General features: G+C 44.5%; 2 protein-coding genes, 1 long non-coding RNA gene and 2 pseudogenes across 3 annotated transcripts; 1 reads left to right on the top strand and 4 right to left on the bottom strand.

Moving 5' to 3' along the window:
• Window positions 1-4971: 4971 nt before the first annotated feature.
• On the bottom strand, window positions 4972-5945 carry LOC113887966 (melanoma-associated antigen B5-like). Its single transcript, XM_027535345.1, has one exon. The coding sequence runs from the start codon at window positions 5926-5928 to the stop codon at window positions 4972-4974; it is 957 nt and encodes a 318-aa protein (XP_027391146.1). The 5' UTR covers window positions 5929-5945.
• Window positions 5946-9922: 3977 nt separating this feature from the next.
• Window positions 9923-10942, bottom strand: LOC113887965 (melanoma-associated antigen B4-like). The gene has a single exon (XM_027535344.1). The coding sequence runs from the start codon at window positions 10940-10942 to the stop codon at window positions 9923-9925; it is 1020 nt and encodes a 339-aa protein (XP_027391145.1).
• Window positions 10943-38561: 27619 nt separating this feature from the next.
• LOC113887767 lies at window positions 38562-41505 on the top strand. Its single transcript, XR_003509817.1, has 3 exons — window positions 38562-38859; window positions 40520-40650; window positions 41087-41505. It is a non-coding gene; the product is annotated as an uncharacterized LOC113887767 (long non-coding RNA).
• A 7703-nt stretch (window positions 41506-49208) lies between these two features.
• LOC113887964 lies at window positions 49209-50248 on the bottom strand (annotated as a pseudogene).
• A 2911-nt stretch (window positions 50249-53159) lies between these two features.
• Window positions 53160-54190, bottom strand: LOC113887963 (annotated as a pseudogene).
• Between the last annotated feature and the right edge of the window lie 17466 nt (window positions 54191-71656).

Here is a 71656-nt window from a genome sequence, read left to right as displayed (position 1 = left end):
CCCTGTCCATCACCAACTCCCAGAGTTCACTCAGACTCACCCATCGAGTCAGTGATGCCATCCAGCCATCTCATCCTCTGTTGTCCCCTTCTGCTCTTACCCCCAATCTCTCCCAGCATCAGGGTATTTTCCAATGAGTCAACTCTTCGCATGAGGTGGCCAAAGTACTGGAGTTTCAGCTTTAGCATCATTCCTTCCAAAGAAATCCCAGGGCTGATCTCCTTCAGAATGGACTGGTTGGATCTCCATGCTGTCCAAGGGACTCTCAAGAGTCTTCTCCAACACCACATTTCAAAAGCATCAATTCTTCGGTGCTCAGCCTTCTTCACAGTCCAACTCTCACATCCATACATGACCACAGGAAAAACCATAGCTCTGACTAGACAAACCTTTGTTGGCAAAGTAATATCTCTGCTTTTGAATGTGCTATCTAGGTTAGTCATAACTTTCCTTCCAAGGAGTAAGCGTCTTTTAATTTCATGGCTACAGTCACCATCTGTATTGATTTTGGAGCCCAGAAAAATAAAGTCTGCCACTGTTTCCACTATTTCCCCATCTATTTCCCATGAAGTGATGGGACCGGATGCCATGATCTTCGTTTTCTGAATGTTGAGCTTTAAGCCAACTTTTTAACTCTCCACTTTCACTTTTATCAAGAGGCTTTTTAGTTCTTCTTCACTTTCTGCCATAAGGGTGGTGTCATCTGCATATCTGAGGTTATTGATATTTCTCTTGGCAATCTTGATTCCAGCTTGTGTTTCTTCCAGTCCAGCGTTTCTCATGATGTACTCTGCGTATAAGTTAAATAAACAGGGTGACAAAATACAGCCTTCACGTACTCCTTTTCCTATTTGCAACCAGTCTGTTGTTCCATGTCTAGTTCTAACTGTTGCTTCCTGACCTGCACAGAAATTTCTCAAGAGGCAGATCAGGTTGTCTGGTATTCCCATCTCTTTCAGAATTTTCCACAGTTGCTTGTGATCCACACAGTCAAAGGCTTTGGCATAGTGAATAAAGCAGAAGTAGATGTTTTTCTGGAACTCTCTTGCTTTTTCCATGATCCAGCAGATATTGGCTATTTGATCTCTGGTTCTTCTGCCTTTTCTAAAACCAGCTTAAACATCAGGAAGTTCACGGTTCACATATTGCTGAAGCCTGACTTGGAGAATTTTGAGCATTACTTTACTAGCGTGTGACATGAGTGCAATTGTGCGGTAGTTTGAGCATTCTTAGGCATTGCCTTTCTTTGGGATTGGAATGAAAACTGACCTTTTTCTGTCCTGTGGCCACTGCTGAGTTTTCCAAATTTACTGGCATATTGAGTGCAGCACTTTCAAAGCATCATATTTCAGGATTTGGAATAGCTCAACTGGAATTTCATCACCTCCACTAGCTTTGTTCATAGTGATGCTTTCTAAGGCCCACTTGACTTCACATTCCACGATGTCTGGCTCTAGATCAGTGATCACACCATCGTGATTATCTGTGTCGTGAAGATCTTTTTTGTACAGTTCTTCTGTGTATTCTTGCTGTTTCTTCTTAATATCTTCTGCTTCTGTTAGGTCCATCCCATTTATGTCCTTTATCGAGCCCATCTTTGCATGAAATGTTCCTTTGGTATCTCTGATTTTCTTGAAGAGATCCCTAGTCTTTCCCATTCTGTTGTTTTTCTCTATTTCTTTGCATTGATCACTGAAGAAGGCTTTCTTATCTCTTCTTGCTATTCTTTGGAACTCTGCATTCACATGTTTATATCTTTCCTTTTCTCCTTTGCTTTTCACGTCTCTTCTTTTCACAGCTATTTGTAAGGCCTCTCCAGACAGCCATTTTGCTTGTTGCATTTAATCAGGTTCGTGACATTGTACAGGAGACAGGGATCAAGACATCCCCATGGAAAAGAAATGCAAAAAATGGTTAACCATAAGGAGCCATAAAAACCCATAGGAAAAACAGCCTGGGACCTTGCTGATAGAATTTCCATCAGCCTTACCAGGTGAGTAAGGAAGATCACTTCTGGCAGGCACAGGAACTTTAGGATGTGTTGGGGACTTCAGGAAGAGAGGAATTCATCCAGATCTCTAGGTTTGACAACAAGTCTTGGCTGTGGCTTCCTAGACTCAAGAGGCTATTAAAATTTCCTTCTGGAGACTCCTTATCAACCGGTGCAACAAAGCAGATTTAGAAGCGCCTATTGGCAAATTGTTATTCTTACTGTACTTAGATAAATAATCAGGCCGAGTTTATTGAATTGAGACTTCCTTTGCAAACAAATTAGGTCTTAGTTTTCCTGTCTTCGGTAGAAATGAGGGACATGATGGAAAAAATTGGTTCAATATAAAGTGTACTACACATGTGTGGGTATTAGGTTCTAGTAGTATTACATTCCCTTGAAGTTTTATTATTTACTTGCAAACTGGCTTGGATCCTCAATTTTTCTAGTGTCCACCCGTATCTAGCTGCAACTTTCTTACGAATATTCCCAATTTCTCCCATCCTTTTGATGTGTCTGTGGGGAGACAGTGAGTTCCGAGTGATACACCTCTGCCATCTTGATCCGCTCACTCTCGCATTGTTTTGACTTGAATCACTGAGAACTAACATTGCCATTTTCCTGAAGTCCTGCAGCGTGAATCTACATGACTTGATGCAAGATCAGAGCGATTGTCACAACAGCTCATGTTCAAATAGACTTCATGCCTGTTGCTGTACGAGCCACTCAGAAAGTTAACCTGATCACCCAGAGATATTGCTAACTGTGATAGAGACATTTCAAACTGCAATAGTTGCTTCAATCCTGACACCTAGAAAACTTCTTGAATGACTAACCCCTGGGCTCAGAAACTGGTTTATAAGCAGCTCCAATCATTAACTTCTGTTTTTCTTTTGTTTCCATAGAAATGCCTCTTATTAGTAACTACCTGATACTCCCTGCATCATAGACCTAGCTTTGGGAGCCCACCTGCATCACCACCTATTGAAACGAGATATCATTCTTTTTTTAATTTATTGAATTGGAGGCTAATTACTTTACAATATTGTATTGGTTTTGCCATAAATGAACTGACCTGTTCTCAGAATGATGCAACTGCTGCCATGAAATGGAGGACTCCACTAATCCATTCTCTCTCTCCACAGTGACCAGATCAGCTTTTACCATGTGAGACTTGCAGGCAAGTTTCAGAGGAGGGAACTGTCAAGGCTTAGGGTACTCTGCCCCCAAATATACCACAGTGGCATATTGATTATTTTGAATTCAAGTTACTTAAGAAACAGCCAACAGAGGAGGGACATGCCGCCACCCCCCGATTTCTGCCTCCCTGAGAGCAGGAAATACATCTCATATGAAGGATGTACTGCCTGCATCTGGAGGCAGAGGGAAACCCTTCTAACCAGAAGTAGGCAGTTCAAGCAGAGAAGCCTGTATACACAAACCTTGTTAAGTCTTTCATTTACTACCCTGGGTACAGATTCTGTTTAGATTCCTTACTAGTTGAGTACCTAAAACCTAAGTTGATTTGTCCTGTTGATTCCTCACAAATTGTTTTGTTGTCTAAAAAATAAAAAAGCTGCCTGCTTTGCCCACTTCTTAGGTCCCATTTCTATGACACCTCTGTGCACATGAATTGCAATTTGTGTCTTTTTCTCCTGTTACCCTGTCTTGTGTCAAGTTTACTAGTAGTCTAACCACAAGAATTCAAAAGGGATAAAGGGAGGAATATCCTCCTTCCCTACACACCTCAAGGGAGTTCACACATACATCTCAGAAACTCCCTGCAGACGATGTGTGTAGCATACCAATCTGTGCACTGGAATCTCCTGCATTGAGATAAGAGCAGAGACACCATAGATTTCTATCTGTTAGGGGCCGAAATGTGTCCCCTCCACAAATGCATATTGAAGGCATAACTCAGAGTACTTCAGAATGCAACTGTAGTTACAAATAAGGTCTTTAAAACGATGGTTGTGTTAAAATGAAGTCATTCAGTTCAGTACAGTTCAGTCTCTCAGTTGTGTCCAACTCTTTGTGACCCCATGAATCGCAGCACGCCAGGCCTCCCTGTCCAGCACCAACTCCCGCAGTTCACTCAGACTCACGTCCATCAAGTCAGTGATGCCATCCAGCCATCTCATCCTCTATCGTCCCCTTTTCCTCCTGCCCCCAATCCCTCCCAGCATCAGAGTCTTTTCCAATGAGTCAACACTTTGCATGAGGTGGCCAAAATACTGGAGTTTCAGCTTTAGCATCATTCATTCCAAAGAAATCCCAGTGCTGATCTCTTAGGGTGGGCCATAACCCAGTGTGACTATAAGAAGAAATGGAGACAAAAAAGGAGGCACCAGGGATATATGCCCTCAAAAGGAATGCCAAGTGAAGAGGGTAGCCACCTGGCAGCCAAGGGGAGTGGCCTCAGGGTAAACCAGCCCTCATCTTGGACTTGCAGCCTCTAGAACTCTGAGAAAATAAATTTCCGTTGTTTCAGCCACCGATTCTGTGGGGTTTTGTTGTGGAAAGCCTAACAAATCAGTACGTTAGCCCAGGTAGAGATTTCCTCCTGGATAGTCTTTTTTACTTGCCTGTCATTCCTAAAAGCTATCTCAAGATCTTGCTTATGTGATTGCAGCTCCTAGTTTCTAAAGTTGTTTGGGCATAGGCTAGGTCTTGATCTTAGCCTCACGAGAACTAGCATAGAGCCTTTCAAAGAGCAGAGGCTGAAAAAATGAAGACAGTAAGAGGTCTAACTTGTTAAGGTTTAATACCTCCTGCATTTTTCACGAAGCATATCGAGGTATAAATTAATTTTATAAAACAGAAGACAGAAAAGATGGAGAACAATCAAGATTGATCATGTTTTGAAATTTTTTGCATTTTATTTTTTCATTCCATTGTCCCAGCAATATTATTGTGGGATTGCTTCCCATTTCGGCAAAGGTCCCTATTTTGATGTCAAATTTTCTTATCTGGATGATTTTTTAAAAGTCTTGGTCTTCAGTAGGGGTAGGAGAAGCAGCTGGACCTGGCCATGGAACATGCCTGGAAGTGAGAGTGGTGCCAGGCCTGGCTGGAACTGTGGCTCGAGCTCTCTCTTCCTCATCTCGCAAAGCTTCTTCATATTGTGATGAGAAGGCACCGGGGACCGTATCATTGACTTTTGCCAAAAATTCCAAGACTTTCATTTTGCTGGTTTCCACATGGGCTCGTGGGCCCCACAGGAACTCATAACATGGAGGATCGCTGTTGGCAACTTGGCGGTACTCCAGGTACTTCATCGTCACAAAGTCTTTGGTGATGAGCTTCCTGGGCTCTCCATAGATGAAGTGTTTTCTCCCAGCATATACTCGCATCATATTCAAGAACTTCCAGATGTCTTCCTCAGCAGCACAGTTGCCCTTCACGAAGATCACACCCAGAACTGTCATCAAGAGACCAGTCTTAGGTAAGCCCCTACCATCCCACACTCTCCCATTGTTGGGCAGGTTCAGTTTGCTGACAAGGTCATAGGAGTGGATGGTTGAATCAACTTCCTTCAAGTCAACTGCAAAGACAGCCTCGATGTGTTCAGAGGCTGTCTTGAGAATCTCGGCAAATCGGTTATGGTATTTTGGGTGGATAATCATCAGCATGTCTTCCTTCATGATGGGCTGCTTCATTTTGTATTTATGCAGAAGGAACTCTTCCAACAAACTTGTCATGCTGTTCAGAGTATCACTGTAGGTGTTCTCAGTAGAAGATGAGACATCGGAGGAACGTGAATCTTCCTCATCTTGACTGGTATCTTCTTCATCAGATGTTGTGTCAGAAGTAGTTGAAAAAGTGCTGGTAGTAGATGGGGCTTCCGAAGACCCCTGGAAAGTGCTATTTGACACAGTAGCTGAGGAGCTCTGTGAATTATCTTCTAAATGAGAAGAGGTAGAGGGAAGCTCTTCCATTACTGCAGCGGGCTGAACACCCCTGTGACTCTGGAGCTCATATCGGGCCTGGTGGCATTTCTCACGGATGCAGAGCTTATGATTCTGACGCCGAGGCATGATGCCTGAGCTGGGGGACAATGATTAGAAGTGTGAGTAGGAGGGCAGGTGATAAGGGTCCACACGAAGACGAAGGTTCAGTGTGCAGCCGCAGCAGGGAAATACCACCTTGGTTATCAGGAAGGCTACATTTGTGGTGTTCTTGAGGGCACTGTTCTGAAAAACCCCAGGGTTACTATTCTCCTAATCAGCCTGTCCTTTGGGAAACATATTGAAGAAAATTAGAGTGATCTTTAGGCTTCATCCTGCTACCCCTGCCTCAGGCACACTAGGGTGACAGAAGGGGCTGGTAGTCTCCTACACAGAGGCATCTGTTATTTCACATTCAAGACCACCACCCAACTAGTGGCCAGTCATAAGACCCATTCCCTCTGCTGTCCTGTTGTTGTCATCACAGTTTTCCCTGTGATTTCTGAGAAGTGAAGAGGTCCTCAGCTTATCACCCCAGTTAGTAGATATCACCCAGTACTGAGTGCTCAGTGGGAAGTTTTCTGTCCTGGCCTCTGGAGTCCTCAACATGAATTAAGAGTGCTTCCTTTGGTTCCCCATAGATCCTGGTGTCCCCACCCCTTTCTTGGAATAGTATTTGCACCTTCATACTAAGGGGTTCACCTCCTACACACCTGATGTAAATAAATGTTGATGGAACTTCAGCTTGATAGCTCTGCCCTGGTATTTCAAGGGCTACAAGGAACAGGGCTGGTTTCGTTATCACTTCTTTTCATTGGTAGATGATCCCTCAGTCCTTGCTTTGACCTCTGTTTTGGCCTGAAATTCTACCCTACCTTCCAATTAGGTCCACCCCTTCTACTACTATACTTTCTTATAGTAGGGCAAGCATCTCTGTGAGACCCCTAAGAGAAAGTAAGATTCTCCTCATTTGTCCATACCTGTCCTTGGTCTTCTGAGGTGCAGAGGATGAGATGAATCATATGGTTATGGGCTGGGTGGTTCCCTAAGTCTTCAGGGTATTCAGTTGGTTTCTGGAAAACCTGGAAATAATCCCACTGCTGGCCCTAGGCTATACCCCTTGGACCATGTCCCAACCCCTCTTGTGACATCATAGAAGGAAATGTGCATGTCATGTCAACAATGAGCAGGTATCCTAGGGATGCCAGGAAGGGCAGGGTTCTGTGTGGTTTCCTCAGAGTTCTGAGGTCAGGGGGTTGTGTAAGTCCAAAGCTGGACTCCTGGCAGCATTTGGGGCTCCTTTCTCTGTTTACATAAGGGAGCTCTACTCAGACTAAGGTCCTCAATCCCTGTGGTGTCAGAGAGGGAAAGTCTGGGAATGCCACACTAGACTACTCCTACCTGTGCCTTCAGGGATGACATCAGGATTCAGGCTTCTTGGGGCCCTCTGTGTTCAGTGTAGGGGTATGCCCTCACTCAGGTGCCTCACCTTGACTCCTGGGGGACTCTGGATTTCCTCTTTCTTTCAACCTAAGGTGACCCATGTAGACCAAAGACCATGTCCTTGCAAGCCCTGAAAAGAAGTGAGGGAATGTGCAGCCTGGCAGCCCTGTCTTGGCCTTCTGAGAGCCGACACAGGCCAGTCTCTCTGTGACTTCAGTTCCTCATTGTCTTTACCTTGACTCCTGTCTCTTCTGTGAAAGCCTTCTTGAGAAAGCCACGTCTTTGAAAAGTCTTAGTCTGCCTGCAACAAATCTCACAGAGAATGGGCTGAGTCCCAGGAGTGGTAGGGAAGCTGCAGTCCGGAAGGGAGCCCCAGCATAGGTGGTGTGCCATCAGAGAAAACACGCTGATCTCTTCCTTCTCTTCACTGACCAGACACAGCCTCTTGTAGAACCTTCACTCTTAACAGATTTACTCTCTGAAAGGAAGGGGCTGAATTAAATGATTTTCTGCATCCCTGATCTACTGCCGTTTACTGACATTTCCTTTGTAGATAAATTGTCACTGAATGCTGTCTCCTTCCTTATTCGTACTTCACTTTTATTTTCATTTTTTGTTATTTATTTCTGGGGCTTTTTATTCCAAAACCATGTTTGGGGTATGAAATTCTGCTATTTCACATGTGAAATACCTTTTGGACTCATGTTCAGAAAGAGGAAATGACCCAAGGTTAGCCTAATCCTGGAGGAGTGGCACAGTATGGGCTCTGGGAGGAATTCACTGCCGGGGTTCAGTCCAGCTCCTATCATTTATGAGCTTTGAATTTGAGCTTCTTTATTCCAGCTTCTTTATCTGCACATTGTGTTTGAAAGAGTCTATAGTGTAGGACCACAGACATGTGTGATGTATGTAAATCACCTGGCACAGTATGAGACAAGATTTGGTACTTTGAATGAATGGCATTACGAAGGTGATTTTGACCCCAAATGATAACAAACTTCCATCACATAATTTTATTTCCAGGCTATACTAGAGAATATGCAAGTCCAAACAATAATCAAATTGACATCAGCACTAATGCTCCCAAGCAAGTAAAACTAAGCAGTATTTCCCTATTTGAGCACCTGTTTTATTATGTGTTTGGGGTTATCTTCTCCACATGGATGCAAGGACAAGTTCATTTGTCTCAAGGACCAGCAACTTCCCTCTCAGGTGCTTTTTCTTGTCCAAACCACCCCTAATTTAATCCCACTGACAGTAAAAATTGAGCCCTCCCTTAAATTTTGCCAAATTACACTAAACATAACCTAATTAAACTGCCCGTTTACCAGAACAAATTCTGGTGCTCCCATCCCAGAAAAAGAGAGACAGTCCAGTGACGTCTTGGCATCTAGCTTCAATGGGTATCACCTTTATTTCTCAGAAACTCTCTAGACAGCTTTTGATGAAAATGTGTTATTTTGAGTGTTCACTTGCCCTGGCTCAAGTGCACAGGGCCCCTTCCATTCCCTATGGTTTTCGGATATCCCCAAACAATGGTGAATACATGGTTTAGATATACTCCAGATTTACAGCCTCACCTCTAAGAACCTTCATATGAGTGTCTGGCATCACACCCACAGCTTCATCTAGCCCATCATGCATCTGGACTGAACATGACCTCCCACCGAGGAACTAGATTTTTCCCAAGACCCAGTGCCACCTTAATCAGGTAACTTCGACTTGCTTGCTCTCATCTGGAACCTCCTCTTCCACACCTCCCCCATTTGAATTTATGATTTGTTTATTCCTTAGAGTTTGCTCACCACCTTCCTTATATGGTACCTGTTGCTAGATGCAAAATTCCATGGGCAGTGGCTTGGGATTCATTTTCTTACCAATCCAGTAGTATAAAAAAGCCTTCTAATCAGAAGATGGTCAATGAATTTGGAAGAAAAGGGAAATAATGAGCAAAGACTCTCTTTTATTATGATTTAAATGTCATACAGTTTGAATAAGCTAAATAAATCTAAGTCCATGTTATTAACTTTTACAAGGAAAGAGGACAGACAAGAAGACAAAGAATAAACCAGCGTTTACTCTGAAAGCTTTGTGATCCCAAATACTTATCTCTAGGATTCTTACACATTTCTAAGTAAAATTCTATTCCAATGTTATGTTACCTTGTTCTGGACCATAAGGAAAATATTGAAGTCTTTTCAAATCATTTACAAATAATGAGCTCTTAGTCTTAAACCTAACATCCATGACATTAATAAACCTAGATTCTGAAGCTAAGTAAACCTTATGAAGAGTAGTGACATTTAAAAATACAAAAAACCTTTACCTCCCTACCTAAATCATCTATTTTTGACTAGATATTATTCATATGGATAAACGGAAAACATGTATATTTTGTTAAACCTGCACCTAAACTCCCTTACTACTTAAAACTGTGAAGAACATATGGGTTTTATTCCCCCCACCGCTATTACCCCTGACTATTTAAGAGGTGGACTGTTCTCTTCCAACACAAAGGGAACAAAGTGCCATGATCCTGCTCCTAGATATGGGAGGAGCTGTAGGACTTGGCCCTGGTAGGGGCACTGGCTTCAGCCATTATTGGAACCCTGGCCGCACCTCTGAGCCCTGCTCTCTCCACCTGATCTCTCAGAGCCTCGTCATAGAGGTCTGGGAAGGAACTCGGGACCGTATCCTGGATCTTGGCCAGAACTTCCAACACCTTCATCTTACTGGTCTCAGCATAAGCTCTTGGGCCCCACAGGAACTCGTAGCCCGGAGGATCACTATTGGGCATCTGGCGGTAGTTGAGGTACCCCTTCTGCACCAGATCTATGGTGATGAGCTTTCTGGGCTCCCCAAAGATGGAGTGCTTCTTCCCAGCATGGATCCCCAACACATTGAGGAAATCCCAGATCTCCTCCTCACTGGCGTGGTTACCCTTCATAAAGATGATCCCCAGGAGCTCCATGAGGAGACCAGACTTGGGCAGCTCCTCCTCATCACTTGAACCTTCCTCAACCCCGAGACTGAACTTGTTGACGACGGTTCTACAGTCGACTTCCTTCAGCTCCAGGCCAAACACCAGCTCCACAAGCTCAGAGGCTCTGCTCAGGATCTCAGGGAAATGCTGCTCGTACTTCCTGCTGATGACCTTCAGCATGGCGTTCTGTGTGATGGGCTCCTTCTTGGTGTACCTCTCCAGCAGGAAATCCATCACCATGCTGGCCTTCCTCATCTGAGGATCTTTGCAAACACTCCGAGTGACCAGGGCTGCCCGGCCGGCATCTGGAATTTCATCCTCGGGGCCCTGGGCACCTTCCTCAGATCCTGCCCAGGAAGCCTCTGCAACAGGAGAGCTAGGGGCCATGGCTCCCTGAAGCTCCTGGCAATCGCCAGCAGCAAGGGAGCTTGGGGGAGAACCCTGAGGGGCAGAAGAGGGGGAGGATGGGCCCTCCTCTCCTGGGGCTGCAGCAGCACTGGCCTGGGCCTCCTGAGTGTCACCCTCTACCTGGTGGCATTTCCCACGGGCATGATGCTTGTTTTTGTGCTTCCGAAGCATGATGACACAGGTCAGGGACCGCAGGCGGGCGTGCAGTTAGGAAGGCAGGCTTTCAGTGGCCTTGAGGAAGGACAAAGAAATGTTGTGAGCACCTTCATCAGGGAGGGTCGTTCCCAGTTTAAACCAAGTCCGCTTCGTAGGGGGGCCTTGAGTCCACTGCTCTAGGACCCACAAGTCTCCTGTTCGCCTAGTCAGCCTGTCCCCTGAGACTCCTGAGGAGGAAGTGAGAGTGAGCCCTGGTGTGCAGCCAGACAGCCCTGCCTGGGCGTTAGAGGGGGTCCTGTGGGGGCTGGCAGGGGAGGCATGTCCTTTCAGTTCACATTCAGAGTTAGGATGAAAAATGGGGAATGACCCCCTAGCACCCGCCCCAATCCCTCTTCTGCTCTGAAGCTGATGCTGCCACCTTCCCTGTGACTCAGGAGAAGGAGAGAAGGGAGCGCTCAGCCTCCCACCTAAGGGTCTCGGGACCCACCCTTCGGTACCCAAGTTCTAAACTCCCCACTCAAACCCCAGCCTTCCTTCCCCAGGTTTGGCCGGGATGAAGCACTGACCTCATGGTTGGGTCCCGATTCGCCCGTGTGTCCGGGAGGATGGTCCTCATCTTGGCTCCCCCTGAGCCCTGACATCCTCTCTGTACTGACCAGCTACCAACCCTTCCGACCGAAGTGCCCTCCTCCCTCAGTGTCCCGCATCCAAGATCACAGCAAGGGTGACCCGCAGCCGTTAGACCTGCCTGGATCCTACCCAGATGCTCCGCGGCCAAGTCGCAGGGGGTGGGGGTTTCGCGTGGCCGCCATTCTGGGGTGTGGATACCCTCAGTCCCCACCGATGATCCCTCCTTTAGCTACAGGGCTCAGGGCTTTCCCTCTACTCAGCAGAAGTGTAGTCCACCAGCCCTGGACCGAAGCCTTCCTCTCAGAGACCACCTGCGTAAAGTGGATGGACTTAGGGCTTAAGATGCAGGCCCGAATCTTCCAGGGGAGAGCAGGGGCAGGGTGGCTGGGGGTTGTCCGGCCCCCTCTTTTCAGAGGGAAAGGCTTGGTCATGCTGGACGTGTGTTCCCACACTTGTAACATGTCACCGCACACTTGGACACCTGATGAGACCAGGGAGTCCTCCATCTGGGCACCCTACCCGGCAGTTCTCTAAGACGGCAGCAGCTCTCAAAGTTGGCTTCGCAGCCCCAGCATGTGCGCGTGGTCGTAACTTCCTCTCATGTGGTTCTGTGTTCCCGGTGGACAGCAGAGGCCGGGGCCAGGGTGGGCGGAGTTCCGGGGCAGCTTTCCGGAGGATTGGCATGTGCACTTTTCCTCGAATCGTCGCGGATCCTGAGACCTTCCTTGTACTGAGCAGAGTCTACGGGCCTCCCTCCCAGGCTCTAGGTTCCATCAGCACCCCAGCAGGAATTGTTTCTGGCCTGGCCAAACAGGCTTCCTGGAGCTCCTGAGAATGACAGTGAGGACACATTCGGGCCCCGTCTTCTGGGCTGAGTGATGCTCCGTCCACTCTCCGTGTCTTCCCTTGACCCCTGTAGGTGGTGGGTACGTCCCATCTGCTGACCTGAGGCCAAGGCCTCCCATCGAAGACATCAAGTCCCGAGGCTTCTGCTGAGAAGTGCACGTACATCTCCTCTGGACCCTTCTGCCTGAGGCTTCCAGGAAATGGCTGCTGCAGTTAAGATGAGCTGAGAGGGAAGGATGGGAGACTGCTTTCTGTGGTGTGGAACCCCTCACATCTCACTCAGGATCTTCATATTGACTGCTGGCAGGGCCTGGAAATCCTTCCGTTTCTGAATGAATCCACCTCTGTCCCCAACCATGCCCCACACCATCCCAGCAGAGTAAGTGAAGGGGCTCCTTAGCCTGACGGTTCTCACTGTGGGCTCTGAGTCGACTGCAGGGGCATTGCTCTCAAGTTCTAGGGGAATTTCTGTCCTTTGGTACAGTTTTTAGGATACTAAGTTTTCTCTTTTAGTCCCTGCATGATAGTCTATTAAGGTGATCACTTTAAAGGGCCAGTTGTCATCCACTAACAAAGTTTGTGCTGGTTATTTCATGACGTCTGGGCCATGCTGCCACATCCAACTCAAACTTGTTCCCCATATTCTTGGCATGGGAGCTCTGAGATGCTACCTCAGATTCCTTCAGTGAGGCTGTAGCGATTCATGGCCCCAGGGCACAGTGGAAGAATCAAGGGCTGCACTTTAAAGCCTTTTCCAGCTGATCCTGTTGTCTTCTTCCCTTGTAGCCTGCACACCCCTTGTCAGTCTCTGAGGACTCCCTCACCTTAACACTCATAGGGTCAAGTTCATTAGAGACTTATTTTGCCTCGGGGATTATTTAGTTTTGTGCTTTTGCTTCTGTTAATAGTTGTCTTTATTCCTTGTGTAAGTTTTCCATGGTTTATTCTGGGTACAGGAAACAGCAGCCCATGTTTGATTGTGGTCTCAGCTGGTCTGACTGGAGTAGACCTGTAAAGGAGTTAAGCAACATCGACAGTCTTACAATATGTGCTCCTCATGAATACACATAACATACTATTCTGTTTGAGACTTCTTTGTCCTAAGGCTGTCAAGAAATTCTTCTTGTTGCATCTATGTGGAACCTATACATTGTTCTGAGGATTCTTTGTAGGTACGTTTTTTTGGTATGGTTGCTTTTATTTGTGCTGGATTTTCTGTTACGTGGTCTAAGTAATTGTTGATTCTTCCAGGCCAGACTCTTGGTTTTGCTATGGTGATCTATTTTATATGAGATAGCTGAAGTTATTTATATGTTTGAATACTTTCTGTGCGTGTTTCCTCAGATTTTTAATTGGAGGATAAATTCCTACGTTATCTTTTGTTCTTCATTGTTCCTGTCTCTTATTCATTTGGCATTGTTGTATATAACTCTGTACTGGCTATGTGTTCTTGTCCAGATTTTTTCTACATTTAAATCAGTAGAGCATTTATGAAAAAATTTAATTGGAGGAGAATTGCTTTATAGTGTGTTAGTTTCTGTTGTACAACAGTATGAAGCAGCTCTAAGTATGCATATATCCCCTCCATGAGCATCCGTGAGGCCACCCCCATCTCAGTCCTCCAGGTTGTCATGGAACAGCAGTCTGAGCTCCCTCTGTTGTAGAGCACCTCCCCACTAGCTCTCTCTTGTATACATGATAGTGCATATATGTCATAGCCACTCTCAGTTTGTCCCTCTCTCTCCATCCCTTGCTGTGTCTACGTCTTTTCTCTACATGTGTCTCTATTCCTACCCTGCAAATAGATTCATCAGTGCCATTTTCTAGATTCCATATAAATGCGTTATACACAATACTTTTTGTTCTCTTTCTGACTTACTTCACTCCATGAAACAGACTCTAGGTGCATCCAGCTCACTGCCACTGACTTAAATTTGTTACTTTTTATGGTTGAGTAATATTCCATTGTATATATCTACCACAATTTCTGTATCTATTCATCTGTCAGTGGAAGTTGAGGTGGTTGCTTCCATGTCCCAGCTATTGTAAATAGTACTGCAATAAACAGTGTGGTCCGTGAATCTTTTCACGCATGGCTTTCTCAGTGTGTATGCCCAGTAGTGAGATTGCTGAATCATTGGGTAGTTTTATTTCTAGTTTTTAAAGGACTCTCCATACTGTTCTCCATACTGGCTATATCAACTTACATTCCCCCTCAAAGTGCAAGAGGGTTCTCCTTTCTCCATGACACTTCATCACTTATTGTTTCTAGATTTTTTTTATGATAGCCTTTCTGGCAAGTGTGAGGTGATGCATCATTGTAGCTTTGGTTTGCATTTCTTTCATAATGAGTGGTCAACATCTTGTCTTGTGAGCCTCTGTATTTTTTAAAAGAACAGATTTAGGATTACAGAAAATTTAGCGGATAGTGTACAGAGTTCCTACAGAGCCAGTCTCTTCCTCCACTTAGCATCTTCTGTTATTAACATCTTGGATTGGTTCAACTGATACAAGTTCATTTGTTAAAATTGAGCAACTGATATCAATATGGTATTATTACATATTGTCCATTGCTTACAATATATTTTACTTTTGTTGTTTTGCAGTTCTGTGTTGTTGCTTTTGTTCAGTTGCTCAGTCATCTCTGACTGTGACCCCATGATCCATAGCACGCCAGGCTCCCTATCGTTCACCATCTCCTGGAGTTGGCTCAGACTCATGTCCATCCAATCAGTGATGCCATCCAACAATCTCATCCTCCGCTGCCTTCTTTTATTTTTCCCTTCAATCTTTCCCAACATCAGGGTCTTTACCAGTGAGTCGGATCTTCCCAACACGTGGCCAAAAGTTTGGAGCTTCAACTTCAGCATCAGATATTCCCATGAATATTCAGCCTTGATTCCCTTCAGAAATGACTGGTTTGGTCCCTTTTCTGTCCAGGGGACTCTCAAGAGTCTTCTCCAGCACTGCAATTAAACAGCATCAGTTTTTCAGCACTCAGCATTCTTTATGGTCCAGCGCTCACATCCACACATGACCCCTGGGAAAATCATAGCTTTGCTAGACACACCTCTTTTACTACTGTGATGTCTCTGCTTTCTGTTATGTGATCTATGTTTGTCATAGCTTCTCTTGCAAGGAAAAAGTATCTTTTAATTTCATGGCATCTTTTAATTTGGGGCTTCCCTCATAGTTCAGTCGGTAAAGAATCTGCCTGCAGTGCAGGAGATCTGGGGTCAATTCCTGGCTCAGGTAGATCTCCTGGAGAAGGAAGTGGCAACCCACTTCTGTATTCATGCCTAGAGAATCTCATGGACAGAGGAGGCTGGGAGGCTACAGCCCATGGGGTCACAAGAGTCGGAAACGACTTAGTCACTAAACCACCACCACCGTCATGGCTGCTTCCACCATCCACAGTGATTTTGAAGAAGAAAATTAAATCTTCCATTGTTTGTACTTTTTCTTCATCTGTTTGCCATGAAGTGTTGGGACCAGATGCCATGATCTTAGTTTCTTGAATGTTGAGTTTTAAGCCAGCTTTTTCATTCTCTTCTTTCACTCTCATCAAGAGTCTCTTTAGTTCCACTTCACTTTCTGCCATAAGGGTGGTATCATATGCATATCTGAAGGTATTGATATTTCTCCCGGCAGTTTGATTCCAGCTTGTGTTCATCCATCTGGGAATTTTCATGATGTACTGTGCATATAACTTAAATAATCAGGGTGACAATATGCAGCCTTAATGTACCCGTGTCCCAATTTTGAACCTGTCTGTTGTTCCTTTTCCACTTCTAACTGTTGCTTCTTGACCTGTACACCGGTTTCTCAGAAGGCGGGTAAGGTGGTCTGGTATTCCCATCTCTTTAATAATTTTGCAGTTTCCTGTGATACACACAGGCAAAGGCTTTTGCATAGTCAAACAAGTAGAAGTTTTTCTGGAGTTCTGTTGCTTTGCCTGTGACCCAATGGAAATTACCAATTTGATATCTGATTCCTCTGGGTTTTCTGAATCCAGCATGTACATATTAAAGTTCTCTCTTCAGATACTGTTGAAGCATAGCTCAAAGAATTTTGAGCATTCCCTTCCTAGCATGTGAAATGAGCGCCATTATATGATAGTTTGAACATTCGTTGGCATTGCACTTCTTTGGGATTGGAATGAAAGCTTACCTTTTCCAGTCCTGTGTCCTCTGCTGAGTGGTCCAAATTTGCTGGCATATTGAGTGCAATACTTTAACAACATCATCATTTAGGGTTTGAAATAGCTCAGCTGAAATTCCATCACCTCCACTAGCTTTGTTCTTAGGAATGCTTCCTAAGGCCCACTTGACTTCACACTCCTGGATGTCTGGCTCTAAGTGAGTGATCACAACATTGCTGTTATCTGGGTCATAAAGACCTTTGTTGAACAGTTATTCTGTATATCCTTGCCACCTCTTCTTAAAATCTTTTGCTTCTGTTGTGTCCCTATAGTTTCTGTCCTTTATTGTGCCCATCTTTGCATGAAATGTTCCCTTGGTATCTGTAATTTTCTTGAAGAGAACTCTAGTCTTTCCCATTCTATTTTTTCCCTCTATTTCTTGGCATTGTTCACTTGAAAATGCTCTCTTATTACTCCTTGCTGTTCTTTGGAAATCTGCATTCAGATTGGTATATCTTTCCTTTGCCTTTTGCTTCCTTTTGTTCTCAGGTATTTGTAAGACTTTCTCAGACAACCATTTAGCCTATTTCAATTTTTTTCTTGTGGATGGTTTTGGTTACCACCTCCTATACCTTGTTCTGAACCTTCATCTTTAGTTTTTCAGGCAGTCTTCCTACAAGATCATATCCCTCGAAACTATTCCTCACCTCCACTGTATAATCATAAGAAACTTGATTTAGGTCATATTTCAATGGCCTAGTGATTTTCTGTACTTTCTTCAACTTAAGTCTGTATTTTGCAGTAAGAAGCTTATGATCTGAGCCAGAGTGAGCTCCGGGTCATGTTTATGCAGACTATGTAGAGCTTCTCCATCTTCAGCTGCAAGTTATTCCTTTACTTCCTACTTTTCCATTCCTGTCCCCAGTATGAAAAGGACATTTTTGGGGAATGTTAGTTCTAGGCTGTGATGTACATCTTCATAGCACCACTGGACTCTAGCTTCTTTGGCAGCAGTGGTTGGAGCATAGACTTGGATTACTGTGATGCTGAATGCTTTGCCTTGGAAATGAACCAAGATCATTCTGTCCTTGTGGACACTGCACCCAGTACCTGCAGTTCGCACTCTTTTTTTGACTATGAGACTGCTCCATTTCTTCTAATGGATTTTTGCCCACAGGTACAATGGTAATCTCAATTAAATTCACCCATTCCTGTCCATGTTAGTTGTCTGATTTCTCAAATGTTGACGGTCACTCTTGCCATCTCCTGCTTGACCAATTTTCACTGATTCATGGACCTAACATTCAAGGTTCCTGTGTAGTACTGTTCTTTACAGCATTGGACTTTACGTTAACCACCAGACACATCCACAACTAAGTGTCATTTTGACTTTGGCCCAGTCTCTTCATTCTTTCTGGAGCTATTTCTGGGCTCTTCCCCAATAGCATATTAAACACCTACTGACCTGGGGGGCTCAGGTATCTCCCCCTTGTATGATCTCCTGGTATCATATCTTTTTGCCTTTTCATGATGTTCATGGGGTTCTCGAGGCAAGGATACTGAAGTGGTTTGCTGTTCTCCTCTCCAGTGGACAACATTTTGTTAGAATTCTCCACCATGACCTGTCCACCTTGGCTGGCCCTGCAAAGCCTGGCCCATAGCTTTTGAGTTACACAAAGGTATGATCCACATGATCATTTAGGTTAGCTAAGTGTGATTGTGGTTTTTGTTCTAGAGAATAGGGCATTGTAGTTCTTCTGTCTGCCCTCTGAAGAATGAGTTGAAGAGGCTTGTGGAAGCTTGCTGATGGGAGGGACTGGTTATGAGGAAACCTGGCTCTTGCTCTATTGGGCGGGGTAATGTTCAGTAAATAAATAAATAAAAATTAGAAAAGCATAAAGAAACATGTAATTATATCAATATGAGTAAAATCCTTAATGACATTCGTAGCCATTAGTTTGTTATTGAAGACCTCATTAAGTATTTTGAACACAGAGAGAAATATGTGAGATGTAGCTAATATGGAGGAGGATGATACATCCCTCTGCCATTCTAGGTTTTTGTGGGTGGCTGAAGAATTAAACTGATGTGAGACAGATTAATAGGATAAAATAAAAGTATAATAACACATAGGCGTGAGAGAGACCCAGGAAAACTGAATAACTCATCAACATGGCCAAAGCCCAGAGCCAAAGAGAAAAGAAAGTTTTAATGGTAGTTCTTTGGGACCTGAAAAGATAGGAAGACAGTTCACATGGCGATGGGAAAGGGAATGTTGGTAAATGGATGTATTCTGTGCCAGGCAGAGACCCCGGGCCACAGAATGGACTCTCATCTCTAGGCCCTGCCAAGATTTCCCCACCACACCTTGCCCATAATCTTTGCAGTTATGTCTGGTCATAGTTCTCTTCAGGGAATAGGAACTTTGTCTAAGTTCCTTCAGGCAGTTAGGCCAAAGGTCACGTTCCTTTCTGAGTCTTTTGGCCTTGAATGTTTTCAGTTAGAACAATCTGTGTATCAAAAGAGACATTTTGAGATTGCATGTTTTGCTCTCCCATACTAACTAGGAAAGTAAAAACAATTACAGTAAAGACGAGAAATTTTAAAAGTTAATCCTAGTTTCCTTTGTATGATATTTACATTTTGAAAGGTACATGTTAACATATAAAAACACTGTGTGAAATAACAGCCTATGAAGGAAAATCTGATTTACTTTGCATTGTTCTTTGGAAAATCAAAAAATGTTTAAATAAAAGTACATTTACAGTCACTGTTTAGAGTCAATGGCAGCAAATATTTCTTGCAGTATATTGTTTTACAATGTTGTATAAGCTTCTGTTCCATACTAAAATAATCAGACATACATATACATATATCCTCTCACTTTGGATTTCCCTCGCATTGAGGACATCCCAGTGAATTAAGGAGAGTTCCCTGTGCTATACAGTATATTCCCAACAGTGGTCTATTTTATACATAGTGTAAATAGTGTGTATGTGTCAATCCCAATATTCTAATTCCTCCCACCCTAACCCTTTGGCCCTTGGTACCATACATTAGTTCTCTATATCACTGTCTTCATTTCTGCTTTGCAAATAGTATCACCTATGCCATTCTCGATCCCACATATATACGTTAATTTTCAATCTTTGTTTTTCTCTTTCTGACTTCCTTCTCTGTATAACACTCTCTAGGTCCATCCACCTCTCTAACAATGACACAATTTTTTTCATTTTTATGACTGAGTAATATTCCACTGGGCTACCCTGGTGGGTCGATGGTAAATAATCTGCCTGCCAATGCAGGAACCGTGATTTCAATTTCTGGGTCAGGAAGATTCCCTGAAGAAGGAAATGGCAACACACCCCAATATTTTTACCTGGGAAATCCCAAGGACAGAGGATTCTGGTAAGCTACAGTCCTTGGGGTCTGAGAAGAATCACATACAACTTAGCGACAAAATAACAAGCACAATATTCCATTGCACATACCTTCCACAGCTTCTTTATACTTGCATCTGTCGATGTACATCTACATTTCTTCCACGTGCTAGTTGTTGTAAACAGTCCTGCAGTGAACATTAGAGTGCTTGTTTCTTTTTGAATTATGGGTCTGTGGTCTCTATGGCAGAGTTAATGCTGACCTGTAAGAAGCCTTACACCAAGGAGAACCTCTAGGACTGCTTCTGCTAGTGCCTCATCCCTGTGTGAGCCCCAGCTGACCCATGCCTCCACAGGAGACTGTTGAACACTTGGAAGTAGGTCTGATTCAGTCTCCTGTGGAGTAAATGCTCCTTTTCTCTGGGTCTTGGTGCATGCGAGATTTTGTTTGTGCCCTCAAGAGTGGTGTGTCTGTTTTCCCTACTTCTGTGGGAGTCCTATAATCAAATCCCACTGCCCTTCAAGGTCAGATGACCAGGGAATTCCCTTTGTGAGAACCACAGGCTGCATTCCTTGATGTGAGGTGCAGAGCTTTCACAATCGTGGGAGAACTTCTTTCGTATTTTTGTTCTTCAGTTACCTACTCAGAGGGTATGGGATTTGAATTCATTGTGATTGTACCTCTCGTATTATCTTGTTGCGACTTCCACTTTTTCTTTGAACGTGGGGTATCATTTTTGGTGTGTTCCAGCGTCCTCCTATTGATAGTTGTTCAACAGCTAGCTGCAGTTATGGTGCAGGAGGAGACAAACAGACATCCTCCTACACCGCTGTCTTGAAACAGAAGCCTCTGAAATACAGTTTGGAGTAGTGAGATGACAGGAGAACTGAAGGACACTAGGTCTGCCTCAGGCTGGGAGGAGTGGAACAGTGTGGCCTCTCGACAGATGCAGACCAAATGTCTATTTCCAGCTCTGTCACAAGTCTTGTGAACTTGAGAATATTACCAAATTTGTAATCTGCAAAGTGAGTGTTCTAAACCCTATTTTGTAGAACTATTGTAATATATGTGGTATTTATAAAGCTCTTGCAAAAATAGATTTCAAAGAATTACATTTATTCCTCTGATAATGACCACAGACCATAGTTTGTGAATTTTTTTTTTAGTTGCATGAGATATCAGAAATATGTGGCACGTTCAGAATGAACACAGTTCTGCTTAGTAAAACTAAATAAAATTTCCCCGTTTGTAAATATGTCATTTGAATATAGAGGAATCTCTCCTGCCTGGATGCTACTCAGAACTTCTAGAATTTGTGTCAAGGACAAAGATCTTCCCTTCCAGTTGCCTTGTCATCCATACCACCCCCCCATTTTCATTAATTTTACCAGCACGAAAAGTGTAGCCTTCATTTGAAGTTCCCCAAATTATGCTTAAAATAGGTAGTAGAACATTTCTGTAACATAGTGGCCTCTGACTCCAGTATGGAGAGTGCTGTTACAGTGGGTATTAGATATCTCAGTTCAGGGAAATACCATCCTTCTTTCCGGCAAACACCCTGGAGGCAGTGGGGTTAAATCCCCAGTTTGTGCACTGTGTTTCCCTATACTGGGGCAGGAGCACAGAATTCATTTTATTCCTGTCCCAGGTGGAGAGTCTCTCTGTTTTACCCACAGTCTCAAAGTAAGAATTAAGAGTAATCTTCCATTCCATTCTTCAGCTTCTCAACTTAAACCCCCCATTTCAGGGTCACCCTCTGCCCTCAATTCACTCAGCCTCATTTAGCCCACCAACCCACGTAACTTCAAATTACATCCTCAAGGGAACTGCAGTGTGCCAACACGCCCACATTTGTTGCCTCAAAGCATTTACTTTTGACTTGCTCTAATCTGCAACCTCCTCTCGTTCTCATCCCTGGTTTCAACTTGTCACATGTTCAGGTCTCAAAGGGTATCTCCCCATCTGCTTGATATGGCGGCAACTTATAGACACTTTAACTTCTATGGACAGTGGCTCAGGCTTCTTTTTATTACCATCCCCAGTCCTGCCATGGAGCATTCCAAGGAGTAGATACTAAATTAGTGGTTGGAAATACAAGTGACAATAATAAAGTTGTCTACTTTATTACTATTTAATTTCTTCCACATCTTGAATAAACTCAGGAAATACTTTTACTAAAAAGAAGTATTAATGTAATTTACCAAAACCAAAAACTTACCAAAATTTACTTTTTCTTTTCTATTTTACTTGACCTAAGTTATTTTACCACAGAGTCTCTTGAAATTTGCATGAAAATCCCTCTTCCATTGCTGTGTTTTCTTTGTCTAGATCACACAGCAATCAAAAGTTTCTAAATTTGCATTATAAAATATAAAAACTTTAACTGGAACCTGATAAACAGTAATAAATATGTGATCCATATTTTCAGCAGTGGAACGTTGATTTCCTGTTTTTGTCTTCCCAAAGAGAAAGAATTTATTAGAGAAACAGAGCAGTTTTAAGTAGCAGTTTTATGAAGCAGAGCAAAATTACACTCCTGAGAAGGAGGAGAGCAGGCTGTCTGGAAACCAGAAGTGGTCCTGCCATGTGGTAGGGTCATATGTGTCCTGTGTCATTTGACTGACAAATTGATGGACAGCTTTAGGTTATATAACTTTTCTCCTAGTGTGCAGGCAGTTACCCAAAAGTACCCAAGCTAAATCCATGGAGTGGGAAGGAAGACAGGAACCACAGTGCTATTTTTTATAAATATGGCATCATGAACCCTGGGTTACATTAGTCACTGTTTACATCTTGGTGCACCTGTGACACCCCATGCTGGCAGTTTTATCTTGCTTGGTCCTGACATGGCTGGAAACCTAGTGGTGGTCATTGGCCAGAAAAGGGAGCCTCTCTGGGTGTACTCTGACCACCAGTGTTCAGGTGGGGAAGAGGAAGACAAAGCATCCCTGGCTGCTAACCTGGCACAAGTATTACACTCCCAATTAGATTCTGAACAGGGAACAGCCATCGTTCCCATGGGAAATGGTTGGGAGTTTGTCATGTGATAGCTGTCTCCCAGCTGAGTGCAGAATCTGTATATAGTTGTCCTTTCTGCCTGAGAGAGTGTCTGAGCAAGGATGATATAAATGTCCTTCTGGGTTAATTCAAAAGTCATAGATGTCTAAACTTGTCTAGATATTTTTTGGGGTCATCTGAGAATTTTCCCTAATCTTTTTTATCCAACTGAGATCCTACATGGAGAAGGGAACTTGGATTCTTATGGAAGTCTGGTGGGCCCTATGCCTTCCTGAGGTGGATAGAGTTTAAGGATTTCTGGAGCCCCAGGTTAGAGGGCAAATCATTGGTGATGGGGGCCAGGAGTAGTGGTGTTCAATGCTGAGTACAAATGCAAAAGAAGTCTGTGGTCCAAGAGGCTCCTTCTTTTGTCCAGAAAAACTTCCTGTGAACAGGGCTCAGTGGCTTGCTGATGGTTAGTATCATCTGGAGAAGGGGAAGGGCTTTTGTAGACAAATTAAACATTGCCAAGCCAGCAGAGTCTACCTGGCAAGTCTTTCAAAGTTCAGAGTTTTTCCTAAAGGCAAGGAAGACCTGGACATAAGGGACCTCGCTGGAATCCTAAGGGCACGTCTTCAGTGATGGACAGTCAGTTACCCATCTGAAAAGGAAATGACGAATGCTCATAAGGGGCTTTGGGTGTCACTTAATTCCCTTATGGCCTTTTCATGGCTGTGGCATCCCTCACCTGTGATCTTGCTGGGAAGAATGTGGTTCAGTTCTCGCCCCAGGGGCCGTTGTGTCTTCCCTGAGTATTTTTTTTAAGAAATTATTTATGTATTTAATTTTGGTTGTGCTGGCTCTTCATTGCTGCATGTGTGTTCTCTAGTTTCAAGGAGCAGGGGCTACCCTTCGTTGGGAAGCACTGGCTTCTCATTGTGGTGGCTTCTCTAACTGTGGAGCACAGGCTCTAGGATGCATGGGCTTCACTAGTTGCAGCAAGAAATGGTAAAGTAGAAGAAGTGTTAGGAGATTGCTGTTGTTGTTCAGTCTCTAAGTCATGACTGACTCATTGTGGCCCCATGGATTGTAGCCCTCCAGGATCTCTGTCCATGGGATTCTCTGGGCAGGAATACTGGAGTGGGTTGCCATTCCCTTCTCCAGAGGAACTTCCCAATCCAGGGATTGAACCCCAGTCTCCTGCCATTTCAGGTAGTTTCTTTACCATCTGAGGCACCAGGACAGCCATATTTCAGAAGGTAGCCAGAAAAATTTTAGCTCAATTTCTTTTGTTTTCTTTTTTTGTCCATTCTCAACCTATCCTGTGGAAACTTTCAGCTTAAATTTTATAAACATAAAGTGGAGGCATTCATGGCATACAGTGTCTGGATTTGGACACCCAAAGGCAAAGATATTGGGGAGTCTAGGTGCCGAGAAATGCAGAAGAAAGTGACTTTCATTCTAACCCTATGAGCCAGTTTAACAGGCCATAGTTTAAAATTTTCAAAGGGGTGGCAAGGAGACCTCCTCCAGCTGAAACCTATCACACCAGGTTTTGACTCAAATCCACATGGCCAGGACTCCAACTCCCCAAAAATCCAGTTTGGGTCTTGAACCATGGTCTTTTAATTAGAATCACTCACCTGGTAGCTGGACTTAGGGCAGCTCAGGTTGTTTGTGTCCCAGCACAGAAGGAATTCAGCAAGAGGCAAAGTGTTAGGCAGAAATAGATTAATTTATATGTGATGCTTATAATAGATGCAAGCGGTCAGGTGACGGAGCTCTGCCTGGAGGATTAAGTGGAATACATTCTATAGTCAATGAAAAGTGGAGGACTAGGAAAGACTGCCTTCTTTGAGTACAGGTCAGGCTTACATCACTGCCTCCCAATTCATTTGGAGCAGGAGAGTATCTGACCTTATGAGGTCAAACTTGGATTATTGTAGAACTTCTTCAAATGGATAGAAGGGTCATGACATTCCTGTTTTACCTAAAGGCCTGGGGAACATCTCATGTATTATTTATGGCTTTATATTTAAACAAACCTGCCTTCTTCCACTACATTCTGATACCTTTCTTGAACAATGTTAACTTCCAATTGTCTACCAATTGTTCCTATGTTTCTCTACCTCTATTCCCCTCCTAGACTTCTAGATCTACCAGTCTGTCTGTCTGTGCTCAAGCCCTCATTCATGTCTGATTCTTTGCAACCCCATGAACTGCAGCACTCCAGGCTCTCTGTCCATGGGATTCTCCAGGCAGGAATACTGGAATGGGTAGCCACTTCCTCCTCCAGGAGATATTCCAGAACAGCGATCAAACCTTCATCTCCTGTATCGCACGTAGATTCTTTTCCATAGAATCACCTGGGACAGCTACCTGTATCCTATGCTATTCTATCACTGTCATATGGAGGCAGGCTCCCCGAGCCAAGAGCTGTCGTTTCTCTTGGTGGGAGCCTTCTAATGAAAGTCTCCAACTTGGACTATTGTCTAGAATTTAGTGAGCAATTTTCTTCCCAACAAGTGGAAGGAGCAGTCCTGCATGTGCAGAAACATCAAAGGTAAACTTTCCTAGCAAGGACTTGAGGGGAGGAGCACGCCACTTGGTTTGAAGCCTTCCTTCAATTCCCTTTATCATGGAGGATTGGAAGGACAAAGGCCCAGGGAAATCAGTCTGCACAGAGAAGCTGACCCACGTATGAAAGAAGTGTCTTCCCTGCCACATCAAGGGTTACTTGAAGCTCCTCTGGGGAAATGACCAGGTGTCCTCTGGGAACTGCTGGGAGGTCTTGCAGCTCCTATCATTTTACCTGAGGACATATGCTCAGAGTAAGGCCCACCACTCTCTGAGACCCAATAGAAGAAAGCAGAGGTTGCCTAAGTTACCACATCTACCTGTGGTCTCTCAGGCCAGAAAGCTGTGACTGGAAATTGAGGCCTTCTGATGGCTGGCTGCACCTGTCCTCAGTCAGGCTCCTAGGAAGACCTGTATTTCCTCCCTCTCTTCACTATTACTGTCCTCTCTCCAGGTCCTCACACTGACTTCCCATCTCCTAACGAGACCTGTCCTCTCATGCGACAGCCTTAAATTCCCTGAGACCTCCTCGGAGGATGTGAGGGCTGCCAACCTGTGGTCACCCATGGCTGACCCTAGGGGAGGGATTCTGTAAAAGTGGTATAGTGTGAGTGGATCCTTTAGTCCTCATGATCCTCTACTTGACTCTTGGCATGAACTGAAATTCGTCCTGAGGTTGAGCCCTGAGCCCCAGCACCATACCTCCTGAGATGCTCTAAAAAGAAATGTGTGGGGGGCATCATGCCCATGTTCCCAAATTTTTGAGTGCGAGGTGTAGAGGGGTGGAGCTATGTTCTAGGTGCAGTCCCTTTATTCTCATTTGGAGTCACTAGCTTCCACTCTGTACTGAAGTGAGGCTTCTCCCAGTAGACCAAGGATCTCACCTCCCTGAGACCACTCCAGTGGAAAGAGAATACTTCAGCCAGAAAGCTTTCTCCTGGGTCTCATAGGGCTGATATCAGGGTTGGGCCTCCACAGTCTCCCCTGTTCTGGGCTGAGTGGTCCTCTTGCCCTCGTTCAGGGACCTCATCCTCACTCCTGACCAGACCCAGACTGCAGCCTCTGCTCACCTGAGGCTGTGCTCCTCAGAACAAAGGCATTACTTTCTTGGAAGTTCTGGATTGGAAGACAGGATGAGCCAGATGTGTGCAAAGCTACTGGGGCCTTCTTTGGAGGAAAACATTCTAGTGCTCCACTCTCTTCTGGAGTCAGTGGTCCCCCAGTCTTAGATCAGGTTTCTTACCTTGACTTCCAGTAGCATATGGGAATCCACCCTCTCTACTGGCTGAATCAGCTGACCTGTGGCCAAGGCTTTTGCCCTCTTGAGACAACAGAAGGGGAGGTGAGAGAACTACTCCCTGGCTACCCTTGCCTGTTCCTCTGTGCCATCCCCCTTGCAATGGGCGGGGGGGGGGGGTGTCCACTCATCAGCACCCAGTGTCCTCACTGTAAATCCTATGAAGGCCTCTTAGGATCTCCTACTTGGGCAGAATTGGAGCTGCTGTCACAAGACCAAGGCACTCAACTTCCTGAGAACCCCTCCCACCCTTGCCCTGTAGGAAAGGAAAGAACACCTCAGACAGACTGCTCTCCCCATGGCCACACAAGGCAAGAAGCAGGATATAGTTTGTGGGACCCCTAGTGTTCTAAAATCTTCCCCTTGATAAGTATCAGATGCTGGGACTCTTCCATCCATTGACCTGAGGACACAGCGCTTGAGCTAAGGCTTTTATGTCCCTGAGAATTAAGAAGGATAAATGAGGGCATATTGATCTTTTCAGGGTATCTGACACTGCATGTGTTCATGACCACATTGTCCCTGAGTAGTTTTGTCTTCTTTCATACCATTCATTTATCAGCATTTTTTAAACTTTATTCCAAAACAGTTCTTTGGGACATGGCCCCATGTATCCAACTAGACACATTTTTTGGAGTGTTTAGAGGAAAAATGAATGAAAAGACATGATGTCTGGCTTAGGCTGGGAGAAGTGGCACATTGTGGGCTCTGCACGAATCCAGATAGGGGGACTAGTCCAAAAAGGTCACTTCATCAGTTTATGAACTTGAGAAATTTGCAAGTTATCCATTCACAAATGGAGTCTGCTAAATCTGATCCTGCATGAATGCTGGAATGCATGTTCTACATATAAAGCAGTGGCATACTGATTAAGTATTGGTTTGTAATAAGTGGAAGTTATGATTACAATGAACCACTCAAATACCACCTTCCCACCTGAGTTAACTTTTAATCCAGGAGAGAGCAGAGAATATGCAGTAAATTAGGACAAAAGAAACAAATATTCTTAAATGAGCTAAATACGTCAAAGTATTTTTTATTTTTTCTAAAAGGAAGTTTAAAAGAAAGAAGGTAAACCACAACTTAAAGACTTTTTACTCTATTCTTTTCTCCATTTTCTTTTTGTTTCTCAATAGTTTCTGTGGTCTTCTTTCACATTAGCATGAAAATCACTCTTGCAGTGCTATGTTACCTACTTTCAGATCATAAAGACAATATAGATGGCTCCTGAATTTCTTTTATACCTACCAAAACTGTACCTTTAAAACTTTTAAAACAGCAATGAACATGACAGCAGTATCATTACCAAATTAATACTCTGAGGAGAAACAACCTCTTAGAAGTAAAAATATTTGGGGAAAAAAAATGAAACAAATAATATGTAGAAGTTACTCATGTGAAAGAGAAAGAGAAATGTGATCTAAAGAAATGTGATCTAACCTCCACTACCATGCACCCTTTAGAAGCTTGACTACTCTTCAAGAAAAATTCTCTTCTAATGCCACGTTATCTTCTTTGCATTGTGAACAATATATTCAGTACTTTCAGTGTGTTTTACAAATACACAAACTTTTAAAACATTAAACAGCTGGAAACTATGATTTATATGATTCATACATTTGAATTCTGAAGCACAATACACCTTATCAAAAGTAAGAACATTTGAAAATACTCCTCTTTACATTTCTAATTTAAATCATCGTTCATTAGGTATTTCTCATGTGAATACAAGAAAACAGATACATATTTTGCTAAAACAAACTAGACCTAAACTCACTTACCATTTAAACTGTAAGAAGATATGGATTTTGTTCCCTCCACCCCTACTACTCTGAACTATTTAGGAGCTTGACTGCTCTCTTCCAACAAAGGGAACAAAGTGCCCTGCCCCCCTCCCTAGATGTGGGAGGAGCTGCAGGACTTGGCCCTGGAAGGGGCACTGGCCTCAGCCATGGTTGGGGCACTGGCCTCAGCCATGGTTGGAGCCCTGGCCGCACCTCTCAGTCCTGATGTCTCCGCCTGATCTCAGAGCCTCATCGTAGAGTTCTGGGAAGGAACTAGGGACCCTACCATGGAACTTGGCTAGAACCTCCAGTACCTTCATCTTACTGGTCTCAGCACAAGCTCTCGGGCCCCACAGGAACTTGTAGTGCGGAAGATCACTATTGGGTACCCGGCGGTAGTTCAGGTACTCCTTCTGCACCAGATATTTGGTGATGAGCCTTCTGGGCTCCCCAAAGATGCAGTGCCTCCTCCCAGCATAGACCCCCAACATACTGAGGAATTCCCAGACCTCCTCCTCATTGGTGCGGTTACCATTCATGAAGATGACCCCCAGGAGCACCATGAGGAGACTTGGGTAGGGCCCCCTCATGACGCAGACGATTGTTTCCCCTGAGGTTTAGCTTCCTGATGAGAGTGTAGATGTTCCCTCTACGGTCGACTTCCTTCATCTCCAGGCCAAAGACCAGCTTCCACGCACTCACGGACTGTACTGAGGATCTCAGGGAAATGCTGCCTGTACTTCCTGCTGACGGTTTTCATCAGGGCGCTCTGCATGATGGGTTACTTCTTGGTGTACTTCTCCAGCAGGAACTCCACCAGTATCCTGGCCTTCCTGGCCAGAGCATCTTTGCAAGGCCTCTGAGTGGCAGGGGCTTCCTGGGAGGCACCTGCACTTTCCTCCTCGGGGCCCTGGACACCTTCATCAGATGCTGCACATGAAGGCCCTGCATCAGGAGAGCTAGGGACCATGGCTCCCTGAAGCTCCTGGCAATCACCGGCAGCAGGGGAGTTTGGGAAAGAACCCTGAGGGGCAGAAGAAGGGGAGGAGGGTCACTGCTCCTTTGTGGCTGCAGCAGCACTGGCCTGGGCCTCCTGAGTGTCCCCCCAGACCTGTTGGCATTTCCCTCGGGCATGAGACTTGCTCTTGTGCCTCCGAGGCATGGTGACAGCAGGTCAGGGACTGCAGGTGGGAGTGCGAGCAGGAAAGCAGGCAGGAAGGCACCTGGAGGAGGGACAAGGACATGCTGGGAGAACCTTCAGCGAGGAGAGTCCTCCCTGGCTTGAATGGAAGCCCCCTCTGAGGGGTCCTGGAGGCCAGTGCTCTAGGACCCACAGGGCTCCTGTTTTCCTGGTCAGCCTGTCCCCTGAGACCACTGAGTAGCAATGGAGAGTGAGCCCTGGGGTGCAGCACACAGTCCTGCCTAGGCGTTAAAAAGGGGACCAGTGGGGGCTGGCAGGGGAGGCAGGTCCTCTCAGCTGACATTCAGACTCAGGATGAAAATTGGGGCGAGACATCCCCATATCCAATGCCCCCTCTCCCGGACCCAGGCTGTTCCCTCTCCTGTCTGAAATTGACGCCGTCCCCCTTCCCGATGTTTGGCCGGGGGGAAGCGCTAAGCAGAAGGGAGGTTCCTGAGTCACCCGTTTGTTGGGGAAGATGGCCCTCATCCTGACTCTTCCCGAACCCTGACATCCTCCCTCTACTGACCAGCTGCTAGCCCCTCAGACCAAAGTCCCCTCTTCTCCAAGTGTCCCGTGTCCGAGGTCGCAGTGAGGGAGCCCTTCAGCCGGATAATCTGCAGCCAAATTGCAGTGAGTGGGGGTTACACATGGCTGCCGTTCTGGTGTATGGGGACCCTCAGTCCCCCCAAGGGTCCCTCTTTCACTTGACAGGGCTCGTGGCCCTTCCTCTGCTGAGCAGAGCTGGGGTCCAGCAGAGCCTGACCGAGGCATTCTTTTCCAAGACCCCTTAGGGGTTAGTGGATGGTCTTGTGGCCTAAGAGCTAGGCTGGAACCTCTGGTTTGAATGCAGGGGTAGGGTGGCTGGAGGCTGTGCGGCCCCCTTTTTGCAGAGGGAAGAGGGAATGCGGGTACAGAGACATGTCCCTGCACTCGTAACTCACATCACCTCTGATCTTGACACCCGATGACACTTGGGACTGCTCCCTCTGGCCACCCTCAACGGCAGTTCTCAGAGATAATGGCACTGTCAAGGATGGCATCACTCCCCCAGTGTGCTTAGGAGGACGTCACTTCCTGTCATGCACATCTGGGCTCCAGGAGGACAGCAGGGGTAGGACCTGGACTGAAGGGATTCCGGGGGTGCTTCTCACAGGATTGGCACATGGACTTTCCCTTGACTATTAAGGGGTCCTGGGACATCCCTGTCCTGAACTGACAGCTGTCTCTCTCCATGCCTCTCACTTGTGTCAGCACTCCCAACGAAGAATTGGGGAGCCCAAGCCTAACAACCTTTCTGGAGCCCATGAGACCAACACCGAAGGCTCTCTTTGGCTCTCTCCGGCTCCCTCTTCTGTAGTAAGCGAAGCTCTGTCATTCTCCATGCCTTGCCTTAACCCCTGTAGATGCTGGGCTACATCCCATCTGCTGACGTGAGGCCAAGGCCTCATATGGAAGATGTGAACCCCCGAGTCTCCTGGTATGAAGTGCACATACGTCTCTTCCCACCATTTCTACCCGAGGCTTCCTGGAAATGGCTGCTACAGGTAAGATGAGCTGAGAGGGAAGGATGGGAGACTGTCTTCTGTGGTGTGGAACCCCTCACGTCTCACTCAGAAACTTCATTCATATTGACTGCTGACAGGGCCTGGAAATCCTTCCCTTTCTGGTATAAGTCCACCCCTGTCCCCAATTCCAGAAGAGCAAGTGAAGGGGCTTCTTAGCCTGACAGTTCTCACTGTGGGCTGTCAGTCGATTGCAGGGTCATTGCTCAAAAGTTCTGAGATGAAGTTCCATCGTTTTGTACAGTTACTGTGATACTAACTTTTCTCTTTTAGTCCCTGGGTGATAGTCTATTAAGGTGATCATTTAAAAGGGCCACTTCTCATCCACTAGCATTCCCTGGTGGCTCAGACAGTAAAGAATCTGCCTGCGGTGGGGAGACCTGGGTTCAGTCCGTGGGTTTGGAAGACCCCTTGGAGGAGGGCATGGCAACCCACTCTGGTAATCTTGCCTGGAGTTTCCCCTTGGACAGAGGAGCCTGGTGGGCTACAGTCCATGGGGTCACAAAGAGTCAGACACAAGTGAGTGATTAAGCCCACACACAACAAACTTTGTGCTGCTTATTTCATGATCTGGACCACACTGCCACATCCAAGCCAAAGTTTGGTGTCCCATGGTCCTGGCATGGGGCCTCGGAGATGCTGCCTCAGATTCCTTCAGTGAAGCAGTGGAGATTCATGATCCCAGGGCAGAGTGGAAGAATCCGAGGCTCAAGTTTAAAGCCTTTTGCAGCTGATCCTGTTGTCTGCTTCCCTTGCAGGCTGCACGTCTGTGCCAGTCTCTTAAGTACTCCCCCACCTGGGCACACATAGGGTCAAGTTCAGTGGAGACTTAATGTCCATCAGGGATTATTTAATTTTATATTTTCATTTTTGTTAATAGTTTTCTTCATTCCTTCCATAAGATTTCGTGGTTACTTCTGAGTACAAAAAGCAGCACACCATGTTTCACTGTGGTCTCAGCTACCCTCACTGTGGCACTAAATCTGTAAAAGAGTTACAGAAAATTGACAGTCTTACAATATCTGTTCTTCATAAATATACATAACATACTATTCTGTTCTAGCCTTCTTTTTTCTAAGACTCTCAGGAAATTCATCTTGTTGCCTCCATGAAGACTGTATACATTTCTCTAAAGTTTCTTTGTAGGTAAATTTTTACTATGGTTGCTTCTGTTTATGGTGTATTTTCTGTTACTTGGTGTAAGTAACTGTTGATTCTTCCAGACCAATTGGATGATTTTGCTGCCGTGATCTTTTTTTTATTCCAGATTTTTGAAGTCTCTTACATGTTTGAATATTTCCTGTCCTGTTTTCTAAGATTTTTAATTCAAGAATCAAATTGTTACTGTGATCTTTTGCTTTTCATCACTTCTGACTTTTATACATTTGCACTGTTGTATATAACTCTAGTGGCTATATGTACTTCTCCAGATTTTTTTTCTAGTTTTTAAATGCATAGATTTTTTTAACAATTATTTTTAATTAGAAGATAATTAAATGATGTGTCAGGTTCTCTTGTATGAAGCAGCTATAAGTATACATATATCTCCTCCCTCATGAACTTCCCTCCCACCCCTGACCTAACCCCTCTAGGTCGTCACAGAGGTGATTCCTTGTGTCACCCAGAAACTTCCCCCTCATGCCTGTTGTCCACATGGTAGTGTATATTTGTCCACGCCACTCTCTCAATTCGTCTCACTGTCTGCTTCCCACGATGTGTCCACATGCCTGTTCTCTATGTCTGTGTCTCCATTCTTTCCCTGAAAATAGATTTATAACTACCCTTTTGTGGCCTTTCTTTCTCAATCTCTTATTAGTATATTTTGCAGAATGAAGTTTTTAATATTAACAAGGTTCAGCTTATTATTTTCTTTCATGGTCTGTGCTTTTGGTGTGTGCCTAAAATCTCATTACCAAACTCAAGTTTTGGCCCCGTGTTATATTCTAGATTTTCTTGCCTATTGCATATGGCATGTACAATCCTAGTCCCTGACCAGCGATCAGTCCTCTTACCACAGCAGTGGAAGTGTTGATTCTTAAACACTGGACTGCCAGGGATGTCCCTGCAATTTTTTTTAAATTGTGAGTTTTTCCTTTAGGTCTGTGATTCCCTTTGAGTTAATTATTTTGAAAGGTTTAGAGTTTGTATGTGGATTCATTTTTCTTAGATATGTATGTCTAGTTATCCCAGGGCTGTAAGTTTAAAAGATGTCCTTTTCCATTGAATTGCCTTTGCGCCTTTGTTAAAGGTCAGTTGTGTTTGAGGTGTCTGTTTCTAGATTTTCTGTTCTGTGTCATTGATCTGTCTATTATTCTATTAATAGCATACAGTCTTGAGTATTGTAGCTTTAAAGTAAGTTTTGAAATCCAGTAATATCAATTCTCTAACTTTGGCCTTTAATATTGACTTCAGTGGGTATTATGGATCATTTCATTTTTGACATAAAATTTAAGTTGTTGGCTGCTATCTACAAGCTATCTTGCTGGAATTTTAAACAGAATTGCGTTAAGTATCTAGGTTTAGTTCGCAATAAGTGAGATCTCAACAATATAGCATCTCCCTATCTATGAACATGGCGTGTCTATGTATATAGATCTTCTTTAATTTTTTTCAGTGCAGTCTATGAGTTTTAGTCATGTAAATCTTATACATATTATTTTAAAAATTATTTCTAATATATTTTGGTGCTAATGTGAATGGTGTTAGGTTTTGAATTCCAAGTTCCATCTCTTTATTGGAAAAGAATTAACTATTATGTATTAATCTTATTAATATATTAATTATATAGTAGTTATATATCGATAATATATTAACCTTATTAACATATACTCCTGGCTTATTAATGCCAGGAGTTTTCTTATTGTTGATGATTATAATTCCATTTTTCCCTTCCAAATATCTGTATCTTTTGCTTCCTTCTCTTATCTCATTGCATTGGCTAGGACTTTTAGTACAGTGTTGAATATGCATGGTGAGAAGGGATGTCCTCGCCTTGTTCCTCACCTTAGTGTGAGAGTATCTGTCTTCTGACTATGAAGTATGATGTTTTACCTGTATTTCTTTTCAGATGTTGTATATGAAGCTTGAGAGAAGGCAATGGCACCCTACTCCAGTACTCTTGTTTGGAAAATCCCATGGACAGAGGAGCCTGGTAGGCTGCAGTCCATGGGGTCGTTAAGAGTCAGACACGACTGAGCGACTTCACTTTCACTTTTAACTTTCATGCATTGGAGGAGGAAATGGCAACTCACTCCAGTGTTCTTGCCTGGAGAACCCCAGGGTTGGCGGGGCCTGGTGGGCTGCCGTCCATGGGGTCGCACAGAGTCGGATAAGACTGAAGCGACTTAGCAGCATATGAAGCTGAGGAAATGCCTGTCTGTATCTAGTTTGCTGAGAATTTTTATGATGAATGTGGGTGTTGGATTTTATCAGATGATTTTTTTCCTTCATCTGTTGATCTCACCTTGTGATTATCTTCTTTAAACTATTGTTATTATGATTTATTATTACTGATTTTCAAATGTTGCACATCTGAAATGCATCCTACTTAGATATAGTATGTAATTACTTCTATGGATTGTTAGGTTTCTTTCCTTATATTTTGTTGGGGATTTTGCTTCTATGTTCATGAGAGGCATTGTGTTAAATTTTTTTCTCTTAGTTTCTTCATCTGATTTTGATATTCAAGTGTAATACTCATCTCACAGAAAAGGAATTAGGAGGTATTCCTTTTGCTCATATTTTTTGGGAGAGATTGTAGAGAATTGTTATTTCTTCCTTAAATTTTTGTTAGAATTCATCAGTGGAAACATCTGGGTCTGTTACTGTCTTTACTGGAAGCTTATTAGTTATAGATTAAATTTCTTTAATAGATACAGACCAATTCAGAGAATCTATTTTTCTTTGTGAAAGTGGGGCTAAGTTATACCTTCAAGCAGTTTCTCAATGGAACTTTTCCTTTTTGTAGGCACAGAGTTGTTTATAATATTCACTCATTATCCTTTTAATGTCCATGGAATCAGTAGTAATGGCCCTTCCTTCATCTCTACTATTAGTAATTTAATTTGTGTTTTCTCTCTTTGTTCTTTAGCGTGGGGATAATTGTATCTTCTTTTTACTTTGTATCTTTAAAGAAACTTCTTTGGGTTTTGTTTTATTCTGCATTGCCTTCCTTTTTTCAGTGTCACTGGTTTCTGCTTTGATTTATTCTTCCGCTACTTTTTCTTTTCTTTCACAAGTTTACTAGTATAGAAGCTTAAGTTATTAATTGTAGGGTTTTTTTGTGTGTGTGTGATATCTTTGGCCCATGTGTTATTTAGATGTTTATTTATATAAAGCGACTTCACTTTCACTTTTTGCTTTAATGCATTAGAGAAGGAAATGGCAACCCACTCCAGTGTTCTTGCCTGGAGAATCCCAGGGACGGGGGAGCCTGGTGGGCTGCCGTCTATGGGGTCGCACAGAGTCGGACACGACTGAAGCGACTTAGCAGCAGTAGGGAGGAAATTGGGCTGGAGGACTTACAGAGAAGAAACTCACCCAATCAAGTCCCTGATTATTTATCCGGTCTTAATTTGAATATCATGCAGTCTTCTCGGTTTAACTTCCCACCTCAAAATGGGTAGAGCCATAGAGAAAATGACAAAGACTGAGAGGAGAAAAGTCTTGGCCTCAGTAGGCACCTTCACCATTGGAAATTCTGTGTCTTCCAGGCCTAAGACTGTCACCTGCCACCCAAGTGTTCTTTGGATATGCACAGCCTAGGTGTACTCCTTGCAGCTCTTAATTGAAGGGAGCCATGACACAGTGAGCTGACCCAGATCTTGCCCTGTGGGTAATGGAAAGAGAACAAAGCAGAGAGTGACAGCAAGCAAATTTTCATGGGAGAGATAGAGCAAAAGTCAGGGGTCTCCAAGCCAGCAGTTTGGGCAAGACCACTGGAGTTCACCGTGGCAACAATCCTAGTTATGGTACCAAATATGTCACTGCTGAAAAGAGATTTCCTCAGTGCTTGCTCTTGCAAAGAAAGGGAAGGACTCTGGACTAGTGCACATCAGGGGACTTGTCTGATGAAGGTCACTTTATCAGTCTTGTGAACTTGAGACAATTGCAAGTTATCCATCTATAAATGGAGTCTGCTAAATCCTATCCTGCATGAATGCTGAAATGCATGTACTACATATAAAGCAGAGTCATACTGATTAAGAAACAATGGTCTTTAATTTAATGGAAGTTACGATTATTATGAACATCCAAAATACCCCCTTCCTGTCTAAGCTTATTTTTATCCAGTAGATAGCAGAGACTATCCAGTGCACTGGGACAAAAGAAATAAATACTCTTAAATGAGCTAAATTAAGGCAAAGTATATTTTATTTTTACCAAAAAAAATGGTTAGAGGAAATAAGGCAAACTACAAATTAACAGCTTTTTCCTTTATATTTGCTTAATTGCTTTTTGGTTTCTCAATATTTTCTGTAGTCGTGTTTCAAATTACCATGAAAATCTCTCTTTCAGTGACATATTACCTACTTCCAGATCATAAAGACAATACAGATGGTTCATGAATTTCTTTTCAGTTCATTTCAGTTCAGTTCAGTCGCTCAGTCGTGTCCAACTCTTTGAGACCCCATGAATCGCAGCACGCCAGGCCTCCCTGTCCATCATCAACTCCCGGAGTTCACCCAGACTCATGTCCATCGAGTCAGTGATGCCATCCAGCCATCTCATCCTCTGTCATCCCTTTTCCTCCTGTCCCCAATCCCTCCCAGTATCAGAGTCTTTTCCAAGGAGTCAACTCTTCGCATGAGGTGGCCAAAGTACTGGAGTTTCAGCTTTAGCATCATGCCTTCCAAAGGAATCCCAGGGCTGATCTCCTTCAGAATGGACTGGTTGGATCTCCATGCAGTCCAAGGGACTCTCAAGAGTCTTCTCCAACACCACAGTTCAAAAGCATCAATTCTTCGGTGCTCAGCTTTCCCCACAGTCCAACTTTCACATCCATACATGACCACTGGAAAAACCATAGCCTTGACTAGATGGACCTTTGTTGGCAAAGTAATGTCTCTGCTTTTAAATATGCTATCTAGGTTGGTCATAACTTTTCTTCCAAAGAGTAAGCGTCTTTTAATTCATGGCTGCAGTCACCATCTGCAGTGATTTTGGAGGCCAGAAAAATAAAGTCTGCCACTGTTTCCACTGTTTCCCCATCTATTTCCCATGAAGTGATGGGACCGGATGCCATGGTCTTCATTTTCTGAATGTTGAGTTTTAAGCCAACTTATTCACTCTCCACTTTCACCTTCATCAAGAGGCTTTTTAGTTCCTCTTCACTTTCTGCCATCAGGGTGGTGTCATCTGCATATATGAGGTTATTGATATTTCTCCCAGCAATCTTGATCCAGCTTGTGCTTCTCCAGCCCAGCCTGTCTCATGATGTACTCTGCATATAAGTTAATAAGTAAATAAGCAGGGTGACCACATACAGCTTTCACGTACTCCTTTTCCTATTTGGAACCAGTCTGTTGTTCCATGTCCAGTTCTAACTCTTGCTTCCTGACCTGCATACAAATTTCTCAAGAGCCATGTCAGGTTTCTTTTACAACTACGAAAACTGTAACTTTAAAATCCTAAAACAGCAATAAATAAAACTGGAATATCATTACCAAATCAGTATTCTGAAGAAAAGAAATCTGGTAGAAGTAAAAATATTTGATAAAAATGAAATAGATAATATGCAGAAGTTACTAGTTTAAATCAGGAGAAAACAGAGATCTAAACTTGGTTTGCTCGACCCCTACTAACCTGCACTATCTAGGAGCTTGACTACTCTTTGAGAAAATTCTGTTCCAGTGTCATCTTACCTTGTTTAGATGGTGAACAACATATTCAATACGTTCAATGTGTTTTACATATACCCAACCTGTGGCTTTCAAAACTTTAAATCTGCAAACAATGTGATTTATATGATTAATACATTTGTATTCTGAAGCACAAGAAAACTTATGAAAAGTAATTAACATTTGAAAATACTGAACTCCTCCCTCATCTCCTTAATCTAATCAATTTTCACTAGATACTTTTCCTATGGATAAAGCAAAAATGATATATATTTTTAAAAATGAGTTGCACTTAAACTCCCTTACTATATAAAACAGTAAAGAACATACAAGTTTTGTTCCCTCCACCCTACTACTCTCTAATATTTAGGATCTTGACAGCTCTGTTTCAAAACAAAAGGGAAGAAAGTGTCTTGGCCTCCCTCCCTAGATGTGGGAGGAGCTGTAGGACTTGGCCCTGGAAGGGGCACTGGCTTCAGGCATTGTTGGAGCCCTGGCCGCGCCTCTCAGCCCTGCTCTCTCTGCCTGATCTCTCAGAGCCTCGTCATAGAGGTCTGGGAAGGAAGTCCGGACGGTATCATGGATCTTCGCCAATACCTCCAACACCTCCATCTTATTGGTTTCAAACAAGCTTTCGGGCCACACAGGAACTCGTAGTGTGGAGCATCGCCACTGGGCACCTGTCGGTACTTCAGGTACTTCTTCTGCACCAGATCTTTGGTGATGAGCCTTCTGGGTTCCCCAAAGATCCAGTGCCTCCTCCCAGTATAGACCCCCAACACACTGAGGAATTCCCAGACCTCCTCCCTGGTGGCATGGTTACCCTTCATGAAGATAGTACCCAGGGGCACCAAGAAGAAACCAGACTTGGGCAGACCCCATTCATCACTCAGACCTTCATCGCCCCCGAGGTTGAGGTTGTTGATGAGGGCGTTGATGTTCCTGCTACGGTCGACTTCCGTCAGCTCCAGGCCAAATACCAGCTCCATGTGCTTAGAGGCTCTCCTGAGGATCTCAGGGATGTGCTGCCTATACTTGGTGCCAACGACCTTCAGCAGGGTGTGCTGCGAGATGGGCTCCTTCTTGGTGTACTTCTCCAGGAGGAACTCCACCAGCATGCTGGCCTTCTTGGTCAGAGGACCTATGCAAGGACTCTGAGTGGCAGGGGCTGCCTGGGACGCACCTGCATTTTCCTCCTCTGGGCCCTGGGCACCTTCATCAGATCCTGCACAGGAAGGCCCTGCATCAGGAGAGCTAGGGGCCATGGCTTCCTGAAACTCCTGGTGATCTCCAGTAGCAGGGGAGCTCGGAGGAGAACCCTGAGGGACAGACGAGGGGAGGAGGGGCACTTCTCTTTGGGGGCTGCAGCAGCACTGGTCTGGGCCTCCTGGGGACACTGAGTGTCCCCCTGGACCTGGTGGCATTTCACACGGGCATGGTACTTCTTCTTGTGCCTCTGAGGCATGGTGACACAGGTTATGGATCACAGGCGCATGCGGGCAGGGGGGCAGGCAAGGAGGGCACCTAGAGGAAGGACAAGAAGATGTTGTGAGCAACTGCAGTGAGGAGATTCCTCCCTGGCTTGAACCAAAGCCGCCTCTGAGGGGTCCCTGAGGCCAGTGCTCTAGGACCCACAAGTCTTGTGTTCTCCTGGTGAGCCCCTCCCTTGAGACGACTGAGTAGGAAGTGAGAGTGATCGCTGGGGCACAGTCAGACAGACCTGCCTGGGCTTTAGAGGAAAGCCTGTGGGGGCTGGCAGGGGAGGCAGGTCCTTTCAGTTCACATTTCAGAGTCATGATGAAAACCGGGGCAAGTCTCCCTCATATCCCCCTGCCCCCAAACCCATCCAACCTGTTCCCTCTCTTGCTTTGAAGTTGACATTGCCACCTTCCCTGTCACTCCAGACGATGAGAGGAGGGAATGTTCAGAACTCGGATGAAGGAAGCTGGGACCCCCCCTTCTGCTATCTCGAGGCTGCCTTTTCACAACCAAGCTGCAACCTCCCCTGACAGACCACTGCCCCCATCCCCGTGTTTGGCTGGGAGGAAGTGCTGGCCGCAGGGGAGGGTCCTCAGTTGGCCGTGTGATGCGGAGAATGGTCATTACCCTGAATCCCCCCAAGCCCTGACATCCTCCCTCTGCTGACCTGCTGCCAGCCCTTTGGAACGAGGTCCCCTCTTCCCCGAGTGTTTCGTGTCAGTAATCGCAGTCAGGGAGCCCCTCAACCTTCAGAACTTCCCAGATGCTGACCGGTTGCTTTCTGGCCAAGTCACGGTGGGTAAGGGGTTAGGCGTGGCCGCCAATCGTGGGTGTGGAGACACTCAGTCCCCCACGGGTCCCTCTTTCATGCCGCAGAATCCCGGACTTTCCTCTACTGAACAGAACCAGGGTCCAGCAACCCGGCACCCAGATCTACCACCTGTGGACCCAGGTTATGTCCTGAGATCCCATGTGCGTAACCGATGGACATTGGACCTAAGAGCCAGGTACGAGCTTCCTGGCGTAGAGCAGGTGTGGGGTTGCCGGGGGGCTGGGAAGTCCCCTCTTTTCGGATGGAAAAGGTGTTGGGAGTGACAGGGCATATCTTTGTAACTATCCAGTGCACTGGTAACACATGTAAACTCCGACTTGGACCCCTGATGGGACCTCGGACTCCTCCCTCTGGTCACAGCTACAGCAGGTCTCAATGATAGCAGCCCTCTCAAAGATGGCATTGCACCCCGGCATGGATAGGGAGCCGTCACTTCCTATCATGCACATCTGGGCTCCAGCAGGATGGCAGGGGCGGGGCCTGGGTGGGCGGCGTTGTGGGGGGTTTCCAGCAAGTGGGGGGATATGGGACCTTCGACTCATAGTGGGTCCTGGGATGTACCTGCTGATCTCAGTCAACTGGCCTCACTCCTTACCTCTCACTTCTCTCAGTAAACCAAGCAGGAAGAATTTGGGAGCCCGAGCCTGAAAGCCTTCCTGGACCTGCTGAGACAGACAGTGAGGGCACTCTGGGGCTCCTTTTGTGCAGAGTGATCCTCTCTGTCCTCTATCTCTGCCTTCCTCCGACCGTAATGCTGCATTACATTCCGTCTGCTGACCTGAGGGCAAGACCTCACCTGGAAGATGTCAAATCCACAGATGCCTGGTGAGAAGTGCACCGGCATCTCATCTGGACACTTCTGCCTAAGGCTTCCTGGAACTGGTTGCTGCAGGTAAGATAAGCAAGAGGGAAGGATGGGTGAATGCCTTCTGTGGTGTGGAACCCCTCACATCTCACTCAGGATCTTCATATTGACTGCAGGTGGAGCCTGGAAACCCTTCCCTTTCTGGTATAAAACCACCCCTGTCCCCAACCATGCTCCACACAATCCCAGCAGAGAAAGTGAAGGGGCTCCTTAGCCTGACAGTTCTCACTGTGGGCTCTTAGTTGACTGCAGGTGCATTGCTTGAAAGTTCTGAGATGAATTTTGGTCTTTTTGTACAATTATTGTGATACAAGCTTTTCTCTTTTAGTCCATGTGTGACAGTCTCTTAAGCTCATCATTTACAAGGGCCAGTTGTCATCCACTATCAAAGTTTGTGCTGGTTATTGCATGACCTCTGGGCCATACTGCCATGTCCATCCCAAAGTTTGGTGCCCCATGTTCCTGGCATGGGGCTCTGAGATGCTGTCTCAGGTTCTCCAGCGAACCAGTAGAGATTAATAGTCCCACGGCCCAGTGGAAGAATCAACCACTCCAGTTTCAAGCCTTTTCCAGCTGATCCTGTTGTCTGTTTCCTTTGTGACCTGCACACCTGTGTCAGCCTCAGAGTACTCCCCCACCTGGGTACTCACAGGGTCAAGTTCAATGGAGACATTGTTCCTCAGGGAATATTTAGTTTTGTGTTCTTGCTTTTGTTAGTAGTTGTCTTTATTCCTTGTGTAAGTTTTCCATGGTTTGTTCTGGGTACAGGAAACAGCCGCCCACGTGTGACTGTGGTCTCAGCTACTCTGGATGTGGTACTATATCTGTAAAGGATTTAAGGAAAATCGACAGTCTTACAATATGACCTCAGAAATACACATAACATACTGTTCTGTTTGAGATTTCTTTTTCCTAAGGCGCTCAGGAAATTCTTGTTGCCTTCGTATAGACTGCATATATTTTCTAAGGTTTCTTTGTCACTACATTTTTCATATTGTTGCTTTCATTTATGGTGTGTTTTCTATTACATGGTTTGAGTATTGTCGATTCTTCCAGAACAGTCTCTTGATTTTGCTGTGTTGATCATTTTATGCCAGATTTCTGAAGTTAGTTATATGTGGCAATGTTTTCTGAGCCTGTTTCCTAAGAATTTTAATTCAAGGATCAAATTCTTACTGTGATATTTTGTTTTTCATTATTGCACTTTTATTAATTTTGCATTGGAGCATGTAACTCTGTACTGACTATGTGTTCTTATGCATATTTTTTTCTAGTTTTTAAATTAGCAGACTTTTAAAAAGCTGTTTTAATCGACAGATACTTGCTGTATAATGTTGTGTTGTTTCTGCTATACAACAGGATGAATCAGCGGTACGTATACATATTCTTCCGGCCTAATGAGACTTCCTCCCACCCCCTCATCTCACCCCTCTAGGCTGTCACACAGCACCAGGCTGAGCTCCCTGTACTATATAGCAATTTCCCACCAGCTATCTTTTGTACACATGGGACTCGATATTTGTCAGTGGCACACTCTCAATTCGTCCTACACACGCCTTCCCTTGCTGTGTCCACAAGTCAATTCTCCACATCTTTTTCACTATTCCTGCCCTTCAAATAAGTTCGTGAGTACCATTCCTACTTTCCATGTATATGCGTTAATGTATGTTACTTTTCTGTTTCTAACTTACTTCACTCTGTATAACGGGCTCTAGGTGCATCCACCTCACTACAAGTGACTTAAATTAGTTCCTTTTTATGGCTAATATTCCATTGTATGTGGCTACCACAACTTCGTTATCCAGTCATCTCTCAGTTGAAGTCTGCTTTGCTTCCACGTCCTGTCTATTGTAAGCAGTGCTGCAATGAACACTGGATATAGGTGTCTTTTCAATTATTCTTTCTCAGTGTATATGCCCAGTATTTCTATTGCTGGGTCATATGTAGTTTTAATTATAGTTTTAAAGGAATCTCCTCAGTATTCTCCATAGTGGCTATATCAATTTCCATTCCCACCTTTTCTCTAAACTCTCCCCAGCATTTACTGCTTGTACAATTTTTGATGATGGCCATTCTGACCTGTATGAGGTGACACCTCATTGTAATTTTGATGTGCATTTCTCTCATGATGAGCAATGTAGCTCCTCTTTTCATGTGGTTATGAGTTTGTTGCCCCTCTGTATTTCTTTTTTAAAAGAACAGATTTGGGATTGGAGAAAATTCAGCAGATAGAATAGAGAGGTCCCATACAGCCACTCTCTTCCTCCACTTGGTATCTTCTATTATTAACATCTTGTATTGGTTCAATGGATACAAGTTCTTTTTTACAGTTGATCAACTAATGTCAATATGTTATTATTAACTATTGTCCATTGTTTACAATACATTTCACTTTTTGTGTTTTACAGTTCTTTAGTGTTTTTACAGATGCATGATAGTATCAATTCAGCCAACACGGTGTCGTGCACAGGAATGTGAATGCCCTATGGATCTCCCATTTTCCATCTGTTCATCCCTCAAAACCTCACTTGGAATCCCTGATGACTACTGAATGTTTTACTCTTTCTAAAGATTTGCATTTTCCAGACTGTAACATTGATGGAATCATACAGTATGTAGGCTTTTTGTACTGGCTCCTTCTGCTAATCAATATACATTGAATTTTCTCTATAAGGTGTTATGGTTTGAAATGTTTTCTTCCAGGACTGAATAGCATTCCATGTAGCTTACCATAGTTTGTTTACCCACTCGTGTCCTGAAGGTCATCTTTGGTGATTTCGGTTTTTGGCAGCTATGATTTATTCTGCTATTAAAATTTGGTTGAAGGTTTTTAATGGGCTTAAGGTTTTGGCTCTTTTGAGTAAATACCTTAACGTTCATTTGCTATATCATATGATAAGACTATATTTAGCTGAAAAGAATTTGCCAGACAGTTTCGAATGTATCAGTATCACTGCCTTCCCTTTAGCAGTGAATTCGTTTTCAGGTAGTTTGCCTGTTTCCTCTTCATTGATTTGGACTTCTGTGTTTCTGGTTTGTTCCTTCATTTGTGTAGTATTTCTTTTCCTTTTTCATTATTATTATTATTTTAGTTATCGTTTTTGAGGTCTCCTTTTCCCAGGCTTCAAGTTTGAATTCTTTCTTCCTTTTTGTTTATGCCCTCTAATGTTGGTCCAGTGGTTTGTGTAAGCTTCTTATAGAATGAGATTTGTGCTGTGTTTTTGTTTGTTTGTTTGCTTTTTCCTCTGATGGGCAATGTTGACTAAGGTGGTATTTCTGTCTGCTGATAATCGGGTTTCTATTTTTGTTTTCTTTGTGCTTTAGATGAGGCGTCCTGCAGAGGGTGCTATCAGTGGTTTGGTGATGCTGGGTCTTGTATTCCTGTGGTTTACTTTGTGTCAGTTCTCAGTATTTGATATCCTAGGGTTAGTTCTCTGGTAGTCTAGGATCTTGGAGCCAGTGGACTCACTCTAAAGGCTCAGGGCTTGACCTTGAATTTTGCGTGGGTCTATATATTCTTTTCTGCTGGTCATGTACTCCTGTCCACTCTCAGCTGGTATTCTGCATGCACTTCTGTGTCTGAAGGTGTATTCCTGATGTATCCATGGAGAAAGATGTTTTCTAGAACGTCCACCAACTCTTCTTGCCATCTTGTTCCTCCTGGGCAAAATTCATTAGAGTCCCCTTGGACTGCAAGGAGATCTAACCAGTCAATTCTAAAGCATATCACTCCTGAATATTCATTGGAAGGACTGATGCTGAAGCTCAAGCTCCAGTATTTTGGCGACCTGATGTGAAGAACAGACTCATTGGAAAAGATCCCGATGCTGGGAAAGACTGAAGGCAGGAAGAGAAGGGGACTGCAGAGGATGAAATGGCTGGCATCACCTACTCAATGGACATGAGTTTCAGCAAGCTCTGGGAATAGATGATGCACAGGGAAGCCTGGCATGCTGCAGTCCATGAGGTTGCAAAGAGTCAGACACGACTGACAGACTGAACAGAACAGATGAGTCATCAAAACATTCTTGTCATTCCTATATTTTCTGGATGAGTTGAAGCCTTTCCTTGCTGCAAGGCTGATTCCCTTACGGTGGCAAAGAAAATGTAAGAAAATATGTTCTCTGCTTGGTTTATCAAGTGTGATCCAGGCACACATTTCCCTGGGCAAATTATATGAGCTTTAACCAAAACCTTGAGGGCTTCTTGAAATTATCATTGTCCCTATGAGCCACAAACTTGAGGGAGGATTGACAGAAACAATAAAAAAACTGACCTCTGGCAACATAAGAATTAGGAACATGGGGCTTAATGAATTACAAATATGATGATAATTTTCATGAATTTTTGAAAGATTACTGTCTTTTAAAAATCTTTCATTTTCTAGATATAAGGAAATTTTTTAACATAGCAATTTGATAAATTGTACCTTGTCATTAGAATTGAAACATTAATTCTTCTCTCCCTACCTATCACTCCAGAAATTAGAAACTCTCAGTGTTCTTATTTTCTTAGGAAAATTGTTATTTTTCAAAAGTTCAATGAGAATCTGTTCTTATAGGGGGACAAAAGTGGAAACATTGATTACACTACCGAGACTTTGACTGGAATGTCATATCTGACAGACACAGGTAGACTTGGATATGACCAGATAACTTGAGTAAACTAAAGTTAAACATAGGGAGCCATAAAAACCCGTTGGAAAAACAGCCTGGGACCTTGCTGACAGAATTCCCATCAGCCTTACCAGGTGAGTAAGGAAGATCACTTCTGGCAGACACAGGAACTTTAAGATGTTTTGGGGACTTCAGGAAGAGAGGCATTCATCCAGATCTCTAGGTTTGACAACAAGTCTTTGCTGTGGCTTCATAGCCTCAAGAGGCTATTAAAATTTCCTTCTGGAGACTCCTTATGAACCATTCCAGCAAAGCAGATTTAAAAGCGCCTATTGGCAAATTCGTCTAGTCAAGGCTATGGTTTTTCCTGTGGTCATGTATGGATGTGAGAGTTGGACTGTGAAGAAGGCTGAGTGCCGAAGAATTGATGCCTTTGAACTGTGGTGTTGGAGAAGACTCTTGAGAGTCCCTTGGACTGCAAGGAGATCCAACCAGTCCATTCTGAAGGAGATCAGCTCTGGAATTTCTTAGGAAGGAATGATGCTAAAGCTGAAACTCCAGTACTTTGGCCACCTCATGCGAAGAGTTGACTCATTGGAAAAGACTCTGATGCTGGGAGGGATTGGGGGCAAGAGGAGAAGGGGATGACAGAGGATGAGATGGCTGGATGGCATCACTGACTCGATGGATGTGAGTCTGAGTGAACTCCGAGAGTTGGTGATGGACAGGGAGGCCTGGCGTGCTGCGATTCATGGGGTCGCAAAGAGTCAGACATGACTGAGCGACTAATCTGATCTGATCTGATCTGATTGGCAAATTGTTATTCTTGCTGTAGTTAGATAAATAATCAGGCTGAGTTTATTGAATTTAGACTTCCTTTGCAAACAAATTAGGTCTTAGTTTTCCTGTCTTCGGTAGAAATGAGGGACATGATAGACAGAAAAAATTGGTTCAATAGAAAGTGTACTACACATGTGTGGGTATTAGGTCCTAGTGGTATTACGTTTCCTTGAAGTTTTATTATTTACTTGCAAACTGGGTTGGATCCCGAATTTTTCTAGTGTCCACCCGTATCTAGCTGCAACTTTCTTACTAAAATTCCCGATTTCTCCCATCCTTTTGATGTGTCTGTGAGGGAGACGGTAAGCTCCAAGTGATACACCTCTGCCATCTTGATCCGCTCACTCTCCCATTCTTTTGACTTGAATCACTGAAAACTAACATTGCCATTTTCCTAAAGTCCTGCAACGTGAAGCTACATGACTTGATGCAAAGATCAGAGAAATTTTCACAACACCTTATGTTCAAATAGACTTCATGCCTGTTGCTGTATGAGCCACTCAGAAAGTTAACCTGATCACCCAGAGATATTGCTAACTGTGATAGAGACATTTCAAACGGCAATAGTTGCTTCGATCCTGACACCTAGAAAACTAGACTGACTACCCCCTCAGCTCAGAAACTGGTTTATAACCAGCTCCAATGATAAGTGTCTGCTTTTCTTTTGTTTCCATAGAAATGCCTCTTATTAATAACTACCTGATACCACTTGCATCCGAGACCTAGCTTTGGGAGCCCACCTGCATCACAACCTATTGAAATGAGATACCGCTCTTTAAATGAACTGACCTGTTCTCAGAATGATGCAACTGCTTCCATGAAATGGAGGACTCCACTAATCCATTCTCTCTCTCCACAGTGACCAGATCAGCTTTTACCATGTGAGACTTGCAGGCAAGTTTCGGAGGAGGGACCTGTCAAGGCTTAGGGCACTCTGCCCCCAAATATATCACAGTGGCGTATTGATCATTTTGAATTCAAGTTACTTAAGAAACAGCCAACAGAGGAGTGACATGCCGCCACCCCCCGATTTCTGCCTCCCTGAGAGCAGGAAATACATCTCATATGAAGGATGTACTGCCTGCATCTGGAGGCAGAGGGAAACCCTTCTAACCAGAAATAGGCAGTTCAAGCAGAGAAGCCTGTATACACAAATCTTGTTAAGTCTTTCATTTACTACCCTGGGTACAGATTCTGTTTAGATTCCTTACTAGTTGAGTACCTAAAACCTAAGTTGATTTGTCCTGTTGATTACTCACAAATTGTTTTGTTATCTACAAAATAAAGAAGCTGCCTGCTTTGCCCACTACTTAGGTCCTGTTTCTATGACACTTCTTGTGCACGTGAATTGCAATTTGTGTCTTTTTCTCCTGTTACCCTGTCTTGTGTCAAGTTTATTAGTAGTCTAACCACAAGAATTCAAAAGGGGTAAAGGGAGGAATGTCCTTCCCTAAACACCTCAAGGGAGTTCACCCTTACATCTCAGAAACTCCCTGGAGACGATGGGCATAGAATACCAGTCTGTGCACTGGAATCCCCTGCATTGAGATAAGAGCAGAAACACCATAGATTTCTGTCTGTTAGGGGCCAAATTGTGTCCCCTCAACAAATGCATATTGAAGCCACAACTCAGAGTACTTCAGAATGCAACTGTAGTTAGAAATAAGGTCTTTAAAGAGATGGTTGAGTTAAATGAGGTCATTAGGATGGACATAAGCCAATGTGACTATAAGAAGAAATTGAGACACAAAAGGAGGCACCAGGGATATATGCATTCAAAAGGAATGCCAAGTGAAGAGGGTGGCCACCTGGCAGCCAAGGGGAGAGGCCTCAGTGTAAAGCAGCCCTCATCTTGGACTTGCAGCCTCTAGAACTCTGAGAAAATAAATTTCTGTTGTTTCAGCCACAAATTCTGTGGGGTTTTGTTGTGGAAAGCCTAACAAATCAGTATGTTAGCCCAGGTAGAGATTTCTTCCTGGATAGTCTGTTTACTTTACTGTCATTTCTTAAGGCTATCTCAAGATCTTGCTTATGTGATTGCAGCTCCTTGTTTCTAAAGTTGTTTGGGCATAGGCTAGATCTTGATCTTAGCCTCACCAGAACTAGCACAGAGCCTTTCAAAGAGCAGATGCTCAAAAAATAAATGAAGACAGTAAGAGGTCTAACTTGTTAAGATTTAATACCTCCTGCATTTTTCAAGAAGCATATTGAGGTATAAATTATTTAATTTTGCAAAACAGAAGACAGAAAAGATGGAGAACAATCAAAGTTGATCATGTTTTGACATTTTTTTTCATTTTTTCATTCCATTGTCCCAGCAGTATTATTGTGGGATTGCTTCCCATTTTAACAAAAGTCCCTATTTTGATGTCAAATTTTCTTATCTGGATGATTTTTTTAAAGTCTTGGTGTTCAGTAGGGGAGGGACAAGCTGCTGGACGTGGCCGTGGAACATGCCTGGAAGTGACAGTGGTGCCAGGCCTGGCTGGAACTGTGGCTCGAGCTCTCTCCTCCTCATCTCGCAAAGCTTCTTCATATTGTGATGAGAAGGCACTGGGGACCGTATCATTGACTTTTGCCAAAAACTCCAAGACTTTCATTTTGCTGGTTTCCGCATGGGCTCATGGGCCCCACAGGAACTCATAACATGGAGAATTGCTGTTGGCAACCTGGCGGTACTCCAGGTACTTCAACGTCACAAAGTCTTTGGTGATGAGCTTCCTGGGCTCTCCGTAGATGTAGTGTTTTCTCCCAGCATATACTCACATCATATACAAGAATTTCCAGCTGTCTTCCTCAGCGGCACAGTTGCCCCTCACGAAGATCACACCCAGAACTGTCATCAAGAGACCGGTCTTAGGTAAGCCCCAACCATCACACAGTGTCCCATTGTTGGGCAGGTTCAGTTTGCTGACAAGGTCATTGGAGTGGATGGTTGAATCAACTTCCTTCAAGCCAACTGCAAAGAGAGCCTTGATGTGTTCAGAGGCTCTCTTGAGAATCTCAGCAAATCAGTCGTGGTATCTTGAGTGGATAATCTTCAGCATGTCTTCCTTCATGATGCGCTGCTTCATTTTATGCTTATACAGAAGAAACTATTCCAACAAACTTCTCATGCTGTTCAGAGTATCACTGTAGGTGTTCTCAGTAGAAGTTGAGGCATTGGAGGAACCTGAATCTTCCTCATCTTCACTGGTATCTTCTTCGTCAGATGTTGTGTCAGAAGTAGTTGAAAAAGTGCTGGTAGTAGATGGGGCTTCCAAAGACCCCTGGGAAGTGCTATTTGACCCAGTAGCCGATGAGCTCTGTGAATTATCTTCTAAAAGAGAAGAGGTAGAGGGAAGCTCTTCCATTACTGCAGTGGGCTGAACTCCCCTGTGACTCTGGGGCTCATATCGGGCCTGGTGGCATTTCTCATGGATGCAGAGCTTATGATTCTGACCCTGAGGCATGATGCCTGTGCTGGGGAACAATGATTAGAAGTGTGAGTAGGAGGGCAGGTGATAAGGGTCCACACGAAGACGAAGGTTCAGTGTGCAGCTGCAGCAGGGAAATACCACCTTGGTTATCAGGAAGGCTACATTTGTGGTTTTCATGAGGGCACTGTTCTGAAAACCCCAGGGCTCCTATTTTCCTAATCAGCTGTCCGTTGGGAAACACATTGAAGGAAATTAGAGTGATCTTTAGGCTTCATCCTACTATCCCTGCCTCAGGCACACTGGGATGACAGAAGGGGCTGGTAGTCTCCTACACAGAGGCATCTGCTATTTCACATTCAAGACCACCACCCAACTAGTGGCCAGTCATAAGACCCATTCCCTCTGCTGTCCTGTACTTGTCATCACAAATTTCCCTGGGATTTCTGAGAAGTGAAGAGGTCCTCAGCTTATCACCCCAGTCAGTAGTTATCACCCAGTACTGAGTGCTCATTGGGAAGTTTTCTGTTCTGGCCTCTGGAGTCCTCAACATGAATTAAGAGTGCTTCCTTTGGTGCCCCATAGGGCCTGGTGTCCCCACCCCTTTCTTAGAATAGTATCTGCACCTTCATACTAAGGGGTTCACTTCCTACACACCTGATATAAATAAATGTTGGTGGAACTTCAGCTTGATAGCTCTGCCCTGGTTCTTCAAGGGCTACAAGGAACAGGGCAGGATTCATTATCACTTCTTTCATTGGTAGATGATCCCTCAGTCCTTGCTTTGACCTCTGTTGTGGCCTGAAATTCTACCCTCCCTTCCCCTTAGGTCCACCCCATCTACTACTATACTTTTTTATAGTAGGGCAAGCATCTCCATGAGACCCCTAGGAGAAAGTAAGATTCTCCTCATCTGTCCATACCCATCCTTGGTCTTCTGATGCGCAGAGGATGAGAAGAATCATATGGTTATGGTGTATGTGGTTCCCTTCGTCTTCAGGGTATTCAGTTGGTTTCTGGAAAACCTGGAAATAATCTCACTGCTGGCCCTAGTCTATACCCCTTGGACCATGTCCCAACCCCACTTGTGACTTCATAGAAGGAAATGGGCATGTCATGTCAACAATGAGCAGGTATCCCAGGGATGCCAGGAAGGGCAGGGTTCTGTGTGGTTTCCTCAGAGTTCTGAGATCAGGGGGTTTCGTAAGTCCAAAGCTTGACTCCTGGCAGAGTGTGGGGCTCCTTTCTCTGTTTATGGACGGGAGCTCTCTCAGACTAAGGTCCTCACTCCCTGTGATGCCAGAGAGGGAAAGTCTGGGAATGCCACACGAGGCTACTCCTACCTGTGCCTTCAGGGACCACATCAGGATTCAGGCTTCTTGGTAACAAACTTCCATCACAAATTTTATTTCCAGGCTATATTAGAGAATATGCAAGTCCAAACAATAATCAAATCCACATCAAATCTAATGCTCCCAAGCAAGTAAAACTAAGCAGTATTTCCCTATTTGAGCACCTGTTTTAATAGGTGTTTGGGGTTAACTTCTCCACATGGATGCAAGGACAAGTTTATTTGTCTCAAGGACCAGCAACTTTCCTCTCAGGTGCTTTTGCTTGTCCAAACCACCCCTGATTTAATCCCATTGACAGTAAAAATTGAGCCCTCCCTTAAAGTTTGCCAAATTACACTAAACATAACCTAATTAAACTGCCCGTTTACCAGAGCAAGTTCTGGTGCTCCCATCCCAGAAAAAGAGAGACAGTCCAGTGATGTCTTGGCATCTAGCTTCAATGGGTATCACCCCTATTTCTCAGAAACTCTCTGGACAGCTTTTGATCACAATGTGTATTTTGAGTGTTCACTTGCCCTGGCTCAAGTGCACAGGGCCCCTTCCATTCCCTATGGTTTTCGGATACCCCCAAACAATGGTGAATACATGGTTTAGATATACTCCAGGTTTACAGCCTCACCTCTGAGAACCTTCATATGAGTGTCTGGCATCACTCCCACAGCTTCATCTAGCCCATCATGCATCTGGACTGAAAGTGACCTCCCACCGAGGAACTAGACTTTTCCCAAGACCCAATGCCACCTTAATCAGGTAACTTGGACTTGATTACTCGCATCTGGAACCTCCTCTTCCACACCTCCCCCATTTAAATTTATGATTTGTTTATTCCTTAGAGTTAGCTCACCACCTTCCTTATATGGTCCCTGCTGCTAGACTCAAAATTCCATGGGCAGTGGCTTGGGCTTCATTTTCTTACCAACCCAGTACTATAAGACAGCCTTCTAAACAGAAGATGGTCAATTAATTTGGGAGAAAAGCAAATAATGAGCAAAGACTCTCCTTTATTATGATTTAAATGTCATACAGTTTGAATAAGCTAAACAAATCTAAATCCATGTTGTTAACTTTTACAAGGAAAGAGGACAGATAAGAAGACAAAGAATAAACCAGCATTTAATCTGAAAGGTTTGTGATCCCAAATACTTATCTCTAGGATTCTTACACATTTCCAAGTAAAATTCTATTCCAATGTTATGTTACGTTGTTCTGGACCATAAGGAAAATATTGAAGTCTTTTCAACTTCTTTACAAATAATGAACTCCTAGTCTTAATCCCAACAGCAGTAAACATTATATCCATGACATTAATGAACCTAGATTCTGAAGCAAAATAAACCTTATGAAGAGTAGTGACATTTAAAAATAGAAAAAACCTCTACTTCCCTACCTTAAATCATCTATTTTTGACTAGATATTATTCATATGGATAAAAGGAAAACATGTATATTTTGTTAAACCTGCACCTAAACTCCCATACAACTTAAAACTGTGAAGAACATATGGGTTTTGTTCCCCCCACCCCTACTACCCCACGCTATTTAAGAGGTGGACTGTTGTCTTCCAATACAAAGGGAACAAAGTCCCCTGACCCCTCCCTAGATGCAGGAGGAGCTGCAGGACTTGGCCCTGGTAGGGGCACTGGCTTCAGCCATTATTGGAGGCCTGGCCGTGCCTCTCAGCCCTGCTCTCTCCACCTGATCTCTCAGAGCCTCGTCATAGAGGTCTGGGAAGGAACTCGGGACCTTATCCTGGATCTTGGCCAGAACTTCCAACACCTTCATCTTAGTGGTCTCAGCATAAGCTCGTGGGCCCCACAGGAACTTGTAGCCCGGAGGATCACTATTGGGCACCTGGCGGTAGTTTAAGTACCCCTTCTGCACCAGATCTTTGGTGATGAGCTTTCTGGGCTCCCCAAAGATGGAGTGCTTCTTCCCAGCATAGATCCCCAACACACTGAGGAAATCCCAGATCTCCTCCTTGGTGGCACGGTTACCCTTCATGAAGATGATGCCCAGGAGCGCCATGAGGAGACCAGACTTGGGCAGCTCCTCCTCATCACTTGAACCTTCCTCAACCCTGAGACTGAACTTGTTGACGATGGTGTAGATGTTCCTGCTGGAGTCGACTTCCTTCAGCTCCAGGCCAAACACCAGCTCCACTCGCTCAGAGGCTCTGCTCAGGATCTCAGGGAAGTGCTGCTTGTACTTCCTGCTGATGACCTCAGCATGCTGTTCTGTGTGATGGGCTCCTTCTTGGTGTACCTCTCCAGCAGGAAATCCATCACCATGCTGGCCTTCCTCGTCAGAGGATCTTTGCGAATGCTCCGAGTGAGCAGGGCTGCCCGGGCGGCATCTGCACTTTCCTCCTCGGGGCCCTGGGCACCTTCCTCAGATCCTGCCCAGGAAGCCTCTGCAACAGGAGAGCTAGGGGCCACGGCTCCCTGAAGCTCCTGGTGATCGCCAGCAGCAGGGGAGCCTGGGGGAGAACCCTGAGGGGCAGAAGAGGGGGAGGATGGGCACTCCTCTCCTGGGGCTGCAGCAGCACTGGCCTGGGCCTCCTGAGTGTCACCCTCGACCTGGTGGCATTTCCCACGGGCATGATGCTTGTTTCTGTGATTCCGAGGCATGATGACACAGGTCAGGGACGGCAGGCGAGCATGCAGTTATGAAGGTAGGCTTTGAGTGGCCTTGAGGAAGGACAAAGAAATGTTGTGAGCACCTTCATCAGGGAGGGTCGTCCCTGGTTTAAACCAAGTCCGCTTCGTAGGGGGGCCTTGAGTCCACTGCTCTAGGACCCACAAGTCTCCTGTTCGCCTAGACAGCCTGTCCCCTGAGACCTGTGAGGAGGAAGTGAGAGTGAGTCCTGGGGCGCAGCCAGACAGCCCTGCCTGGGCGTTAGAGGGGGGCCTGTGGGGGCACGCAGGGGAGGCATGTCCTTTCAGTTCACATTCAGAGTTAGGATGAAAAATGGGGAATGACCCCCTAGCACCTGCCCCAATCCCTCTTCTGCTCTGAAGCTGATGCTGCCACCTTCCCTGTGACTCTGGAGAAGGAGAGAAGGGAGCGCTCAGCCTCCCACCTAAAGGTCCCAGGACCCACCCTTCCGTACACAAGCTCTAACCTCCCCACACAGACCGCAGCCTCCCTTCCCCGTGTTTAGCCGGGAGGAAGCACTGACTAGAGGGGAGGGTCCTGTTTGGTCCGTGTGTCTGGTAGGATGGTCCTCACCCTGGCTCCTCCTGAGCCCTGACATCCTCCCTGTACTGACCAGCTACCAACCCCTCAGACCGAGGTGCCCTCCTCCCTCAGTGTCCCGCATCCAAGATCATAGTGAGGGTGACCCGCAGCTGTTGCAGCCACCTAGATCCTACCCGGATGCTTGGGGGCCAAGTCGCGGGGGGTGGGGGTTTCGCGTGGCCGCCGTTCTGGGGGGTGGAGACCCTCAGTCACCCCCGATGGTCCCTCCTTTAGCTACAGGGCTCAGGGCTTGCCCTGTACTGTGCAGAACTGGAGTCCACCAGCCCACGACCGAAGCCTTCCTCTCGTAGACCACCTGTGTGAAGTGGATGGACTTGGGGCTTGAGATGCAGGCCCGAATCTTCCAGGGGAGAGTAGTGGGAGGGTGGCCGGGGGTTGTCCGGCCCCCTCTTTTCAGAGGGAAAGGCTTGGTCATGCTGGACGTGTGTCCCACACTTGTAACTCACGTCACCTCACACTTGGACACCTGATGAGACCTGGGAGTCGTCCGTCTGGACTCCCTACATGACAGTTCTCTAAGACGGCAGCAGCTCTCAAAGATGGCTTCGAAGCCCCAGCGTGTGTGCATGGTTGTCACTTCCTGTCATGTACTTCTGTGTTCCAGGCGGACAGCAGAGGTGGGGCCAGGGCGGGCAGGGTTCCGGGGGAGCTTCCCGGAAAATTGGCATGTGCACTTTCCTTGAATTGTCGCGGATCCTGAGACCTTCCCTGTACTGAGTGGAGTCTACCGGCCTTCCTCCTAGGCTCTAGCTTCTGTCCGCAACCCAGCAGGAATTGTTTCTGGCCTGGCCGAACAGGCTTCCTGGAGCTCCTGAGAATTTCAGTGAGGGCACATTCAGGCCCCGTCTTCTGGGCTGGGTGATGCTCCGTCCACTCTCCATGTCTTCCCTTGACCCCTGTAGGTGGTGGGTACATCCCATCTGCTGATCTGAGGACAAGGCCTCCCATCGAAGACATCAAGTCCCGAGGCTTCTGCTGAGAAGTGCACGTACATCTCCTCTGGACCCTTCTGCCTGAGGCTTCCAGGAAATGGCTGCTGCAGGTAAGATGAGCTGAGAGGGAAGGATGGGAGACTGCCTACTGTGGTGTGGAACCCCTCACATCTCACTCAGGATCTTCATATTGACTGCTGGCAGGGCCTGGAAATCCGTCCCTTTCTCGTATGAATCCACCTCTGTCCCCAACTTTGCCCCACACCATCCCAGCAGAGTAAGTGAAGGGGCTCCTTAGCCTGACGGTTCTCACTGTGGGCTCTTAGTCGACTGCAGGGGCATTGGTCAAAAGTTCTGAGGTGAATTTCTGTCCTTTGGTACAATTTTTGGGGTACTAAGTTTTCTCTTTTAGTCCCTGCGTGATAGTCTATTACGGTGATCACTTTAAAGGGCCAGTTGTCATCCAATAACAAAGTTCGTGCTGGTTATTTCATGACCTCTGAGCCATGCTTCCACATCCAGCTCAAACTTGTTCCCCATGATCTTGGCATGGGAGCTCTGAGATGCTACCTCAGATTCCTTCAGTGAGGCTGTAGGGATACATGGCCCCAGGGCACAGTGGAAGAATCAAGAGCTGAACTTTAAAGCCTTTTCCAGCTGATCCTGCTGTCTTCTTCCCTTGTAGCCTGAACAGCCCTTGTCAGTCTCTGAGGACTCCCTCACCTTGACACTCATAGGGTCAAGTTCATTAGAGACTTATTTTGCCTCGGGCACTATTTAGTTTTGTGTTTTGGCTTCTGTTAATAGTTGTCTTTATTCCTTGTATAAGTTTTCCATGGTTTATTCTGGGTACAGGAAACAGCAGCCCATGTTTGATTGTGGTCTCAGCTGGTCTGACTGGAGTAGATCTATAAAGAGTTAAGGAACATCGACAGTCTTACCATATCTGCTCCTCATGAATACACATAACATACTATTCTGTTTGAGACTTTTTTCTCCTAAGGCTGTCAGGAAATTCTTCTTGTTGCCTATATGTGGAACGTATACATTGTTCTGAGGTTTCTTTGTAGGTACGTTTTTTTGGTATGGTTGCTTTTATTTATGGTGGATTTTCTATTACGTGATAAGTAATTATTGATTCTTCCAGGCCAGACTCCTGATTTTTCTATGGTGATCATTGATAACTGAAGTTATTTATATGTTTGAATACTTTCTGTGCGTGTTTCCTCAGATTTTTAATTCGAGGATAAATTCTTACATTATCTTTTGCTCTTCATTGTTCCTGTCTCTTATTCATTTGGCATTGTTGTATATAACTCTGTACTGGCTATGTGTTCTTGCCCAGATTGTTTCTACATTTTAAATTAGTAGAGCATTTATGAAAATTTTTAATTGGAGGAGAATTGCTTTATAGTGTGTTAGTTTCTGTTGTACAACAGTATGAAGCAGCTCTAAGTGTACATATAACCCCCTCCATGAGCATCCCTCAGGCCACCCCAATCTCAGTCCTCCAGGTTGTCATGGAACAGCAGTCTGAGCTCCCTCTGTTGTAGAGCACCTCCCCACTAGCTCTCCCTTGTACACATGATAGTGCATATATGTCATAGACACTCTCAGTTTGTCCATCTCTCTCTATCACTTGCTGTGTCCACATCTTTTCTCTACATGTGTCTCTATCCCTACCCTGCAAATAGATTCATCAGTGCCATTTTCTAGATTCCATATAAATGTGTTAATGCACAATACTTTTTGTTCTCTTTCTGACTTACTTCACTCCATGAAACAAACTCTAGGTGCATCCACCTCACTGCCACTGACTTAAATTTGTTACTTTTTATGGCTGAGTAATATTCCATTGTATATATCTACCACAACTTCTGTATCTATTCATCTGTCAGTGGAAGCTGAGGTGGTTGCTTCCATGTCCTAGCTATTGTAAATAGCGCTGCAATAAACAGTGCAGTCCGTGAATCTTTTCACACACGGCTTTCTCAGTGTGTATGCCCAGTAGTGGGATTGCTGAATCATTGGGTAGTTTTATTTCTAGTTTTTAAAGGATTCTCCATACTGTTCTCCATACTGGCTATATCAATTTACATTCCCCCTCAAAGTGCAAGAGGGTTCTCTTTTCTCCATGACACTTCATCACTTATTGTTTCTAGATTTTTTTATGATAGTCTTTCTGGCAAGTGTGAGGTGATGCATCATTGTAGCTTTGGTTTGCATTTCTTTCATAATGAGTGGTGAACATTTTGTCTTGTGAGCTTCCGTATTTTTTTAAAGAATAGATTTAGGATTACAGAAAATTTAGTGGATAGTGTACAGAGTTCCTATAGAGCCAGTCTCTTCCTCCACTTAGCATCTTCTGTTATCAACATCTTGGATTGGTTCAACTGATACAAGTTCATTTGTTAAAATTGAGCAACTGATATCAATATCGTGTTATTGTCTAATGTCCATTGCTTACAATATATTTTACTTTTGTTGTTTTGCAGTTCTGTGTTGTTGCTTTTGTTCAGTTGCTCAGTCATCTCTGACTGTGACGCCATGATCCGTAGCTCGCCAGGCTCCCTATTGTTCACGATCTCTTGGAGTTGGCTCAGACTCATGTCCATCCAATCAGTGATGCCATCCAACCATCTCATCCTCTTCTGCCTCCTTTTCTTTTTCCCTTCAATCTTTCCCAACATCAGGGTCTTCACCAATGAGTCGGCTCTTCCCATCAATATCCAAAAGTTTCGAGCTTCAACTTCAGCATCAGATATTCCCATGAATATTCAGCGTTGATTCCCTTCAGAAATGACTGGTTTAATCTCTTTTCTGTCCAGGGGACTCTCAAGAGTCTTCTCCAGCACCACAATTCAACAGCATCTATTTTTCAGTGCTCAGCCTTCTTTATGGTCCAGCACTCACATCCACACATGACCCCTGGGAAAATCATAGCTTTGCTAGACACACCTCTTTTACTAATGTGATGTCTCTGCTTTCTTTTATGTGATCTACGTTTGTCATAGCTTCTCTTGCAAGGAAAAAGTATCTTTTAATTTCATGGCATCTTTTAATTTGGGGCTTCCCTCGTAGCTCAGTTGGTAAAGAATCTGCCTGCAGTGCAGGAGATCTGGGGTCAATTCCTGGGTCAGATAGATCCCCTGGAGAAGGAAATGGCAACCCACTTCAGTATTCATGCCAATAGAATCTCATGGACAGAGGAGCCTGGTAGCCTACAGCCCATGGGGTCACAAGAGTCGGACATGACTTAGTCACTAAACCACCACCACCACTGTCATGGCTGCATCCACCATCCACAGTGATTTTGAAGAAGAAAATTAAATCTTCCCTTGTTTCTACTTTTTCCTCATCTGTTTGCCATGAAGTGTTGGGACCAGATGCCATGATCTTAGTTTCTTGAATGTTGAGTTTTAAGCCATCTTTTTCATTCTCTTCTTTCACTCTCATCAAGAGTCTCTTCAGTTCCACTTCAATTTCTGTCATAAGGGTGGTGTCATATGCATATCTGAAAGTATTGGTATTTCTCCCAGCAATTTGATTCCAGCTTGTGTTCATCCATCTGGGAATTTTCATGATGTACTGTGCGTATAACTTAAATAATCAGTGTGACAATATGCAACCTTAATGTACCCGTGTCCCAATTTTGAACCTGTCTGTTGTTCCTTGTCCACTTCTAACTGTTGCTTCTTGACCTGTATACCAATTTCTCAGAAGGCAGGTAAGGTGGACTGGTATTCCCATCTCTTTAATAATTTTGCAGTTTCCTGAGATGCACACAGGCAAAGGCTTTTGCATAGTCAAACAAGTAGAAGTTTTCCTGGAATTCGCTTGCTTTGTCTATGACCCAATGAAGATTACCAATTTGATATCTGAGTCCTCTGCCTTTTCTGAATCCAGCTTGTACATTTTGAAGTTCTCTTTTCAGATACTGTTGAAGCATAGCTTGAAGGATTTTTAGCATTCCCTTGCTTGCATGTGAAATGAGTGCAATTATATGATAGTTTGAACATTCGTTGGCATTGCACTGCTTTGGGATTGGAATGAAAGCTTACCTTTTCCAGTCCTGTGTCCTCTGCTGAGTGGTCCAAATTTGCTGGCATATTGAGTGCAGTACTTTAACAACATCATCATTTAGGGTTTGAAATAGCTCAGCTGAAATTCCATCACCTCCACTAGCTTTGTTCTTAAGAATGCTTCCTAAGGCCCACTTGACTTCACACTCCTGGATGTCTGGCTCTAAGTGAGTGATCACAACATCGCTGTTATCTGGGTCATAAAGACCTTTGTTGAACAGTTATTCTGTATATCCTTGCCATCTCTTCTTAAAATCTTTTGCTTCTGTTCTGTCCCTATAGTTTCTGTCCTTTATTGTGCCCATCTTTGCATGAAATGTTCCATTGGTGTCTGTAATTTTCTTGAAGAGAACTCTAGTCTTTCCCATTCTATTTTGCCCCTCTATTTCTTTGCATTGTTCACTTGAAAATGTTTTCTTATTACTCCTTGCTGTTCTTTGGAAATCTGCATTCAGATTGGTATATCTTTCCTTGGCCTTTTGCTTCCTTTCATTCTCAGGTATTTGTAAGGCCTCCTCAGACAACCATTTAGCCTTTTTCATTTCTTTTTCTTGTGGATGGTTTTGGTTACCACCTCCTATACTTTGTTCTGAACCTCCATCTTTAGTGTTTCAGGCAGTCTTTCCACCAGATCATATCCCTTGAAACTATTCCTCACCTCCACTGTATAATCATAAGGAACTTGATTTAGGTCATATCTGAATGGCCTAGTGATTTTCTGTACTTTGTTCAACTTAAGTCTGTATTTTGCAGTAAGAAGCTTATGATCTGAGCCAGAGTGAGCTCCGGGTCATGTTTATGCAGACTATGTAGAGCTTCTCCATCTTCAGCTGCAAGTTATTCCTTTACTTCCTACTTTTCCATTCCTGTCCCCAGTATGAAAAGGACATTTTTGGGGAATGTTAGTTCTAGGCTGTGATGTACATCTTCATAGCACCACTGGACTCTAGCTTCTTTGGCAGCAGTGGTTGGAGCATAGACTTGGATTACTGTGATGCTGAATGCTTTGCCTTGGAAATGAACCAAGATCATTCTGTCCTTGTGGACACTGCACCCAGTACCTTCAGTTCACACTCCTTTTTTGACTGTGAGACTGCTCCATTTCTTCTAATGGATTTTTGCCCACAGATACAATGGTAATATCAATTAAATTCACCCATTCCTGTCCATGTTAGTTGTCTGATTTCTAAAATGTTGACAGTCATTCTTGCCGTCTCCTGCTTGAGCATTTTTCATTGATTCATGGACCTAACATTCAAGGTTCCTAAATAGTACTGTTCTTTACAGCATTGGACTTGACGTTAACCACCAGACATCCACAACTAAGCATGGTTTTGACTTTGGTCAAGTCTCTTCATTCTTTCTGGAGCTATTTCTGGGCTCTTCCCCAATAGCATATTAGATACCTACTGACATGGGGGGCTCAGGTATCTCCCCCTGGTATGATCTCCTGGTATATCTTTTTGCCTTTCATGATGTTCATGGGGTTCTCGAGGCATGTATACTGAAGTGGTTTCCTATTCTCCTCTCCAGTGGACCACATTTTGTTAGAATTCTCCACCATGACCCATCCACCTTGGGTGGCCCTGCAAAGCCTGGCCCGTAGCTTTTGAGTTACACAAAGGTGTGATCCACGTGACCATTTAGGTTAGCTTTGTGTGATTGTGGTTTTTGTTCTAAAGGATAGGGCATTGTAGTTCTTCTGTCTTCCCTCTAAAGAATGAGTTTAAGAGGCTTGTGGAAGCTTGCTGAAGAGAGGGACTGGCTATGAGGAAACCTGGCTCTTGCTCTATTGGGCGGGGTAATGCTCAGTAAATAAATAAGTAAAAATTAGAAAAGCATAAATAAATATGTAATTATATCAATATGAGCTAAATGATTACTGACATTCATAGCTGTTAGTTTGTTATTGAATACCTCATTAAGAAGGATTTTGAACACAGAGAGAAATATGTGAGATGTAGCTAATATGGAGGAAGATGATACTTCCCTCTGCCCTTCTAGGTTTTTGTGGGTCGTTGAAGAATTAAATTGATGTGATACAGATTAATAGGATAAAATAAGTGTAATAACACATAGACATGAGAGAGACCCAGGAAAACTGAATAACTCATCAAAATGGCCAAAGCCCAGAGCCAGAGACAAAAGAAAATTTTAATGGTAGGTCTTTGGGACTTGAAAGGATAGGAAGGCAGTTCACAGGGAGATGGAAAAGGGAATGTTGGCAAATGAATGTTTTCTGTGCCAGGCAGAGACCCCAGGCCACAGAGTGGACTCTCATCTCTAGGCCCTGCCAAGATTTCGCCACCACACCTTGCCCATAATCTTTGCAGCTATCTCTGGTCATAGTTCTATTCAGGGAACAGGACCTTTGTCCAAGTTCTTTCAGGCAGTTAGGCTAGGCCCTGCCAAGATTTCGCCACCACACCTTGCCCATAATCTTTGCAGCTATCTCTGGTCATAGTTCTATTCAGGGAACAGGACCTCTGTCCAAGTTTTTCAGGCAGTTAGGCCAAAGGTTAGGTTCCTTTCTGAATCTTTTGACCTTGATTGTTTTCAGTTAGAATAATCTTTGTATCAAAAGAGACATTTTGAGATGGCATGTTTTGCTCCCCCATACTAACTAGGAAAGTAAAAACAATTACAGTAAAGAAAGGAAAGTTAAAAAGTTATTAATCCTAGTTTCCTTTGTATGACATTTACATTTTGAAAGATACATGTTAACATATAAAATCACTCTCTCAAATAACAGCCTATGAAGGAAAAATCTGATTTACTTTGCATTGTTCTTTGGAAAATCAAGGAATGTTTAAATAAAAGTACATTTACAGTCAGTGTTTAGAGTCAATGGTAGCAAAGACAAAAGAATGTATTTGTCTTACTCTATTATTTTTTAAAATATTTTTTGCAGTATGTTGCTTTACAATGTTGTGTTATCTTCTATTCCATACTAAAAGTAATCAGACATACATATACATATGTCCTCTCACTTTGGATTTGCCTCGCATTGAGGACATCCCAGTGAATTAAGGAGAGTTCCCTGTGCTATACAGTATATTCCCAACAGTTGTCTATTTTGTACATAGTATCAATGGTGTGTATGTGTCAATCCCAATATTCTAATTCCTCCCACCCTAACACTTTGCCCCTTGGTACCATACATTAGTTCTCTATATCACTGTCTTCATTTCTGCTTTGCAAACAGGGTCACCTGTGCCATTCTTCTCAATCCCACATATATACGTTAATTTTCAATCTTTGTTTTTCTCTTTCTGACTTCCTTCTCTGTATGACACTCTCTAGGTCCATCCACCTCTCTAACAATGACACAATTTTGTTCATTTTTATGACTGAGTAATATTCCACTGGGTTACCCTGGTGGGTCAATGGTAAATAATCCGCCTGCCAGTGCAGGAACCCTGATTTCAAACTCTGGGTCAGGAAGGTACCCTGAAGAAGGAAGTGACAACATACCACAGTATTCTTACCTGGAAATCCCGTGGACAGAGCATTCTGGCGAGCTACCATCCTTGGGGTTGCAAAAGAATCAGACACAACTTAGTGACAAAATAACAAGAACAATATTCCATCACATATACCTTCCACAACTTCTCTATACTTACATCTGCCTATGGACATCTACCTTGCTTCCATGTGCTGGTTGTTGTAAACAGTTCTGCAGTGAACATTAGAGTGCTTGTCTCTTTTTGAATTATGGATCTGTGGTCTCTATGGCAGAGTTAATGCTGACCTGTAAGAAGGCTTATGCCAAGGAGGACCTCTAGGACTGCTTCTTCCAGTACCCCCATCTGTGGTGAGCCCCAGCTGACCCATGACTCCACAGGAGACTGTCAAACACTTGGAGGTAGGTCTGATTCAGTCTCCTGTGGAGTAAATGCTCCTTTTCTCTGGGTCTTGGTGCTTGCGAGACTTTGTGCCCTCCAAGAATGGTGTGTCTGTTTCACCTACTTCTGTGGAACTCCTGTAATCAAATCCCACTGCCCTTCAAGGTCAGATGACCAGGGAATTCCAAGTCCCTTTGTCAGAACCGCAGGCTGGGCTCCTTGATGTGAGGTGCAGAGCTTTCACAATCGTGGGAGAACTTCTTTGGTATTTTTGTTCTCCAGTTACCTACTCAGTGGGTATGGATTTGAATTCATTGTGATTGTATCCCTCCTATTATCGTGTTGCAACTTCCACTTTTTCTTTGAACGTGGGGTATCATTTTTGGTGTGTTCCAGCGTCCTCCTGTTGATAGTTGTTCAACAGCTAGTTGCAGTTATGGTGCAGGACGAGATGAACAGACATCCTCCTACACCACCGTCTTGAAACAGAAGCCTCTGAAATACAGTTTAGAGTAGTCAGATGACAGGAGAACTAAAGGATACTAGGTCTGCCTCAGGCTGGGAGGAGTGAAACAATGTGGCCTCTCGACAGATGCAGGCCAAATGTCTATTTCCAGCTCTGTCACAAGTCTTGTGAACTTGAGAATATTACCAAATTCATAATCTGCAAAGTGAGTCTTCTAAACCCTATTTTGTAGAACTATTGTAATATACGTGATATTTAAAAGGTCTTGCAAAAATGGATTTCAAAGAATGACATTCCTCTGATAATTATGACCACAGACCATAGCATCAACTGTTTGTGGATTTTTTTTTTTTTTTTTACTGGCATGAGATATCAGAAATATGTGGTACTTTTGGAATGAACAAATTTCTGCTTAGACATTAAAACTATATAAAATTTCCCCACTTGTAAATATGTCATTTGAAAGTACAGGAATCTCTCCTACCTGGATGCTGCTCAGAACTTCTAGAATTTGTGTCAAGGAAGAAGATCTTCCCTCCCAGCTGCCTTTTCATCCATACCACCACCCCCTATTTTCATTAATTTCATCAACACCAAAAGTGTAGCCTTCATTTGTAGTTCCCCAAATTATTCTTAAAATAGGCAGTAGGGCATTTCTTTAACATAGTGGCCTCTGACCCCAGTTTGGAGAGTGCTGTTACAATGGGTATTAGATATCTCAGTTCAAGGAAATACCATCCTTCTTTCTGGCAAACACCCTGGAGGCAGTGGGGTTAAACACAGTTAACACAGTTTGTGCCCTGTGTTTCCCTATACTGGGGCAGGAGCACAGAACCCATTTTATTCCTATCCCAGGTGGAGAGTCTCTCTGTTTTACCCACAGTCTCAAAGTAAAAATCAAGGATAATCTTCCATTCCGTTCTTCATCTTCTCAACTTACCAACCCCCCATTTCAGGGTCACCCTCTGCCCTGAATTCACTCAGCCTCATTTAGCCCAGCAACCCACCTAACTTCAAATTACATCCTCAAGGGAACTGCAGTGTTCCAAAGCACCCACATTTGTCGCCTCAAATCATTTACTTTTGACTTGCTCTAATCTGCAACCTCCTCTCATTCTCATCCCTGGTTTCAACGTGTCACATGTTTAGGTCTCAAAGGATATCTCCCCATCTGCTTGATATGGCAGCAAGCTATAGACACTTAACTTCTATGGACAGTGGCTCAGGCTTCTTTTTATTACCATCCCCAGTTCTGCCATGAAGCATTCCAAGGAGTAGATACTCAATTAGTGGTTGGAAATACGAGTGACAATGATAAAGTTGTCTACTTTATTACTATTTAATTTCTACCACAATCTTGAATATTCTAAGGAAATACTTTTACTAAAAAGGACTATGAAAAGAACTTAACAAAACCAAAAACTTACCAAAATTTACTTTTTCTTTTCTATTTTACTTGACCTAAGTTATTTTACCTCAGAGTCTCTTCAAATTTGCATGAAAATCCCTCTTCCATTGCTGTGTTTTCTTTGTCTAGATCACACAGCAATCAAAAGTTTCTAAATTTGCATTATAAAATATAAAAACTTTAACTGGAACCTGATAAACAGTAATAAATAATAATCCATATTTTCACCAGCTGAAAGCTGATTTCCTGTTTCTGTCCTCCCAAAGAGAAAGAATTTTTTTGAGAAACAGAGCAGTTTTAAAGAGCAGTTTTATGAAGCAGAGCAAAATTATACTCCTGAGAAGGAGGAGAGCAGGCTATCTGGAAACCAGAAGTGGTCCTGACATGTGGTAGGGTCATGTGTGTCCTGTGTCATTTGACTGACAAGTTGATGGACAGTTTAAGGTATATAACTTTTCTCCTAGTGTGCAGGAACAGTGTCAGACTTTATTTTTCTGGGCTCCAGAATCACTACAGATGGTGACTGCAGCCATGAAATTAAAAGACGCTTACTCCTTGGAAGAAAAGTTATGACCAACCTAGATAGCATATTCAAAAGCAGAGACATTACTTTGCCAGCAAAGGTTCGTCTAGTCAAGGCTATGGTTTTTCCAGTGGTCATGTATGGATGTGAGAGTTGGACTGTGAAGAAGGCTGAGTGCTGAAGAATTGATGCTTTTGAACTGTGGTGTTGGAGAAGACTCTTGAGAGTCCCTTGGACTGCAAGGAGATCCAACCAGTCCATTCTGAAGGAGATCAGCCCTGGGATTTCTTTGGAAGGAATGATGCTAAAGCTGAAACTCCAGTACTTTGGCCACCTCATGCGAACAGTTGACTCATTGGAAAAGACTCTGATGCTGGGAGGGATTGGGGGCAGGAGGAGAAGGGGACGACAGAGGATAAGATGGCTGGATGGCATCATTGACTCGATGGACGTGAGTCTCAGTGAATTCCAGGAATTGGTGATGGACAGGGAGGCCTGGCGTGCTGCGATTCATGGGGTTGCAAAGAGTCGGACACAACTGAGCGACTGATCTGATCTGATCTGATCTGGACTGCAAGGAGATCCAACCAGTCAATCCTAAAGGAGATCAGTCCCGGATATTCATCGGAAGGACTGATGTTGAAGCTGAAACTCTAATACTTTGGCCACCTGATGCAAAGAACTGACTGATTTGAAAAGACCCTGATGCTGGGAACGATTGAAGGTGGGAGGAGAAGGGGACAACAGAGGATAAGATGGTTGGATAGCATCACCGACTCAATGGACATGAGTTTGAGTAAACTCTGGGAGTTGGTGTTGGACAGAGAGGCCTGGTGTGCTGTGATTCATGGGGTCGCAAAGAGTCGGACACAACTGAGTGACTGAACTGAACTGACCCAATAAAATCCATGGAGTGGGAGGGAAGAAAGAAACCACAGTGCTATTTTTTATAAATATGGCATCATGAACCCTGGGTTACATTAGTCACCGTTTAGGTCTTGGTGCACCTGTGACACCCCTTGCTGGCACTTTGTCTTGCTTGGTCCTGACATGGCTGGAAACCTAGTGGTGGTCATTGGCCAGAAAAGGGAGCCTCTCTGGTGTGCTCTGACCACCAGTGTTTAGGTGGGGAAGAGGAAGACAAAGCATCCCTGGCTGCTAACCTGGCTCAAATATTATACTCCCAGTTAGATTCTCAACAGGGAACAGCCATCGTTCCCATGGGAAATGGTTGGGAGTTTGCCATGTGATAGCTGTCTCCCAACTGGGTGCAGAATCTGTATATAGTTGTCCTTTCTGCCTGAGAGACTGTCTGAGCAAGGATGATATAAATGTCCTTCTGGGTTAACTCAAAAGTCGTAGATGTCTAAATTTGTCTACATATTTTTTTGGGTAATCTGAGAATTTTCCCTAATCTTGTTTTATCCAACTGAGATCCTGCATGGAGAAGGGAACTTGGATTCTTATGGAAGTCTGGTGGGCCCTATGACTTCCTGAGGTGGGTAGAGTTTAAGGAGTTCTGGAGCAACAGGTTAGAGAGCCAAACATTGTTGATAGGGCCTTGAGCAGTGGTGTTCAATGCTGAGTATAGTGAAGAAGAGGTCTGTGGTCCAAGAGGCTCTTTCTTTTGCCCAGAAAGAGTTCCTGTGAACAAGGCTCAGGGGCTGGCTGATGGTTAGTATCATCCGGAGAAGGAGAAGGGCTTTTGTAGGCAAATTAAGCATTGCGAAGCCAGCAGAGTCTACCTGGCAAGTCTTTCAAAGTTCAGAGTTTTTCCTAAAGGCAAGGAAGACTTGGACATAAGGGACCTCGCTGGAATACTAAGGACAACTCTTCAGTGATGGACAGTTACCCATCTGAAAAGGAAATGATGAATGCTCGTAAGGGCCTTCAGGTATCACTGAATTCCCTTATGGCCTTTTCATGGCTGTTGCATCCCTCACCTGTGGTTTTGCTGGGCAGAATGTGGTTCAGTTCGAGCCCCTGGGGCTGTTGTGGCTTCAGTATTTTTTTTAAAGAAATTATTTATGTATTTAATTTTGGTTGTGCTGGCTCTTCATTGCTGCGTGTGTGATCTCTAGTTTCGAGGAGCAGGGGTTACCCTTCATTGGGGTGCACTGGCTTCTCATTGTGGTGGCTTCTCTTACTGCGGAGCACAGGCTCTAGGACACATGGGCTTCACTAGTTGGAGCAAGAAATGGTAAAGTAGAAGAAGTGTTAGGAGATTGCTGTTGCTGTTCGGTCTCTAAGTCATGTCTGACTCATTGTGGCCACATGGATTGTAGCCCTCCAGGATCCCTGTCCATGGGATTCTCTGGGCAGGAATACTGAAGTGGGTTGCCATTCCCTTCTCCAGGGGAACTTCCCAATCCAGGGATCGAACCCCAGTGTCCTGCCATTTCAGGTAGATTCTCTACCGTCTGAGTCACCAGGGCAGCCATATTTCGGAAGGCAGCCAGAAAACTTTTAGCTCAATTTTTTTTTATTGCTTTGTCCATTCTCTCCCTATCCTGTACACACACTCAGCTTGAATTTTATAAACACAAAGTGGAGGCATTCATGGCATACAGTGTCTGGATTGTACACCCAAAGGCAAAGATATTGGGAGTCTAGGTGCCGAGAAATGCAGACGAATGTGACTTTCATTCTAGCCCTATGAACCAGTTTAACAGGCCATAGTATAAAATTTCTGATGCAGTGGCATGGAGACCTCCTCTAGCTGAAACCTATCACATCAGGTTTTGACTAAAATCCACATGGCCAGGACTCCAACCTCTCCCCACCCCAAAATCCAGTTTGGGTCTTGAACCATGGTCTTTTAATTAGAATCACTTACCTGGTACCTGGACGTTTGTGTCTCATCGCAGACGAAATTCCGCAAGAGGCAAAGTGTTAGGCAAGAAATAGATTTGTTTATATAGGATGCTTGTAAAAGATGCAAGAAGGCAGGTGATGGAGCTCTGCCTGGAAGATTAAATGGAATACATTTTATAGTCAATGGAAAGTGGAGGACTAGGAAAGACTGCCCTCTTTGAATAGAGGTCAGGCTTACATCACTCCCTCCCAATTCATTTGGAGGAGGAGAGTGTCTGACCTTATGAGGTCAACTTGGATTACTGTAGAACTTCTTCAAATCAATAGAGGGCTGGTGTCATTCTTCTTTTTCCTAAAGGCCTGAGTGACATCTCATGTACGAATTATGGCTTTATATTTAAACAAACCTGCCTTCTTCCACAACATTCTGATACCTTTCGTGAACAGTGTTAACTTATAACAGTCTACCAATGGTTCCTAGGTCTCTCTAAGTTGGTGATGGACAGGGAGACCTGGCGTGGTGCAATTCATGGGGTCGCAAAGAGTCGACAGGACTGAGCGACTGAACTGAACTGAACTGAACTGATTCCCCTCCTAGACTTCTAGAGCTACCTGTCTGTCTGTTTGTGCTCAGGCCCTCATTTATTTCTGACTCTTTGCAACCCCATGAACTGTAGCACTCTAGGCTCTCTGTCCATGGGATTCTCCAGGCAGGAACACTGGAATGGGTAGCCACTTCCTCCTTCAGGAGATGTTCCCGAACAGGGATCAAACCTTCATCTCCTGCATTGCAGGTGGATTATTTTCCACAGACTCACCAGAAAAAGCTACCTGTATCCTATGCTATTCTATCACTGTCATATGGAGGCAGGCTCCCCCAGCCAAGAGCTGTCATTTCTCTTGGTGGGAGCCTTCTAAATGAAGATCTCCAGCTTGGAATATTGTCTGGAATTTAGTCAGCAATTTTCTTCCCAACAAGTGGAAGGGGCAGTCATGCATGTGCAGAAACATCAAAAGTAAACTTTCCTAGCAAGAACTTGAGAGGAGGGGCATGCCACTTGGTTTGGGGCCTTCCTTCAATTCCCATTATCATGGAGGATTGGAAGGACAAAAGCCCAGGGAAATCAGTCTGCACAGAGTACCTGACCCACATATGAAAGAACTCTCTTCCCTGCCACATCAAGGGTTACCTGAATCTCCTCTAGAGAAATGACCAGGGGTCCTCTGGGAACTGCTGGGAGGTCCTGCAGCTCCTGTCTCTTTACCTGAGGACATGTGCTCAGAGTAAGGCTCACAACTCTCTGAGATGCAATAGAAGAAAGCAGAGGTTGCCTAACTTACCACATTTACCTGTGGTCTCTCAGGACAGAAAGCTGTGACTGGAAATTGAGGCCTTCTGATGGCTGGCTGCACCTGTCCTCAGTCAGGCTCCTAGGAAGACCTGTATTTCCTCCCTATTCACTATTACTGTCCTCTCTCCAGGTCCTCACACTGACTTTCTATCTCCTAAGAAGACCTGTCCTCTCATGCTACAGCCTTAAATTCCCTGAGACCTCTTCGGAGGATGTGAGGGCTGCCAACCTGTGGTCACTCATGGCTGACCCTTGGGGAGGGATTCTATAAAAGTGGTGTAGTGTGAGTGGTTCCTTTAGTCCTCATGATCCTCTACTTGACTCTTGGCATGACCTGGATTTCCTCCTGAGGTTGACCCCTGAACCCCAGCGCCTAATCTCCTGAGATGCTCTAAAAAGAAATGTGTGGGGTGCATCATGCCTGTGTTCCCAAATGTGCCAGTGCGAGGTGTAGAGGGGCAGGGCTGTGTTCTAGGTGCAGTCCCTTTATTCTCATTTGGGGTCACCAGTTTTCCACTCTGTACTGAAGTGAGGCTTCTCCCAGTAGACCAAGGCTCTCACCTCCCTGAGACCACTCCAGTGGAAAGAGAAGCTCTTCAGCCAGAAAGCTTTCTCTTGGGTCTCATAGGGCTGGCATCAGGGGTGGGCCTCCACAGTCTCCCCTGTTCTGGGCTGAGTGATCCTCTTAACCCCCGTTCAGGGACCTCATCCTCATTCTTGACCAGACCCAGACTGCAGCCTCTGCTCACCTGAGGCTGTGATCCTCAGAACAAAGCCATTACTTTCTTGGAAGTTCTGGATTGTAAGACAGGATGAGCCAGATGTGTGCAAAGCTACTGGGGCCTTCTGAAGAGGAGAACATTCTAGGGCTCCACTCTCTTCTGGAGTCAGTGGTCCCCCAGTCTTAGATCAGGTTTCTTACCTTGACTTCCGGTAGCATATGGGAATCCACCCTCTCTACTGGCTGAATCAGCTGGCCTGAGGCCAAGGCTTTCGCCTTCTTGAGACAACAGAAGGGGAGGTGAGAGAGCTACTCCCTGGCTACCCTTGCCTGTTCCTCCGTGCCATCCCCCTTGCTATGGGGGGGGTTCCACTCATCAGCCCCCAGTGTCCTCACTGTAAATCCTATGAAGGCCTCTTAGGACCTCCTACTTGGGCAGAATTGGAGCTGCTGTCGCAAGACCAAGGTGCTCAACTCCCTGAGAACCCCTCTACCCTTGCCCTGCAGGAAAGGAAGGCACACCTCAGACAGACTGCTCTCCCCATGGCCACACAAGGCAAGAAGCAGGATATAGTTTGTGGGACCCCTAGTGTTCTAAAATCTTCCCCTTGATAACTATCAGAGGCTGGGACTCTTCCATCCATTGACCTGAGGACACAGTGCATAAGCTAAGGCTTTTATGTCCCTGAGAA

This window comes from Bos indicus x Bos taurus, chromosome X (genome assembly GCF_003369695.1).
Source record: "Bos indicus x Bos taurus breed Angus x Brahman F1 hybrid chromosome X, Bos_hybrid_MaternalHap_v2.0, whole genome shotgun sequence".
Lineage (NCBI taxonomy): Eukaryota > Metazoa > Chordata > Mammalia > Artiodactyla > Bovidae > Bos > Bos indicus x Bos taurus.
Note: the sequence above shows the minus strand (reverse complement) of the source record. Positions and strands in the feature narration are given on the sequence as shown.

Bases quoted from the DNA above. Each gene is read 5' to 3' on its own strand.
- LOC113887965 (XM_027535344.1), bottom strand. From the start codon at position 10,942: ATGCTTCGGAAGCACAAAAACAAGCATCATGCCCGTGGGAAATGCCAC.
- LOC113887966 (XM_027535345.1), bottom strand. From the start codon at position 5,928: ATGGAAGAGCTTCCCTCTACCTCTTCTCATTTAGAAGATAATTCACAG.